Source organism: Lolium perenne, chromosome 5 (assembly GCF_019359855.2).
Source record: "Lolium perenne isolate Kyuss_39 chromosome 5, Kyuss_2.0, whole genome shotgun sequence".
NCBI classification, from domain to species: Eukaryota; Viridiplantae; Streptophyta; class Magnoliopsida; order Poales; family Poaceae; genus Lolium; species Lolium perenne.
Window position 1 is genome coordinate 38,240,160 of NC_067248.2, and position 72,089 is coordinate 38,312,248.

The 72,089-nt window shown below is 44.4% G+C and overlaps 1 protein-coding gene across 6 annotated transcripts; it reads left to right on the forward strand.

The window, feature by feature from the left end:
- Nucleotides 1-14,980: 14,980 nt before the first annotated feature.
- Nucleotides 14,981-24,753, forward strand: LOC127298558 (uncharacterized). 6 transcript variants are annotated; one of them, XR_011744738.1, is made up of 5 exons: nt 14,981-15,153; nt 15,244-15,299; nt 16,518-16,575; nt 23,967-24,079; nt 24,172-24,753. XR_011744738.1 is itself a non-coding variant. In XM_051328410.2 (3 exons), exons 1-3 carry the CDS (start codon nt 19,137-19,139, stop codon nt 24,511-24,513), a joined length of 480 nt encoding a protein of 159 aa, XP_051184370.1. In that variant the 5' UTR covers nt 16,583-19,136; the 3' UTR covers nt 24,514-24,753. The 6 variants fall into 6 exon arrangements, 2 of the variants coding, with proteins under 2 accessions (XP_051184370.1, XP_051184369.1); XR_011744740.1 differs by having other exon boundaries at nt 14,981-15,120; XR_011744739.1 differs by lacking the exon at nt 16,518-16,575.
- Nucleotides 24,754-72,089: the final 47,336 nt, after the last annotated feature.

Consider the following 72,089-nt stretch of genomic DNA (forward strand, 5'->3'; position numbering starts at 1 on the left):
AAGACAATGGTATTGGCATCAGCTCCGCTACCGGAGAGTGAGGCTTCGCGGCAAATCTCTGGCACGCGTCACAAGTTCGTACTATCTCCTTCGCGTCCTCGATTGTTGTCAACCAGTAAAATCCAGCTCGGAAAACCTTGGCTGCAATAGCTCGACTACTCGCATGATGACCACATATTCCTTCGTGGACGTCCTTCAAGATTATCCTTCCTTCTTCGGGTGTAACGCATCTTTGTAACACACCTGAAATGCTTCGTTTGTACAGCTCCCCTTTGACCACCGTAAAAGCTTTGGATCGTCTAATAACTCGCCTTGCTTCAACTGGGTCGTCGGGTATTGTTTTCCTTAGGATATATGATATGTATGCTTGCATCCATGGAATTTGCACCATCAATACTAGATCATGTTCCTCTTCTTCTTCCAGCGTTTCATTCACAGCCCCCGAGGATTTCTCATCCTTCTCCTTCTTCTTTTATTTCTTCGGCTTTGTGGATCTCTCTGTTATCTCCTCCCAGAACACGCCTGGAGGAATCGCGAGACACTGCGACCCGATGTTTGCCAGAACATCGGCTTCATCATTGCTTAGCCTGCTGATGTGGTTTACCTCACATCCATCAAACAGTTTCTACAGCTCGTTATACATTTCCTTGTATGCCACCATGCTATCATTGACTGCATCACATTGGTTCATGACTTTTTGAGCCACCAATTGTGAGTCGCCAAAGATTTTTAGTCGAGTTGCGCCACAAGCTTTCGCCATCTTCATCCCATGTATAAGAGCTTCATATTCTGCCTTGTTGTTAGACGCGTTTGGGAACGTCATCCGTAAGACATACTTTAATTTGTCGCCTTCAGGTGATATGAGTATCACGCCTGCTCCAGCTCCCTCTAATCTCTTGGATCCATCGAAGTTCATGGTCCAGGTTCTCGATAAATCCGGGGGTCCTGTATTTTGCAGCTCCATCCACTCTGCGATGAAATCTGGCAGAATTTGCGACTTTATTACTTTTCTTTTTTCATACGTGATGTCCCGAGGAGAAAGTTCTATTCCCCAAAGGGAGACACGACCTGTAGCTTCTGGATTGTTTAGTATATTGGATAGAGGCGCCTCGTTGACCACTATTATCGGATGCGCCGAAAAATAGCGCCGCAATTTCCTTGCGGTTGTAAACACTCCGTAAGCTAGCTTCTGGTACTGCGGGTACCGCTGCTTTGAAGGCGATAAAACTTCGCTGATGAAATATACCGGTCTCTGCACTCCATGGAGTTTTCCTTCTTCTTCTCTTTCGACAACTAGCGCCATGCTGACCACCTGGGGGGTAGCTGCAATGTATAACAGGAGGGGTTCCTTCTCTTTTGGCGCCACCAAGATTGGTGGTGTCGAAATTGTGCGTTTAAGATCCTCGAAGGCTCTATCTGCCTCTTCGTTCCACTGGAACTTCTCTCCTTGTTTGATCAGAGCATAAAATGGCAATGTTTTCTCTCCTAGCCTGGCGACGAATCTGCTTAAAGCTGCGACTCGCCCCGTCAGCTGTTGTATTTCTTTCAACTTTGTCGGCTTCCTCATTGTTATGATGGCTTGGATTTTTTCTGGGTTAGCCTCGATCCCTCTTGCTGAGACTAGGAACCCAAGAAGTTCTCCCGCAGGGACGCCGAAAGAACACTTCGTCGGATTCAGTTTGAGACAAAACTTGTCGAGGTTATCGAAGGTTTCCTTCAAGTCCTCGATTAATGTTGCCCCCTTTTTTGATGTTATGACGACATCGTCAATGTATACTTGTACGTTTTTCCCAATCTGTGTTGCTAAACACTTCTGCATCATCCGCTGATATGTTGCTCCCGCGTTTTTCAGACCAAAAGGCATTGTTCTATAGCAGAATACGCCGTAAGGTGTGATGAACGCTGTTTTGACCTCATCCTCTTCTTTCAATCTGATCTGGTTATAACCAGAGTATGCATCCAAGAAGGAAAGACGTTCACATCCTGCCGTGGAGTCGATAATTTGATTGATCCTTGGGAGGGGAAAGTGATCCTTTGGACAATGTTTGTTGAGACACGTAAAGTCGACACACATGCGAAGGACTTTAGTGTTTTTCTTTGGGACCAGCACTGGGTTTGCTACCCATGTGGCCTCTGTATGCAGCTCCTTAATGAAACCAACTTCTCTTAGTCGATCAATTTCTGATAGCATAGCTTTGCGGTTTGGCTCCGAAAAACGCCTCAGAGGTTGCTTGATTGGTCTCGCTATTGGATCCAAGTTTAAGTGGTGCTCGGCAAGTTCCCTGGGTACTCCTGGCATGTCAGCTGGACACCATGCGAAGATTTTCCAGTGCTCACGGAGGAACTCGACGAGCGTGATACGTCCCAAACGTATCTATAATTTCTTATGTTCCGTGCTACTTTTATGATGATACTCACATGTTTTATACACATTATATGTCATATTTATGCATTTTCCGGCACTAACCTATTGACGAGATGCCGAAGAGCCGATTCTTTGTTTCTGCTGTTTTTGGTTTCAGAAATCCTAGTAAGGAAATATTCTCGGAATTGGACGAAATCAACGCCCAGGGGCCTATTTTTGCACGAAGCTTCCAGAAGTCCGAGGGAGAGACGAAGTGGAGCCACGAGGCGCCGCCACAACAGGGCGGCGCGGCCCAGGTGTTGGCCGCGCGGCCCTGGCGTGTGGGGCCCTCGTGTGGCCCCCTGACCTGCCCTTCCGCCTACTTAAAGCCTCCGTCGCGAAACCCCCAGTACTGAGAGCCACGATACGGAAAACCTTACAGAGACGCCGCCGCCGCCAATCCCATCTCGGGGGATTCAGGAGATCGCCTCCGGCACCCTGCCGGAGAGGGGAATCATCTCCCGGAGGTCTCTTCATCGCCATGATCGCCTCCGGATTGATGTGTGAGTAGTTCACCCCTGGACTATGGGTCCATAGCAGTAGCTAGATGGTCGTCTTCTCCTCATTGTGCTATCATGTTAGATCTTGTGAGCTGCCTATCATGATCAAGATCATCTATTTGTAATCCTTCATGTTGTGTTTGTTGGGATCCGATGGATATTGAATACTATGTCAAGTTGATTATCAATCTATCATATATGTTATTTATGTTCTTGCATGCTCTCCGTTGCTAGTAGAGGCTCTGGCCAAGTTGATACTTGTGACTCCAAGAGGGAGTATTTATGCTCGATAGTGGGTTCATGCCTTCATTAAATGCAGGACGATGTGAAAGTTCTAAGGTTGTGGATGTGCTGTTGCCACTAGGGATAAAACATCGATGCTTTGTCTAAGGATATTTGTGTTGATTACATTACGCACCATACTTAATGCAATTGTCTATTGTTTGCAACTTAATACCGGAAGGGGTTCGGATGATAACCTAAAAGTGGACTATTTAGGCATAGATGCATGCTGGATAGCGGTCTATGTACTTTGTCGTAATGCCCTGATTAAATCTCATAGTACTCATCATGATATATGTATGTGCATTGTTATGCCTTCTTTATTTATCAATTGCCCAACTGTAATTTGTTCACCCAACATGCTATTTATCTTATGGGAGAGACACCACTAGTGAACTGTGGACCCTGGTCCTATTCTTTACATCTGAAATACAATCTACTGCAATACTTGTTCTTTGCTGTTCTTCGCAAACAATCATCATCTTCCACACAATACGGTTAATCCTTTGTTCACAGCAAGCCGGTGAGATTGACAACCTCACTGTTACGTTGGGGCAAAGTACTTTGGTTGTGTTGTGCAGGTTCCACGTTGGCGCCGGAATCCCTGGTGTTGCGCCGCACTACACTCCGCCACCAACAACCTTCAACGTGCTTCTTGACTCCTACTGGTTCGATTAAACCTTGGTTTCTTACTGAGGGAAACTTGCTACTGTGCGCATCACACCTTCCTCTTGGGGTTCCCAACGGACGTGTCAACTACACGCATCAAGCAAATTTCTGGCGCCGTTGCCGGGGAGATCAAGACACGCTGCAAGGGGAGTCTCCACTTCCAATCTCTTTACTTTGTTTTTGTCTTGCTTTATTTTATTTACTACTTTGTTTGCTGCACTAAAACAAAACACAAAAAAATTAGTTGCTAGTTTTACTTTATTTACTGTCTAGTTTGCATTCTCTATATTAAAAACACAAAAAAATTAGTTACTTGCATTTACTTTATTTAGTTTGCTTTACTTGTCTTTATTACTATTAAAATGAATACTCCTAAGAACACTAAATTGTGTGATTTCACTAGTTAGGCTTAATGGAAAACAACAAAAATATTAGAGATCTTTATAGTATTTATCTTGAATTAGGACATGATGTGTTTGAAGAGAGAATTAAAAAACCCATGGAACTTTATATGCATGCTAATGGGAATGTTATTAGTATGAATGCTTTGAACACCATTGTCGCTAATGCTATGGAAAATTCTAAGCTTGGGGAAGCTGGTTTTGATGAGCATGATATTTTTAGTCCACCAAGTTTTGAGGAGAAAATTTTCTTTGATGATACTTTGCCTCCCATTTATGATGATTATAATGATAGTGTTATTTTGGTGCCACCAACTATGGAGGATAAAGGTTATTATGATTATACCATGCCCGCGATTTATGATGATTACAATGATGGTTATGGTAGTTTTACTCCCACTATTACTAATAAAATTGATTATGCTTATGTGGAGAGTAATGATACTTTTATGCATGTGAATAAGAATGCTTTATGTGATATTTATATTGTTGAGTTTGTTCATGATGCCACTGAAAGTTATTATGAGAGAGGGAAACATGATTATATGCATCTTAATAATATTAAGTTTCCCCTCTTTATGTTGAAAATCTTGAAGTTGCGCCTGTGTAGCCTTCCTATGCTTGTCACTTTGTTCTTCATGAATTTATTTGTGTACAATATTCCTTTTCATAGGAAGTGGGTTAGGCTTAAATGTGTTTTGAATTTGCTTCTTGATGCTCTCTTTTGCTTCAACTCTTATTTTTCATGTGAGCATCATTAAAATTACTGAGCCCATCTTAATGGCTATAAAGAAAGCACTTCTTGGGAGATAACCCATGTATGTTTTTACTAATGTTTTGTTGTGTCTTGGAAGTTGTTATTACTGTAGCAACCTCTCCTTATCTTTATTTTATTGCATTGTTGTGCCAAGTAAAGTCTTTGATAGTAAAGTCAATACTAGATTTGGATTACTGCGCAGAGACAGATTTCTTGCTGTCACGAATCTGGGCAGAATTCTCTGTAGGTAACTCAAAAAAATCTGCAAATTTACGTGCGTGATCCTCAGATATGTATGCAACTTTCATTCAATTTGGGAATTTTCATCTGAGCAAGTCTGGTGCCACTTTAAAATTCGTCTTTACGGACTGTTCTGTTTTGACAGATTCTGCCTTTTATTTCGCATTGCCTGTTTTGCTATGTTTGATGGATTTCTTTGTTCCATTAACTTTCAGTAGCTTTGTGCAATGTCCAGAAGTATTAAGAATGATTATGTCACCTCTGAATATATGAATTATGCACTGACCCTCTAATGAGTTTGTTTCGAGTTTGGTGTGGAGGAAGTTTTCAAGGGTCAAGAGAGGAGGATGATACAATATGATCAAGAAGAGTGAAAAGTCAAAGCTTGGGGATGCCCCAGTGGTTCATCCCTGCATATTTTAAGAAGACCCAAGCGTCTAAGCTTGGGGATGCCCAACGCATCCCCTTCTTCATCGACAACATTATCAGGTTCCTCTAGTGAAACTATATTTTTATTCCGTCACATCTTATGTGCTTTACTTGGAGCGTCTGTTTGTTTTTTTTTTGTTTTTGTTTGAATAAATCGGATCTTAGCATTCTTTGTGTGGGAGAGAGACACGCTCCGCTGTTTCGTATGAACACATATGTTCTTAGCTTTATCTTTAATGTTCATTGCGAAATTTGAACTATTTCATTCATTGATATATGGTTGGAAACGGAAAATGCCGCATGTGGTAAACGGTATAATGTCTTGAATAATGTGATACTTGGCAATTGTTGTGCTCATATAGATCTTGTTTAAGCTCTTGCATCATGTACCTTGTACCCATTAATGAATAACTACATAGAGCATGTTAAAATTTGGTTTGCATGATTGTTCTCTCTAAGTCTAGATATTTTCTGGTTGAGGTGTTTGAACAACAAGGAGACGGTGTAAAGTCTTATAATGCTTACAATATGTTTATATGTGAGTCTTGCTGCACCATTTCATACTTGAGTTTGCTTCAAACAACCTTGCTAGCCTAGCCTTGTATTGAGAGGAATTCTTCTCGTGCATCCAAATCCTTGAGCCAAAATACATGCCATTTGTGTCCACCATACCTACCTACCACATGGTATTTCTCTGCCATTCCAAAGTACATTACTTGAGTGCTACCTTTAAAATTTCTATTCTTTACCTTTACAATATATAGCTCATGGGACAAAATAGCTTAAAAACTATCGTGGTGAAGAATATGTACTTATGTGTCTTATTTCTTAGTAAGTTGCTTGTTGAGCGGTAACCATGTTTTCTGGGGACGCCATCAACTCTTTTACCTTTGTTGAATATCATGTGAGTTGCTATGCATGTTCGTCTTGTCTGAAGTAAGGGCGGTTTTCACAATCAAATGGTTTGAGTATGCATACTGTTAGAGAAGAACATTGGGCCGCTAACTAAAGCCATGATTCATGGTGGAAGTTTCAGTGTGGACAGCTAATCCTCAATCTCTTATGAGAATATTATTTGTTGTTAAATGCTTAAGCATTAAAAGAGGAGTCCATTATCTGTTGTCTATGTTGTCCCGGTATGGATGTCTAAGTTGAGAATAATCAAAAGCGAGAAATCCAATGCGAGCTTTCTCCTTAGACCTTTGTACAGGCGGCATAGAGGTACCCCTTTGTGACACTTGGTTGAAACATATGCTATGCAATGATAATCCATGTTAACCCAAGCTAATTAGGACAAGGTGCGAGCACTATTAGTATACTATGCATGAGGCTTGCAACTTATAAGATGACTTATACATAACTCATATGCTTTATTACTACCGTTGACAAAATTGTTTCTTGTTTTTAAAATGAAAATCTCTAGCACAAAAATAGTAATCCATGCTTCCCTCTGTGAAGGGCCTATCTTTTACTTTATTGTTGAGTCAGTTTGCCTATTCTTTCTATCTTAGAAGCAAACACTTGTATCAACTGTGTGCATTGATTCTTACATGTTTACCTATTGCACTTGTTATATTACTTTGTGTTGACAATTATCCATGAGATATGCATGTTGAAGTTGAAAGCAACCGCTGAAACTTATATCTTCCTTTGTGTTGCTTCAACTCCTTTACTAAGAATTTATTGCTTTATGAGTTAACTGTTATGCAAGTCTTATTGATGCTTGTCTTGAAAGTACTATTCATGAAAAGTCTTTGTTATATGATTCATTTGTTTACTCATTATCTTCATCATTGCTTCGAATCGCTGCATTCATCTCATTTGCTTTACAATAGTATGATCAAGATTATGATAGCATGTCACTTCAGAAATTATCTTTGTTATCGTTTACCTACTCGAGGGCGAGTAGGAACTAAGCTTGGGGATGCTTGATACGTCCCAAACGTATCTATAATTTCTTATGTTCCATGCTACTTTTATGATGATACTCACATGTTTTATACACATTATATGTCATATTTATGCATTTTCCGGTACTAACCTATTGACGAGATGCCGAAGAGCGATTCTTTGTTTTACATGTTTTTGGTTTCAGAAATCCTAGTAAGGAAATATTCTCGGAATTGGACGAAATCAACACCCAGGGGCCTATTTTTGCACGAAGCTTCCAGAAGTCCGAGGGAGAGACGAAGTGGGGCCACGAGGCGTCGCCACAACAGGGCGGCGCGGCCCAGGTGTTGGCCGTGCGGCCCTGGCGTGTGGCCCCCTGACCTGCCCTTCCGCCTACTTAAAGCCTCCGTCGCGAAACCCCCAGTACCGAGAGCCACGATACGGAAAACCTTACAGAGACGCCACCGCCGCCAATCCCATCTCGGGGGATTCAGGAGATCGCCTCCGGCACCCTGCCGGAGAGGGGAATCATCTCCCGGAGGTCTCTTCATCGCCATGATCGCCTCCGGATTGATGTGTGAGTAGTTCACCCCTGGACTATGGGTCCATAGCAGTAGCTAGATGGTCGTCTTCTCCTCATTGTGCTATCATGTTAGATCTTGTGAGCTGCCTATCATGATCAAGATCATCTATTTGTAATCCTTCATGTTGTATTTGTTGGGATCCGATGGATATTGAATACTATGTCAAGTTGATTATCAATCTATCATATATGTTATTTATGTTCTTGCATGCTCTCCGTTGCTAGTAGAGGCTCTGGCCAAGTTGATACTTGTGACTCCAAGAGGGAGTATTTATGCTCGATAGTGGGTTCATGCCTCCATTAAATGCAGGACGATGTGAGAAAGTTCTAAGGTTGTGGATGTGCTGTTGCCACTAGGGATAAAACATCGATGCTTTGTCTAAGGATATTTGTGTTGATTACATTACGCACCATACTTAATGCAATTGTCTGTTGTTTACAACTTAATACTGGAGGGGGTTCGGATGATAACCTGAAGGTGGACTTTTTAGGCATAGATGCATGCTGGATGGCGGTCTATATACTTTGTCGTAATGCCCTGATTAAATCTCATAGTACTCATCATGATATATGTATGTGCATTGTTATGCCTTCTTTATTTGTCAATTGCCCAACTGCAATTTGTTCACCCAACATGCTATTTATCTTATGGGAGAGACACCACTAGTGAACTGTGGACCCCGGTCCTATTCTTTACATCTGAAATACAATCTACTGCAATACTTGTTCTTTACTATTCTTCGCAAACAATCATCATCTTCCACACAATACGGTTAATCCTTTGTTCACAGCAAGCCGGTGAGATTGACAACCTCACTGTTACGTTGGGGCAAAGTACTTTGGTTGTGTTGTGCAGGTTCCACGTTGGCGCCGGAATCCCTGGTGTTGCGCCACACTACACTCCGCCACCAACAACCTTCAACGTGCTTCTTGACTCCTACTGGTTCGATTAAACCTTGGTTTCTTACTGAGGGAAACTTGCTACTGTGCGCATCACACCTTCCTCTTGGGGTTCCCAACGGACGTGTCAACTACACGCATCAGAGCGCGCTTTCCTATGCGAGGTCCATGTTTGTCGCGATGGACGTTGTTTTCTTCGGATCTGTCGGGTGGATCTGCACCTCCTTGGAGTCTTTTGTCGTGTTAAAGGTTGGTTCCTTGTTAAATCTCCCTACATCTGGCAGCATGTCGTAGTCAGTCGTGAGCCTTGACGCCATGTACTCTGCTTGCATCCCGAAAGTTTCTGATAGTCGATGAAAATCCTTGTCACATTTATCGGCTAGTGCGAAGCTCCCTTTGACTGTGATTGGTCCCTTAGGTCCAGGTAACCTCCATAGCAGATATGTGTAATGTGGTACTGCCATAAACCTGGCATATGCTGGTCGCCCCAACAAGGCGTGATATTGCGACGGGAAATCCACAACTTCAAACTCCAACCTTTCTATCCTGTAATTTTCTCGGGTCCCAAACTGAACGTCGAGATTAATCCTTCCCAACGGATAACTTGGCTTCTCTGGTATGATTCCATGGAAACGCGTGTCGGTTGGTTCTAGATTTGCCAGGGATATGTTCGTCTTCCTCAGTGTATCTGCATACATAAGGTTTAGACTGCTGCCTCCGTCTATGAAAACTCGAGATACGTCGAATCCTGCAATCACCGCTGGTAAGATAAGTGCTGACTGCCCTGGTCGAGGAACTTGTTGCGGGTGATCCGCAATTGTGAAGCCGATGTCCTGTCCCGACCAATTTAGGTACTCTATCGTTGGTGGAGGCATCTTTTCTGCCATGAACACTTGCCGCGAGATTACCTTCTGAGCCCTATTAGATGGCCTAGCTTTCTGGATCATCGAGACCGCGCCATTGTTGTTAGGATCAACATATGGAGGTGGGTGTGGTGCTGCCGCTATTCTGAGTTGGTGTCGATTTTCGTCCGTGATCACGGGAGGAGGTGGTAGGTGGATCTCACTCCTGGGTCCCTGGGGGTTTCGAGTTGCTGCCTGAGCATTGGCTAGCCCTGCAACCCGCAACATTGCTTGAAAATTGCGACAGTCCTTCTGCAGATGTCCTGACTGCCTCTTCCCATTGTTATCAAGATAAAAATGCATCTGGCATGGCCCGTTCATCATATCTTCGGGAGTTACAAAAGGTCTTTGAAACCTTGATCCACTATTTTGCCTGTTGTTTCGAGGGTCATCTCTATTGTCGCCTCGCTGTTCGTTACTCCTTTGATACTCATCTCTATTGTTTCCTCTAGTGTTTCCCCGAAAACCAACCGATATTTGGCCAGGAGCATCGTAGTTCGAGAATTGTCGAGAAAACCGTCTTCTATTTTGAAAATTTCGGCTGCGGTCCTCTTCCGGTGACCTATGCCACTTATTATGAACAACATCTTCTCCGTCTGCCCATCTATTTGCTATCTCCATCAATGCTGATACTGTCCTTGGGTTGGTTCTCCCCAAGTCTTCGACAAAATCTCCTTGTCGAATTCCTGCTACGAACGCATCTATTGCTCTCTCGTCAGATATATTCTCTGCCGAGTTTTTGATGATGTTCCACCTTTGGATGTATTTTCTCATTGATTCATCGTGCTTTTGTCGACACGATCTCAACTCTTCTAGTGATGCCGGTTTCTTGCAGGTTGATCGAAAGTTTTTGACAAACACATCCTCGAAGCTATCCCAGCTGTCGATGGATCCTGGAGGAAGTTTCTTGATCCAAGATCTTGTGGCTCCGCTCAGGTGTATTTGAATACTTTGCATGGCTGTTTCTCTGGTGCCACCTATTAGCTTCACCGTCTCCAAGTAATCGACTAACCAATCCTCGGGATCTTGCAAGCCATCGAATTTTTTGAAACTGTCTGGCAACTTGAGTCCTGACGGGACTCGAGTTTTTCGGACCCGTCGCGTAAAACACGGGAGGCCGCACATATCTTCTTCAGCGAGTTCTGGTGACTGCCGATGTTCCCTTCTCTCTTGTCGCGCTCTATCCACCCTAGCTTGAGTCGCTGTATCTCTAACTCCACTTGCTCTTGGTGGATCTTGCACTGCTGCAGTAGGTCACGGACTATTTTGCCTTGCAGTTCCGTCGGGAGGTGTAGCCGCGAATGCTGCTCCCATGGCTCCACATCCTGCCATGGCCATGTTATACAACGCTTCTCTTGGATCTCCGGGAGGCGGCCTGGACGCGAGGATGAAAGCTTGCGTTGCCATGTACCCAGCTTCCAGTATTTTGGGGATAATATTTCCCCTCGTGTCGATTGACATAAACGACATGTCGAGGTTTTGAATTAGGTTCTCCCTCTCTGCTCCAGGTATATTTTGTAGCCGAGATCTTGCTCTCCTTCGAGCTTCTCTGTGACTATCTCCCAAATTTCCTGATTGTCGGCTTAAATCTGCTCTTCGCCTGTGATGTCTACGTGTGCTTCTATTCTTGTAGACAGTGTTGGGCCTCGAAGATCAGAGGTTTGTAGAACAGCAGCAAGTTTCCCTTAAGTGGATCACCCAAGGTTTATCGAACTCAGGGAGGGAGAGGTCAAAGATATCCCTCTCGAGCAACCCTGCAATCACGATACAAGAAGTCTCTTGTGTCCCCAACACACCTAATACACTTGTCAGATGTATAGGTGCACTAGTTCGGCGAAGAGATAGTGAAATACAAGTGGTATGGATGTATATGAGTGGTAATAGCAATCTGAATAAAATATGGCAGCGAGTAAACATGCAACAGAACAGTAAATAAACGGAGATTCGATGTTTGGAAACAAGGCCTAGGGATCATACTTTCACTAGTGGACACTCTCAACATTGATCACATAATAAAACCACTCTACACTCTCTTGTTGGATGATGAACACCATTAATTGTGTAGGGCTACAAGAGCACCTCAATGCCGGAGTTAACAAGCTCCACAACATTCAATGTTCATATTTAAATAACCTTAGAGTGCATAATAGATCATTGCAATTATACCAAGTACTAACATAGCATGCACACTATCACCATCATACTATGAAAGGAGGAATAGATCGCATCAATACTATCATAGTAATAATTAACTCCATAATCTACAAGAGATTACAATCATAGCCTACGCCAAGTACTACATGATGCACACACTGTCACCATTACATCATGAAGGAGGAATAGAGTACTTTAATAACATCACTAGAGTAACACATAGATGAATAGTGATACAAAACTCATATGAATCTCAATCATGTAAGGCAGCTCATGAGATCATTGTATTGAAGTACATAGGAGAGAGATTAACCATATAGCTACCGGTACAACCCTTAGCCTCGATGGAGAACTACTCCCTCCTCATGGGAGACAGCAGCGTTGATGAAGATGGCGGTGGTGTCGATGGAGATGCCTTCCGGGGGCACTTCCCCGTCCCGGCGGCGTGCCGGAACAGAGACTCCTGTCCCCCGAATCTTGGCTTCGCGATGGCGGCGGCTCTAGAAGGTTTCTCGTACCGTGGCTTTTCCGTATCGAAGATTTAGGTCAGGGAGGCTTTTATAGGCGAAGAGGCGGAGTCGGAAGGGTTACGGGGGCGCCACACAATAGGGGGGCGCGCCCCCCTGGGCCGCGCCGCCCTACTGTCTGGTGGCCCTGTGGCTCTCCTCTGGCCCCCCTCCGGTGTTCTGGAAGCTTCGTGGAATTATAAGATGCTGGGCGTTGATTTCGTCCAATTCCGAGAATATTTCCTTACTAGGATTTCTGAAACCAAAAACAGCAGAAAACAGGAACTGGCACTTCGACATCTTGTTAATAGGTTAGTTCCGGAAAACGCATCAAAACGATATAAAGTATGAACAAAACATGTAGGTATTGTCATAAAACTAGCATGGAACATAAGAAATTATAGATACGTTTGAGACGTATCAGCCTGCTTGACGCAGAGGCTGCCTCCTGCCTTCTATTTAATGCAGTTGTCTGTTTTTCTAGCTCTCTACTGACACGAGCGAGTCTATATTGATAAGCTTGCAATTCTTCTGCTGTAGCAGTTGTAGTCATTGGTTCTGTACCGTTCATGGCTCTTGCGGCCCTATCTCATGCTTCTTGCGGGAGTTGAACCCTCAGACGTGGTGTAGGCCCGACGTATTTAGTGCCTAAACCTCGCCTAAGATCAGCGGGATCAACATATGGGTTTCCCACATTGTCGAAAGCCTCTGACGTCTCCGGCTCTGCTCGGTTTGTTTCTTCGATTGCATAGATCTGATGATATTTTGATTTTTGATTTTTGTCAGGATTGGTGACACCATCATAGAGACTGGTGAAGACCTTTCCAAGAGCAACAGATCTGTCGATGAAGTTGAAGCTGTCGACGCTGTCTGAGTCGCTGCTTATATCAGAGTCCGCAGACGACTCGAAAGACATGCCGCTGAAGATCTTGGCGAGCTTTTCGCTTGCCATGGAGTTGATGATACGTGGCGACGAAATCTCCTCCTCGCCTGATGAAAAATCAGAATCGACCGCTGATGGTCCCGACGAAATCGGAACTTCGATACGATACGACCCTTCTTTCTTGACGCAGAATCGAAATTTTCCGACCGTCATCTCCATGGGCTCCTCCAGATACTCATATGCATCTAAACGGGAGGGCGGGTGAGAAATAAAATCGACTAGACCAGTTTCGATCTGTTTACCTCTGTCCATGGTGTTGCTTGCTACCGACGAAGTCGACGATCTTGAACGTGCCATCGAGATCAGTTCTTTGTCGCCTCTAGATCCCACAGACGGCGCCAATTGACAAGGTATTAACTTGTCAATGCCTACAGATTGTAGACTAGGGTTTCGTTGGATGTAGAGGGCAAGTAGATCTCGAAGGTTTCAGCCGAAAAGTACTCGACGAATATGAAACTAGGGTTGTGTTGACAGTTAATTCGATCCATTCTTTGTTCCTCGACTCCCCCTTATATAGGAGGTGGAGCCGAGGGTTTCGTAATACACAAGTTTACAGAGTCCGGGAGGGTTTCTGACCCATCCCGCAAGATTACAAGTAATGCTTCCTATTACAACTCTAGCTTTCCTTAATAGCATCTTGGGCTTCCGAATCTTCTTGCTCTTCGGGTTATGGGCCTTCAGTAAACCCCGGGTACCATTTTCGGCAGGCCCATTGGGGATGCCTATGTCACTTGTGTTATCCATACATCATTCCCTATTGCTTCTCGATATAATGAAAGCCCCTGATTCAACTTTTGATCACTATACAAATTATCCTCGTCGGTTGCATTCTCTTTTCTTGTTTCATATTCAGAAGTCTTTGTGATTACTATTAAAGTTCGTCTAGCAAGATGAAGTGACATCCCGAGAGACCAGAGCATATCTCTCCAAATCTTGTTTGGACCGAGAACTGTTGGACGCCATTTGAGTCATGTGAGTGGAGATGCTCTTATTTCCTCCATTTTTTTTTTTGCTTCCACGCATTCTAGGTTTAGTCAAAGTCAAACTTTACAAAATTTAACAAAAATAAATAAAAATGTCAATATCTATAATACCAAACACATATATAATAGTATTAAAATATAATTCATTACTATTTCAGTACAACATTTTTTATATACTTCATTAATATTTCAATACAATAGATTTTATTTAGTTCATTAATATTTCAATACAACAGATTTTATATAGTTCATTAATATTTCACTGCAACAGATTTTATATTGTAATAAATGTTCATATTTTTTCATTAATATTTGGTCGAAATCTACAGTCTGGATGTCGAAGTAATTGTGAAGGCAGACTGTCACCGTCCTCCAAAGATATTCGAAATCCTCCAAAGATATGGTATTCATTCACGCACGGAGCCGTTACGATTTTGTCTCGTCGCGAGGATCCCAGCTAGGGTTTACGACCTGCCGCTCCCCGACGGCGCCCAATGCTCGTCTGGCGGCGGGGCGTGGTGGCCGGGCCCGTCAGGGAGAGGCATCAGGCGCTTCTCCTCCGCCCCCGCCGCCGCGGGTCAGCAGTACCTCCCCATCCCTCTGATCCATGGTGGTGCTATTGTATTTCATCGGATCCTCTGTTTCACGTTCTATGGATTCTGACCATTTCGTGTTGTTTTGTCGGATGGTTCGCTCCCAGGCTGCAGCCATGGGTGGAACGCTAGGATGACCGTGGAGGAGATCGACGCCTCGGAGGTATGCGCTCAACTGTGATGTCTTACTGCTCTGTCTATGATCACAGCCACTGGCTGAATAATGAATATCGCAGTCAGTATGGAACGATTCTGCAAGGAAACGTACTACCTCTGTCTATAAATACACGTCTGAGATCTGTCTAAATTTAGATGTATCTAGACACTATTTAGTGTCCATATACATCTAGATTTATACAAACCTCAGACATCTATTTATAGACGGAGGACATGATTGTTAGCAACTTCACAATAGGCGATGGAGGACATCGTTGGTTAAGACTTAACCTCTTGTTACCAAACGGGGGTTTGTTTGCTGGATTCTAATCACGGGGGATTTAAGTTTGGGAACCGGGTGTTTTTCTAGTTCAGTTCAGAATTCAGAGTTCTGATACTTGAAAATTGAAATAGGTAAACAGTTGTTTTCTTTTGAAACTAATCCTTGCAACTTCCCTTGTCAACAAGTTCTAGTCCGGTACTTTTCTATACAACGTGTATTTTAGTGTATATATATACTACTCACGACTTTGGGATCCATCTCTTTCTTATGATGCATGTGCAGTGGTTGAAATCAATAGCCCCTATTATAGACCAGATCAGGAAGGGAATCCACAACTAAGCTGTGTACGGGATTAAATCCAAATAGTTGTGTCTAGATTTGGGCAGGACTCGAGTACACAACATATGACAGATGATCGATACTTGGCTTTTTAATATGTGCAAAGTCCATGCCACTCAGTACTGCTGGACAAAAATAAGCATATGCAGGGTTTGGACCAACAATCAATAGTATCAGATATACGCATCCACATGATAACCAATTTGACTAGTTGGGTTTCATGTTTCTTGTCAAAGGAGGAACTGTAGTAATGACGGCACCTAGTTATTCTGTACAAACACTACAAATCCACAACATGCTATAGAAATTCTAGATCGTAGACCATGTTATGCTAACTTCATTCCATTGTGATCATAATATAGAACATTTGACGAGACTTCCCATTTACCATGTGCATATAAGTACTATAACATTTGATCCAGTGTGAGTGTTTCGTTGAAGCACGCTATTCCTATCATGTACTCCTTTTGATATTGTAGTAATCTGGTTTAATCTTCATGATTTATGTCTATCTGCAATATCCACTATTTGTGGATGTTTAATTTGAACTCATCTTGTCTCCACCCCATGTTTGCATCCAAGATAATATGATAATATATGCAGGGGCGGAGCTAGAGAAGTGCATACCAGGGTGCCAAGCTCTAGAATAGGGTGAAAGATCGTAAGAAAAACTTTTCTTAACTTGTTCCATTTTTCGTTGGACTTGGCTTGGGATTTTATTATCAATATTGGAAGCACACTTTGCTTATTTGTTGGTCTATATGCATTTCTAATTGTTTTTCTCTTGTTCATTTATGTTGTGTGTGTCAAGAAATTTCATAGCAGGTACATGATTGTTTGGTTGACCATGATCCGTCCTGTTGGATAGTTGGCCTTGGCCACATTCCTCCCTATTCACATGTCCATGCTAGCTCTCTCAGTTAAGATGAGTTAAGATGTCAGAGATCTTAATAGTTATTTAAGGTGCTACCATGCTCTTTCTCGGAGTATGCCATTCTCTTAAGTTTATAGTGTCACTCAGCTTCTAATGCATTGACCCCTCATTAGATACAATGACCGCGACAAAAACTAAAAAGAAATGTACCCTGTTATGCATGGAGAGAGAAACGATGCAAAATATTCTCACCCCAATGAATCAGTCTCGCGAGAAAAGGGGAACAAAGTACTATATAATAGGAGGAGATGGAGTGTACAAAATAAGACATAGACGTGTATATAAATAGAAGGCTCGCAACAAAATCTTCTCCCGAGATATGAATTTATTCGATGCTATTAAATGCAAAAGAGAAAGTATTCCCTAAATGAATAAACGGTCTACCGCTAAGTGATATGCTAATTTATACATGTAGCAAATGACAAGTAATAATACAATATGGAAAATTCTATCCATAGTGCTAATATAGTACTAAAACAATAATTATCCATCAAAATATCACGTATACAAATACCGAACTAAAACCGGACTAATCCACTGAAATATATGATAAATTTGATTATTAATTTTCTGCTATGTTTTCGATATTCCATTAGGGAACTTTCATTTTTGTTAACATATTGATGTTGTCGAACCGAAAGAGCAACATACAGAAATATATTTGCATTACCTTGTGCAATCATATACATGTTTAAGTAAACTTTTAGATATGAGGAGTGTTAGAATGCAAATATGAAAGGGATATGGTGGTGGTTTCCTTTTCCTCAAAATCCGATTTTCTCATTTTTACAAACCCATTTTACTGAAGCGAAAAAATGATATATTGTCCCTCCACCCATCCCAAATTCCCCAATTAGATTCCAGAACTCTGGCTAGGGCCACGCCTAATGATCCAGCGGCGGTAGGGCATGGTGTTCGGGGCCGCTAGAGAGAGGCACCAGGCGCTTCTCCTCGGAACCGGCCTCCACCACAGATCAGCACAGTACAAGTACACTAACGAAAAGCATGTAGTGAAGGGCCTCATTATCATGCGGTGAAGGGTACAATACTGGGAAGACTATGAGTAGGAGTGTGGTGTATCACGGAATCAGAGCAAGGGTGGCTTCCATTCAAAGCAAAATGATCATGGATTCAGTTCAGTCATCATCTGATGTTTGACCTTTCGCATAGCGATCATGGATTCCCACCAGCAAATGATCTCACTTGTTACAGTTTTTTGGATCATTGGGTATTAAAAAATAGGGATTGATGCCTTGTGAATGTTTATGTATACAAACGAATTGTATTGCCTAAATTCAAAGAAACCATAACTTTATGTTTAATGTTTAAAAGTAGCGTACTATAAAATTATATTTTTAACTCTATAACAGAAGATATCTAACATAGGTAAAGTACCATGCTCTTTCTTATTTCGATCTTAATAATTATTTTTAAGGTGGTACCATGCTCTTTCTAATTTGGATCCATTTCAAATTAATTCATAGAGTTCATTCGAATATGAAATACCATGTGGTAATTAATGTATCACTTAGTTCACCTACTGTCCGAGTTAAGTATTATAGTTTTAAGTTGTTAGAATTTATGGCTAACACATAGTATATGAACATAAACTATTAAAAAAAGTGCATACATTGCATATTCGCATTCTAACACTCTTAGTGTCTAAATTTTACTTAATAACACTTATGATTGTACAACGTGTTGCAAATATAATTTTGTATGTTGCTCATTCGGTTCGACAAATAGATATGTTAACAACGAGAACGAAAGTACCCTAACCGACTATCCAAAACATAACACGAATTCAAAGATCACATTTATCATATAATTTGGTGAAATAGTTCGGTTTTAGTATGGTTTATGTATATTTGATGGATAATTATTGTTTTGGTGCTATTTAGCAATATGGACACAATCGTTCGTTCTGTATTATTACTTGTCATTTGTTACATGTATAATTATCATATCACTTGTAGTATGACTATTTATGTAGACAAGATTTTCTTTTGCATTAAATGACATTGAGGAAATCCATATCTCTAAAGATTTTGTCCCGGGTTATCTATTTATACACATTCCCATGTCTTATTCTGTATACTCCATCCCCTCTTGCTATATAGTCCCTTTTCCCCCTTTTCTCGCGAAAACGTATTCATTGAGGTGAGAACATTTTGCATCATTTCTCTCTTTGTGCCTAACGTGGATAACTTTGGTTACATTTCATTTTAATTTTTGCTGTGGTCAGGGCCGGCACATTATAAGTGGAGGGGCAATATAAACTGGAGACAATGAAATACTTCGAGAAAGAGCATGGTAGCACCTTAAAAATAACCCTTTTCTACTGCAATGCCATGTTAAAAATAATCTCATTGGGTGCCGTGTGGTTTCACTCTTCTATCTTTGTTTCTTGCCATATTACGAGATGATGCCATCAAGACATGACTTTTCGATGTTTTCTTATCTTGATTTACTACCTTTTCTACCGCAATGCCATTGCATACATGGATACGTCTTCATCTGATTGGGTCGGGTGTTAAATGCCTTCGAGTATTTTGTACTGTCCTTATTCATGTTCACACTCCTGCGTCTTTTAGTTTATTTGTATGTGTACACAAAATTACACATTGTGTTTGCATTGCATCCGGTACTATATATTCACCCCTTTGGACTCTTCAAAATACAACTCAACCCACACATGTGCCCTCCCCAATCCTTTCGGTGACAACAACTCTATGATTGATTTCCTCAAAATTCATAATCGTGATCTTCATGAGCTATGCGGGATTGAAGCCGGTTGCTCTATCCATGCCTCAAGGTGAGGATGCTCTGTCGAAATGTATCTATATAGGTCTATTTGTGGATGCTTTGATGGGGTTTAGCTAGGCTATACTGGATTGATAATTCACATCTTGATGAAATTAATATATTAGTTCGATGTTGTGATTTCTAGTATTGACAACTTCCCTTTTATCATGCAATGTGGTTTTTCGCCCTTGTTTTGTTAAGATTTTAAAAAAAATATAGATATTGCATATAAATTCACAATTGAAGAATTAACATAAATAAATAGATATGCAACTACATTTTTTCACTTACTTTGTGCAATGTAAGAAGGTATATCTCCTTTAAGGTTGATAGGAGACTTGCAGTACCTTTTTATCCTTCTGCAATTAGTAAATTTGTATGTGTACACACGATTATGTGGTGTGGTCGCATTGCATCATGTACTATATATCCGCCCCTTTGGACTCTTCAATATTCAACCTAACCCACTCTTGTGCATTCATCCATCCTTTGGCGCTTCGTTGATTTCCTTGAAAGACGTAATCATAAGCTTCATGAGCTACGAGGTATTGGATCTGGCTGCTTTATCCATGTCTCAACGTGAAGATGCTATAAAAATGGATCTATATAGATCCATTCATGGATGCTTTGAATGGGGTTTTAGCTAGTTTGTATTGGATTGATCATTCCAGATTGATGAAAATGGATATACTTGTTTCATTTTTTTAATTGACAGCTTCCCTTTTATCATGCATGGTAGTTTTGCATCCTTGTTTTGTTAAGAAATTTTTTTTTAAAAATCATGGATAAAATTGTAATTGCTACAATTACCATAAATAGTTGTGCAACTACAAATTTTACACTTGCTTTGTGCAATGTAAGAATGTATATCTCCTCCAAGGTTGATAGGAGAGTCGAATTACCTTTTGGACCTTCTCAAATTGGAGCCTTCTAAAATTAGTATTCTTGTATGTGTACACACGATTATGCGTTGTGTTCGCATTGCATCTTGTACTATATATTCGTCCCGTTGGACTCTTCAAAAAACAACCTAACCCACACTTGTGCACACCTCCATCGTTTCCATTCTTCAAGTATGCGACGATAGCTCTATTGTTGATTTATTTGAAAGACATAATCGCGAGCTTCATGGGCTACGAGGGATTGGAGCCAGTTGCTTTATCCATGTCTCAAGGTGAGGATGCTCTATCAAAATGTGTCTGTATAGGTCTATTGGTGGATGCTTTGACGGGGTTTTAGCTAGGCTGTATTGGATTGATAATGGCTGATTTGATGAAACGAATATGTTAGTCTGATTTAGTTGCTTTTGATGTTGACAACTCCCCTTCCATCGCAAGACTGTAGTTTTTCGTTCTTGTTTTGTTAAGAAAAAGAATTTATTTTGAATGTTGCGGATAAAATCACAGTTGGTAGAATTACCATAAAAATCCCTCTCTTTCCTGTGTCACCAATGTGGCGACGGGGAGGGAACCCTGGGCGCCGCCCAACAGAGCCCTCTCTCCCCCCTTCACAGCGTCGCCGGATGGTGCCGCCAGGCGTAGCCCGGGAACTGGCAGCAGGACCCCTTCTCCCTCTCGCATGGAGGCTTCGGCACGGGGCGGGATGGCCGGTGAGAGTGACGTGCTGGGTGAGAGGCGCGACTATCTCGGTGTGAGGTTGGAGCCAGCTCAGGACGGGTGATGATGGCGTGGCACACGGCTGATCTACTTGCGGAGCGGCGGTAGTTGGGTGGCGGCGGCAGCGGCAGCCCTGGTGCTGCAGCGTGCCATCAGCGACTTTACGGGCCCGATCTGGGCCCTGGCCATGCCCAATCTAGGCTTGGTGCTCCTGCTGTGTCCGGTCAGCAACTGTCTCCAGCGGTGGAGGGCACACTCCTACGACTGGCTGCTGCGTGGCCGTGACCGGCGGCTGATCCGTCGCTGATCTACCTCATTCGAGTCGGCAGCCCCATAGTGTGCTGCTGTCGCTCACGGACGCCGGGGCGGCGGCCCCGGAAGGTGGATCGCGCAGGCACCTTTACGGTTAGCGGCGCGGTGGTGATGGCCTTGCTCCTTAGTCATTTGAATGCGAGGAGCAGGCGGTCTGTGATCCTGGTGTTGACGGAACTTCTGCAATGGCAGCTCCTAGATCGCAATTTGGAGGCCGGGCTCAGTGGGCGGTCCAAAATATCGGGCGTGTGTGAAGGTTTGTTCGGGCGAAAGCTTAGTGTTTCGACGCCTACGGCGGCGATGCATGTGGGTGTCGTAACCCTCTTGAGGGCACCATTGTGGGTACCTTTTCCACGTTATCGATCCGGGTGAAAACCCTTGACCGTCGCGGTCTCAACGATAGTGGCGCTGTGCGTCGTTACCTTCTTGGGGGCGTCGTCGTGGACCTCCGATTCCCCTCTATCTCGTTCCGGTGTCTTTGGTGACAAGTTTTGGTCCCCTTGCACTTTTTTGTTTATCTTTGATCTACTTGTTTCTGGCTTTATTTATAAAGCGGGGCGAAAGCCTATCTCGAGGAGGATCTCTAACGTTCATATTAGACTCACATTACCCTTCCGCCCTTCTCAAATTGGTACTTTTAGATTTATATGACAATCTATTGTTTTGTTTTATCTGGTACTTTCTCAATCAAGTACACCATCTGTCCCATAATGTAAGATGTTATCACAATATACATATTATGGGACAGAGGGAGTATTAGTTAAGGTTTGTAGTGATAGTACTGACTAGTGAAGTGGTCGGCAAGGTCAACTGTGCCTGGTGATAACCAACTAACTGGTCGGTGAGGCCTATGGTGGTGATTGCTGTTCCAGGCAGTGGTTGGGAAGGGCTATGGTGGCCGAAACTAGTTGACGCATGTTTGCAGTGACCAGTATAGCTAATATGTGGCACAATGCATCATAGCAATAGCTAGTAAGGGTAGGTTATGTGTGACAAATGGATGAAAACAGCGATAGAGGAGAGGTGAGGAGCATAACTGCTATAGTGCATGTGTTTCACTGGCAGAGTTAGTGGTTGTGTTGTGCAAGAAGCAAGCGGACTTGGTCATGCTGATGGTCAGTAATGGCAGTGTAAATTGACAGGAGAACCATGGCCATTGGCTGTTTATTACAAACTCTTGGGGGCAAGAAGAAGAAAGAGGAGAGATAGTTTGTCACTTTCACTTAATATCGTGTAAAGTGCAAACCCAGTGGAACGTTTTCAGTCTTGTGAATTACTATGGCCTTTCTAACAATAGAGTTTATTTACCAGTTCTTTTTAATCTTGGAGAAGATTCACTTGCTACCACAAATTTTACAACATACTAGCCTGATGGCCGAAATATTCCTTCGACCATGTCCTCAAATAAAAGCTGTGCACACCAAACTGTACACCGTCTTCATTTTAGATTATTTTCACAATCTAGTACAATGAGGTAATCATCAGAATTCACCCCAAAAAATGCTCTGGTTCTTGAGGTGGTGTCTGTTGGACACTTTTTTTCCAGTTCAATGCATCGTTTTGGTTTTTGAAACACCCTAAATTTTGTTTTGTGTTATAGCTGTAATTATGAACAGGAAAAGTATATTCTGGTCAAATATTTGTTGCATGATTGTGTAGTATACACCTTGGGGCTTGAGCCAAACTGTGCATACTTATAGTGCGTGCTGACATCTGATAGAACACCTAATATATAAGCCCTTATTATTATTTGACATGCCAATCAACTCTCTGAGATTTGTCTGATATGTAAAATTAAGCATTACAGGTCAATGAAACATGGGCTCAAGGATATTGAATAGTTACTGGATATATGTTCTTTGCAGTAATATATTGTATTGACATTTATCGAAATGTGTCACTTCAAGTAATGGAAAATTGAAAGTATAAAAAAAACTGAAAGCAATCTCATTATGACAACTTTGTTCGTACCATTGGTTTTTTTTTTCAAGGATGATCCTTTTCCAGAAAAGTAGTAAAATATATCCTGCAAATTTATCGTAGATCATGCATAGATGTGGCGGAGTAAGGTACATACCTGGGTGCGTACACAAGATAATACTACTGATGTTCAAAATGAATGTGTTTTTATGTCTTTTGTGGAGAACATAAGTATAGGTCGGGTTAAAGGGATTGGACACAGCTTCTAATTTTATAAGATCTAGGATTTTTTTTTTCTTGTTATACTTGTTCAATCAATGGTTTCCAGCTATCTGTGCTGAACTTTTAGTCTTGTTTCACTTGACTAATCGATTGCTCACTTTTTTTTACTGTAAGGACCCCTGATGGATTTATGGATCTTGAAAATGTAATTAATAATGCATGGTTTGTGGCATTTGGTTCCAGGTAGCGGACCACAATCTTCTGAAGGCTCGAAGTCGGGTCTTGGTGAGGCAGGCTCGAACTCTGGTCTTGGTGAGGCACATCCTTGTGAGGGCTCGAACTCCGGTCTTGGCGAGGTAAGTTCTTCCCAGTTTACAGTTGGAAATGCATTTCTGAATCTCGGTAACACTGCTGATGCTTCATAATTAAAACAATTATGTTAACACAGACAAGCCCTGACTTCAGTGGTGCCAGTTTCTCGTTGGATGACAACGAGATCAACGCCTACAACGGCATCCTGAACCTCCAAGCGCCTGACGTCACCACCGTCATGGCTATTGTGCACGGCGAAGGGTACTGGACCGATGTTGCGTGGTACTTCCAGGACTCTGACTTCGTGACTCTCCTCAACTTCATGAACAGCCTCGGGCCGGAGACCGTCGAGGACGAGGACTTTCTTGACTTTGCCAACGTCGTGAGCTTCGCGAACAGCCTCGGGAAGGAGTCCGATGAAGAAGACGACATGGTCAGGGTGTTGCTGAATGTGGATGATGTTTCGGAAGAATTGTGAGCAGGCAGGGGGGAGATAGAGCGTAGGGCGTGTCCTGGCATCATCTGGAAGACTAAGTATACTTGAATATGAAGTTGTGTGGCGCTGGGTTATTTTTTATGTTATACCAAAACTATAAATTGTATTCAGATTGGTTGGTGTGTTGTATGGCTGATGTCTCCGTGCCGTGGGGCGGAGAGGTGATGTATCATGTATGTTTGTTTCTTGTTTTGATGGATGGCAGTATTTTATTTGCAGTAATTGTTTATGTTTGATTTTCTGCAATTTCAAGCTTTTGCACATTCTCATATTACTTCGTTTTCTGCATTCTCTATGCTTAAAATTATTTTGTTGGAAGGAAACTTGGCAGTGCGCTGGAAGAACTGTCACCGCAATAGATCGGAAGTGAATCCAATAAATTGCTCAAATTTTAGTTTGAGTTCGTTTCCAATGCACAATGCAATAATATAACCTGAAGTTTATAGGAACTTCACATACAACACTATGAGACCTGGCTCCTTTTGGACCATGGAAATCGAACTATAAGTTGTGCGAAAATGTCCGAGCAACTAGGCTGTCCGGGCATGAATCTCCAGGTTTGAAGCTTTTGCGGGAGATCATTAGGAACAGGTCATGTTGTGTGATGCCTAAGTTTGATGGGTGCTGAACTTGTAGGGATTGCACTGCCATCTTGATCATGTCACTGGAAACTTTTGCACAGTATGGATTGCTTAGTATCTAGGCTGTTTTGGTCTGTGGTGCAAGAGATTTTTGACATAGAGATTGTTGATTATCTATCTCTTGCATCTAAATGGCTGTGCAATAAAAAAATTGAGCAGTTCAATGTTGTCTCATCTGCTGTTATGTGGTGCATTTGGAACAACAGAACTCTTTGGTGTTTAACAGAAAAACCTGGTTATCTATGAAACAGGTGTGGTGGGGCTTGCTCCTATCTTATCTAAGGATTTGGTAGGTTCTATTCAAAAGCCTGGAATGGGATCTGGTGGAAAAATTCAAAGGTGCCCTGGTGAGAAGATTGAGGATGGTGCCATCGCTGATGCCGGATTGAAATGCACATCTTTTGATTGGATTTCAACTTGGAAGTCATCCACGGCTTCTCTCCATCAAGGGCGCGCCTCTGAAGCCTACTTGCTGAAGCACCCAGAAGAATCAGGCGACATCCATGTGGTGATCTGATGCTTGGGTACAAGCGGAAATAGAGGGGCTGTGATGTAGTGCTTTACTCTAGTTTCTGTTGCTCTCTCTGGTAGATTCATGTCTTTAGCTTGAGACTTTCAGATGTTTGTTATCTTTTAAGACCCTCGGCTTAGCTGATGGGCTGCATCTTTTTATCTTCTGTCTTGAACGCTTATGTGTTTCATTTTCAATAAAGAAAATGGAGCTGGGGAGCGCTCCCTGTTAGTCTAAAAAACTTTTGCACAGTAAGTAGGTGCTGGCGATGTTGTCCATGGCGTCGGAGTGGACGGAGCAAGGTGGAGGCTCTACGGAGTTCGAGGATCGATGACTTCCCGTCCGCTGGGGGATGCTTCCGTTCCAAGGTTCAAGGAAGTTGCAGTGGAGGCGCGCCGTCGGCACGTCTTGCTCGCCGTCGACGAATATGGGATCCATGAGGGCTTTCTTGTATTTTTCCTCTGTGTTGGATCTTTCTGTAAGAATCATGGGTTGATATTGTCAGTTCCTTTTCGCAAAAAAAAGTAGGACTGCTGGCATTTGCGTTAAAAATAAGCGTGGAGATTTTGTGTACATGACAACATTGATTCCTTATTTTAAAAAATTGAAAAGCATATTTATATTTAAAATCTCTAAAAAAATATTGCATTGCGATTTTGCATGCTTGTAAGATATATCATTGACAAAGTCCGAAGTTTTTTATAGTTTTTTTAACTTATAAAAATGTTTTTAATTTTTTTAAATATAGAGGATCACTAAAGTTCATATGCCAGAAGAACTTTCCGTGCAAATATGAGAAACTTATGTGAAATTCCAATTTTTTGGTTTATCTTTTCCACCGTCTTGTTTCCCAAGCCTTGTTAACCGACTTGGGCATCTGCCGACTAGTTTATGCTTCCAAGTCGACATCCTGGCCAGCATAAAGGTTCTGAACATTTAGGGCATCTCCTAACGACGAGACCTAATGAAGGTTGCCTATTTCGGTCCGTGCAGATAGGGGGCAAGACCCAACGATGCATCCAAACAGACTGAGGAGACCCCGTTTCTAGGCTAAATTTGGTATTGAATTGCAGTAGTGCGGACATCTTCCGCGTCCTCCTTTTTTCATCCTCGGGTTCTCCCGTTAGAGGCACACTTACACTCCCTCTCCCTCTACTCTTATACGAAACCCGTTGTCGCAGCCGCCCAAGCCCTAGCGAGCGATGGAGGACACTCCGTCGCCGGCCACCAGCTCCACCTCCGCTCCAACCCTGCTCAAGCTGAAGAAAGAGCTCACACCGGTGCATCGAGCTCTTGAGACCAATAAGCGTGTCGGGCGGAGAGACAAGGCCAAGGCATGTATGGATGAAGCCAAATATGCCGCCACCCTTTAGGCATGAACCACGCCAACACCATCGTGGCCCAAACCATCACCAATGTTGTGCTCCTGCTCAAGGAGGAGGCACTCACCGTCACCCTAGCCAACGCCTGCATAGTTCGTGCCTCCCTGGCCGCGGTGGCGAGACCGGACTCATTCCTGAACGGACGACTGCCTCTTCGACCCTAGTCGCCAGCTCTCTTAATCTACTAGATAAGGGTAGACTATTGGGGATTGACAAAAATACAGCCTTGTTTGGTACTAGGCGTATTTGTGGGGATTTATCGTCAATATCTTTAAGCTTACTAACATGATTGAAGAATTTTTCAATTTTATCTTTCCCAATTATAGAACCACTACCTATTGATAGGTCATTCATATCGTACTTAGGGATCAACATAATGAACTAAAAACAAAATAACAACTATAAAAACAACTAATTTATTTTTGTGTTTTTGATATAAAGAAGCAAACAAGACAAAATAAAGTAAACTAAGCAAAACAATAACAAAGTAAAGAGATTGGAGATGAGAGACTCCCCTTGCAGAAATTCTCTTTCTCCCCGGCAACGGCGCCAGAAAATCTTGATGGTGCTTGATGGAAGCGGTTAGAAAACCCCAAGAGGAAGGTGTGATGCAAGTTTTCCCTTAGTAAGAAACTAAGGTTTAATCGACCAGTAGGAGAAAGGCGTGACTTCTGAAGGTGTTGCTAGCTGACTATTGCAAGGGCGCACTACCGGCATCAGTAACAACGTGGAACCTGCACACAACACAACCAAAATACTTTGCCCCAACTTACAGTGAGGTTGTCAATCTCATCGGTTTGCTGAACACAAAGGATGAAACGTATCGAGTGGAAAGAGATGTTTGCAGTAATTAAAGAGATCAGTGTTTTCAGAAAGTAAACAGAACAGGATTGCAGTAGATGAATTTATCATTGTAAAGGAAAGGACCGGGGTCCACAATTCACTAGAGGTGTCTCTCCATAAAGATAAATAACATGTTGGGTAAACAAATTACAGCTGGGCAATTGACAAAATACCGACCATACATGACAAGATGATTACTATGAGATTCGTTTCGGTATTACAACATAATACATAGACCGTAATCCAACTACGTCTATGACTAATAATTCGCATTCCGGTTATCGTCCGAACCCCTTCCAGTATCAAGTTGCAAGCAACAGATTATCGCATTAAGCAATGTGTGTAAAGTAAATAATAGAATTACCCTCGGATAAAACATTGTTGTTTTCTCCCTAGTAGCAATAGCACATCTACAATCTTAGAAGTTATTGTCACTCTTCCAGAAAACTAGAAGCATGAACCTATCATCGAGCATAAATACCCCTCTTGGAGTCACAAGCATCTACTGCTATGGACCCATAGTCCAGGGATGAACTACTCACGCATCACTTCGGAGGCGGGCATGGCGATGTAGATGCCTCCGGCGATGATTTCCCCCTCCGGCAGGGTGCCGAGAAGAGCTTCAGAACCCTCCGAGCTAGGGTATGCAATGGCGGCCGTGACGGAACTTTTCGTGGATGGAGGCTCGGGTGTTTAGGTTTTTCCCGAGATAGCGAATAAATAGGCGGAAGGGTGAGGTCGGTGGAGCCCTGGGGGCCCACACCACCCCTTGGCGCGGGCCCAGGCCTGGTCGCGCCAAGGTATGGTGTGGCCGCCATGTGGCTCCTCTTCGACCCCCCTCTGGACTTTGTCTTCGTTATGGAAAAATATTGACTTCGGCTTTTGTTTCGTACAATTCCAAGAATATTTCCTGTACAACTTTTCTTAAATACAAAACAACAGAAAACAAGGAACTATCACTATGGCATCTTGTTAATAGGTTAGTGCCGAAAAATGTATAAAAGTGCAACGAAGTATGAGCAAAACATATATAAATTGGCGTAAAACAAGCATGGAGCATAAAAAATTATATATACGTTTGAGACGTATCAACATCCCCAAGCTTAACTCCAGCTCGTCCTCGAGTAGGGAAGTGATAACAAAATAATTTGTGAGGTGACATGAAGCCAACACAATCTTGATCAAGTTATTGTAAAAGCATTGTGACTGGGATCAAAGTACTCTAAAAATAGGCATGATAGATATAATTCTAACAATAGAACTTAGCAACTATGTTATAACATGAAAAGTAACTCAAACAAAGGATCATGAATAATAGTGCATTGAAAGCAACTGTTTGTTTATGAACATAGAGAAAACATAGCAAAGTGGTACTCAACATGTTCTTTAGGAAGTAGCAAAACATAAATGCTAGGACACCTTCAAAGTTCAGAGGGTGACTAGATACAAGTAATTTAAGAACAAGCAATAGCATAATCATGAATCCATCAATAATAATTTTGGGACTATGCACATTGCACTAAGAATGACAACTATGCTCTCTTAATTGGTGCATAAGGAAGAAAATGAAGACTCAACATAAAGTAAAAGAGAAGTCCTTCGAAGAAGGAAGCAAGATTAACAAGTTTTATAAACCTCCAAAAAGTATGGTACTCATTAGCTTTGAGCTCTCATTTTGCCTATCATAAGCATTTTAAATGGTTAAAGTTAATGTGATGGCAAATATGAGCCATATGCTTGACAAATCACAAGTTGAAAATCTCATGCCCCTTGAATACGAGTACCTAAACCTCATGCTACTAAGTTTAGGTCCCAAATAAGTTCTTGTCATTGTAAGTATACATGTATTATCGAGAACCGCCAACGGGGTACATCCGGCCCCATTATATAGGAGCATTCCCATACCAAAATGACAAGACAAACAGACAATAAGCATCTCAGCAATTTTTTTTATTGAGAGTGGATTTGGTGATCAGGGGGATACGTGAGCACCTGGTTATCACCGTTGGATTTGGTCCACCATCGTAAGATTCTGCTACTCTCTAACGGCCACTAACGTCCACTCACTAACGGCCACTACCTCGTCGGCCTCCACCTCCACCTCGCCGGCCTCCAGCTCGCGCCTCTAAGGTCGCGCTAGTGTCTCCCCGGCCAAGCGCGTCGACGTGCACCTTCCCCGCGTCTCTCTACCCTTCCACTCGACGAGCTAGACCGCGTCGATGCGTGTACAGTGCTAACGTCGTTAGACACGTGTCGAGCAGAAAAGGGGTGCTCACGTATCCCCCCTGATCACCAGACTTCATCCATTTTTTTATTTACTATGGGTATGTAGCTTTTTATTTAAAATGCTTCATAGAATGCTCACTATGGTTCGCTGTAAATTTCCATCATGAATGATGCATGACTTAGATTAGCGGTCCAGACGTTTCTCTAACACATATACAAACTCCATGGACTTACAAGTTTCCATTTTATTTTGCACCGCTAGGCATCCATAAACAAAAGAACATGACATCAACTAAATATGAATAAATGCAATGTTGAAAGCGTTTCCCATGAAAGCATGGTTGTGCTAACTCCCAACTTGCAATTTGCAAACATGTATATTTCATAAGATAGTCACAATGATCAAGTTTATTAAGTGCAAGAAAGTAAATGTGCCATCAAGTTCATGAGAGCTTTACTAACTAATTTTCTCATGTCAAAATTTAATTTGGAAGATAAATAAAAATATGATGAATATACTTGAAATAGAAATAATGCTAGTATGTAGATATAGTGAACACAATTGGAAAACTTTGGTTTTTGGTGGTTGAATGCACGAGTAGAGCTCATACTCAGTACAGACGAAGGCTAGCAAAAGACTGGGAGCGACCAACTAAGAGAGCAATAATGGCCATAATCATGCATAGAGACAAAACATTATTAATCAAAGCATAAAGTGATATTACAAGTCAAAAACTAAATAATCATATAGGCTTTAGTTGACTGGTTATAGTCATAACATGCTATAAGCATGTGCCAAGTCAACCCAGTAAAGCATCAAAGGTGAATACCACAATATTATGCTTTGTATGATGAAAACAACACATCATTCTTTCAATAGCACACTCTCGGATATTTGAAACAAGTCATGCTACGGCAATAAATACTAAGCATATATAACAAGAATAACATCCAACATGACATGTCAAAGTCTATTCCACAGTCTAGACAAGCTTTCTTTTGCATCACTATAAGCATGAAACATTTTACTTGTCTCCAACACCAATCAACTTATTTGAAATAGCTCTCAGAGATGAAAAATAATATGGACCAGAGAGATAATCATACATAACTAAAGTATACTAATGAGCTCTGAACAAAATTCGAGTGAAATAACAAGAGCTGAAAACTAGAACACTCGCAGAATAATAAGAGAAAAAACTAGAGCGTTCTATGCAATTAAAACGGAGCGTGTCTTTCTCCAAAACAAATATGCTGGGATCCAACCATATGCTACAACAAACAAAACAAAACAAAAAACAAAAATAAATACGCTCCAAGAACAACACATAGCGTATGAAACAAAAAAAATAGTGCATAGAGAGATGACATGTTGCTTTGTTGATGAAGAGGGGATGCCTTGGGCATCCCCAAGCTTTGACACTTGTACCTCTTGGATATTTCTTGGGTGACATGGGCATATCCAAGCTTGATATTTTGTCCATACTTCATTTGATCGCATCATTCTTCTCTCCCTACACTCAAAAACTTCCTTCATACAAAATTTCACACAATTCTTATTAGCAGCATTAATGCAATCAAAATAACAAATCCACTAGGGTTCAGTTCTAACATATGTCAAATATCCAATAAATTATTAGATAATGTAGCAACTTCTTCAAAATATCTTTCTCACAAAAGAACTCAAAAAGAAAGAGATTAAGAGGCCTGTCAAAAGAGAACAACAAGTAAAGATCGATTTTTTCGAAAATCCTGTGTTGCTCAGATCGAGAAGTGTTCAACTAACGTAAGTTAGATAATAACCTGGGGCATATGCTCAAACATTGGCAGATCAAAATTACGTTTTGGATGGTAATACGAATTTTTATGGTGACATCACATAATCTGTTTCAGGACAGCAACTTCCCCAAATCTTACTTTCTTCCTATTAGAGGCTATTATTGGCACAAAAACGAAATAACAATGATAAGGAGAGATTATTAAAGAGGTAATAACTTCCTAGACTCAACAAAAGAAAAATTACAGAAATAAAATATGGGTTATCTCCCAAGAGTGTTTTTCTTTAACGCCTTTCAGCTAGACGCAGAAAAAGAGCTAGCATAAGGTATTATCAAGTGAAGAAGCATCAAGATCAATGCAAGAAGTCTTTTCAACAAGAATTTGTATTTTATCAATATAAGTTTTAGAAGACCCTTTCTCAGCACTTTTAGGTTCACTACTTTCATCAAATGGATTTTCAGGAACAATCGAATCAAAATTCTTTTCCAAAGCTTCATGCATTGCTACAAGTTTGAAAGGTACAGTTATTTTACTCTCTTTCCTATTTTCAGGTTTGATTTTGTCTATTTTTTTAGTGTACCAATAATATCTACACATGAGCCTACCATCTCAACCCGATCAAAAACTTTCCTAGCTTCTATAACAACATCTTTAAATTCTTTAAGCAAACTTTCTAGGATAAAATATTTATTTTCATCATCCTCAACTTCGATTCATGGAGTTTAAGAAACATTTGCTGCATTATGGGGTTAAGGCTAACAAATCTAGCCTCCAACATTTGAACTAAATAAGCTACAAAAGCTTCATAATTAGGATCAAGTTCTACCAGGGATTTATCCTCAATATCTTTATGCTTACTAACATGATTGAAGAATTTTTCAATGTTATATTTCCCAATTATAGAACCACTACCTACTGATAGGTTGAACGGATCGTATCGGACAAGAGGGGGGGGGGGGTGAATGGACACTACACAAATTTTAAGTCTTTTTCAGTTTTTAGCAAAGCGGAAGGTAAAAGTGAATACATTAGTGGTGGAGACTTTCCTAGTATGATCCTAGACAAGTGCAACAAGTAAAGGAACCAAGCATGATAGTAAGAGTAAGGAGCGGGACAACCGGATGGCGCGGAGACGAGGCGAGGTTTGTTTCCCGCAGTTCCTCCCACAAATTAAAAGGGAGTACGTCTGCGTTGAGGAGGTGCTAGCCTCACACAAGAGGCTAGGTGGCCACACCACGAAGGAAGGCCTCACCTTCTTCCTCGAGAGAGCTCCACAAAGGGGCTCCCCCTTCTCCACTAAGGCATCGGTCGAGGCGGTGGTTCCTTCACAAGGTTGGGGCGAGCTCCACAACACTAGGAGGCTCCCAACAACCTATGGGGCTAGCAGAACTCCAAGCTAGCCTCCATAGGTGCACTTCCTCCAAGATCCCACCATAGGAACCCTAACTCCAAGATCCACTAAGGACTAGCACGAATTGGTGAAATCTCTCTTGGTAGAACTATAGATCGGGGCCTCCTCCACCACTCCTCAAAATTTGGGCAAAATTGGTTGGATGGTTGGGGAGATCCTCAAAGATTAAGCTCAGCAACAATGGAGGAGAGAGAGAAGAGATAAAAACGAGCTGGGGAAGAAGGGCCCTTTAAATAGGCCCCCCGAAATCCAACCGTTACCCACATATTTTGCCTAAGCGGTACTACCGCTTCGGTAAGCGGTACTACCACTCTGGATTCGAAATCCACACAGAACTTATCCACGTGGACACATAGCGGTACTACTGCTTGCGGTACCGCTCGAGGTACCGCAATGGCCTCCAGAGCTTACTGGATACCAAGCGGTACCGAAGCGGTACCACAGCGGTACTGCCGTAACTTAAGTTACGGTACTTAAGCGGTACCGAGGCAGTACTACCGCTCTCAAGCGGTACTACCGCTCAAGGTACCGCAAAGGTACTGTTCCTCGTTCTCTGCGTCATTTTCTTAGTGCAAGTCTCCAGAGCGGTATCATTGGGCGGTACCAGTAGGGGTAGCGGTACTACTGCTACTGGTACCGGTAGTACCGGTCTGGCAAAAACTGCTTTCTCCTCTTTTCCTCTCCAACCATGTCACCTCGCGATACACACACAAAACCAGAAAACCTATAAGCTACGCTTAAGTCCTCCGATCTTGACGCGTCCAGCGAGGTCACCATGCACTTGCAAATCTATCAAAGACACTCTTTGCACACGGTGAGATTATTCAAGTGTTGTCATCAAACACACAAAACACGGGTTTTAGACTTTGCTATTTTAGTCTCTCCGTTTTTGGTGTTTGATGACAACACAAGAATTTGCAATGACATAAGATATTATGATGAGATTTTTAGATTTGCAAAAGCTAGACGGAACTCCCCCTAGAAGTGTGCATTACTAGAATATGCATTTGAATACATATACACACATCCTAGAGGCATAACTCCCCCTAGATTTTACAAACCATGCACATATGCACCAAGGATACTTGACATGTTCATATAGCATATGTACACTATGGAGGCAACACAAGATCATGCAAAGAGATTTGGGTGAAGTTGTCATCCCTTTGCCTTGAGAATACCCAAACTCACATAAGGAGCATCCATAGATGTAACCAATACGTCTCCATGCAAAAACCCGTCCTAGTTAGATGACTTCTCCCCCTTTGGCATCGGAACACCAAAAAGGAGAGAAAGCATACCAACAAGGAAGGTAAGGAAAGACACAACCAAGCTCGCAAAAACCAACAAGGAAGAACAAAGCTTGGGTGAGGCTCCCCAAAGACATGGAGAAAAAGAAAAGACAACAAAAGAAGAAGGACAAAATAAAAGTCACAAAGAAACAAAAAGAACCAAAGGCTCCTCAAAGGGGAGGTTGGTGGCCAAAGCCACCGTGTAAGAGTATAGTAGTGTGAGGTCGCGTAGATGTATCTAGGACTCACGGCTACAACTCAACATGAAGCTCATTAGTCACTTATTTGACAAATAGCATATGTTTTGGATTTCTTTATGCATTATGGGGGGAGGGATAGCTCAATAAGTTTAAACCGCACTCCCCTATATCCATGCGTGCTTTTCATCTAGACATATAGCTAAAGAGTGGTATGTGTGCACGACGGTCAAGCAAAGTTCGACGGATCAATGATATTTAGCTCATGCCTCAACTAAATGAAACGCTTCTCATCCAAGGGCTTCGTGAAGATGTCCGCCAATTGCTCCTTGGTGCCAATGAAGGATAGAATAATATCTCCGCGAGCAATGTGATCTCGAATAAAGTGGTTCCTTATCTCAATGTACTTCGTCTTCCCATGAAGAACCGGATTGTAGGCGATCTTGATGGCGCTCTCATTGTCACATAATAGAGGAACCTTGCTATACTCGAGTCCATAGTCCCGCAAGGTTTGCCTCATCCATAAGATTTGAACACAACTACTTGCCGCGGCAACATACTCGGCTTCCGCCGTAGAGACGGAGACACAATTTTGCTTCTTCGAAGACCAACACACCAAAGATCTTCTAAGAAAGTGACAAGCTCCAGAGGTAGACTTCCTATCAACCTTATCTCCCGCCCAATCGGAGTCGGTGAATCCAACCAAAGAGAAGTCCGTGTCCCTTGGGTACCATAGTCCGAAATGTGGGGTATCAACTAAATATAGAAAGATCCTCTTTACCGCCATGATATGGATTTCCTTCGGATTTGCTTGAAACCGTGCACACATTCCGACGCTTAACATTATGTCCGGACGAGAAGCACAAAGGTAAAGAAGTGAACCTATCATCGAACGGTAGAGCTTGGGGTCCACCGCCTTGCCGGTCTCATCGAGAGAGAGTTGACACTTGAGATGCATCGGGGTTCCAATACCCTTGGCGTCCTTCATGTCAAAGCGCTTGAGCATGTATTGAAGGTACTTTGCTTGATTTATGAAGGTGCCTTGTCGCATTTGCTTGATCTCGAACCCGAGGAAGTACTTGAGTTCCCCCATCATTGACATCTCGAACCTATTAGTCATCAACTTTGCAAACTCATCATTAAACTTTGTGTTAGTTGAGCCAAATATGATGTCATCTACATAGAGTTGGCATATGAAGAGCTCCCCATTGACTTTCTTAGTAAAAAGAGTGGGATCGATTTTCCCCACTTCGAAACCACGGTCTACAAGCAACTCCTTAAGATGCTCATACCAAGATCTAGGAGCTTGTTTGAGACCATATAGGGCCTTTTTGAGCTTGAAGACATGGTCCGGGAAATGGGGGTCCTCGAATCCCGGGGTTGCTTCACATATACCTCCTCATGTAAAGGACCATTAAGAAAAGCACTCTTAACATCCATTTGTTGTAACTTGAAGCCATGATGAGAGGCCAAGGCCAAAAGGATACGGATGGACTCAAGCCTTGCAACGGGTGCAAAAGTTTCGCCAAAGTCCACGCCTTCAACTTGAGAATAGCCTTGTGCCACCAATCTTGCTTTGTTGCGGATGATGATGCCGTGTTCATCTTGCTTGTTCTTGAAGACCCATTTGGTGCCGATAACATTGCGGCAATGATCGGGTCGCTTCATGAGAGTCCACACATCATTACTCTTGAAGTTGTTGAGTTCCTCTTGCATTGCTATCAACCAATCGGGATCTTCAAGCGCATCATTAACCTTGAGTGGTTCCACCATAGAGACAAAGGTGTGGTGCTCACAAAAGTTTGCTAGTTGCCTCCTGATACGTCCCAAACGTATCTATAATTTCTTATGTTCCATGCTACTTTTATGATGATACTCACATGTTTTATACACATTATATGTCATTATTATGCATTTTCTGGCACTAACCTATTGACGAGATGCCGAAGAGCCAGTTGCTGTTTTCTGTTGTTTTTTGTTTCAGAAATCCTACAAAGGAAATATTCTCGGAATTGGACGAAATCAACGCCCAGGGTCCTATTTTTCCACGAAGCTTCCAGAAGACCGAAGAGGATACGAAGTGGGGCCACGAGGTGGCCACACAATAGGGCGGCGCGGCCCAAGCCTTGGCCGCGCCGGCCTGTTGTGTGGGGCCCTCGTGTGGCCCCCTGACCTGCCCTTCCGCCTACATATAGTCTTCGTCGCGAAACCCCCAGTACCGAGAGCCACGATACGGAAAACCTTCCAGAGACGCCGCTGCCGCCAATCCCATCTCGGGGGATTCAAGAGATCGCCTCCGGCACCCTGCCGGAGAGGGGAATCATCTCCCGGAGGTCTCTTCATCGCCATGATCGCCTCCGGATTGATGTGTGAGTAGTCCACCCCTGGACTATGGGTCCATAGCAGTAGCTAGATGGTTGTCTTCTCCTCATTGTGCTATCATGTTAGATCTTGTGAGCTGCCTATCATGATCAAGATCATCTATTTGTAATCCTACATGTTGTGTTTGTTGGGATCCGATGAATATTGAATACTATGTCAAGTTGATTATCAATCTATCATATATGTTATTTATGTTCTTGCATGCTCTCCGTTGCTAGTAGAGGCTCTGGCCAAGTTGATACTTGTGACTCCAAGAGGGAGTATTTATGCTCGATAGTGGGTTCATGCCTCCATTAAATCTGGGACAGTGACAGAAAGTTCTAAGGTTGTGGATGTGTTGTTGCCACTAGGGATAAAACATCGATGCTTTGTCTAAGGATATTTGTGTTGATTACATTACGCACCATACTTAATGCAATTGTCTGTTGTTTGCAACTTAATACTGGAGGGGGTTCGGATGATAACCTGAAGGTGGACTTTTTAGGCATAGATGCATGCTGGATAGCGGTCTATGTACTTTGTCGTAATGCCCTGATTAAATCTCATAGTACTCATCATGATATATGTATGTGCATTGTTATGCCTTCTTTATTTGTCAATTGCCCAACTGTAATTTATTCACCCAACATCTGTTTATCTTATGGGAGAGACACCACTAGTGATCTGTGGACCCCGGTCCTATTCTTTACATCTGAAATACAATCTACTGCAATTGTTCTTTACTGTTCTTCGCAAACAATCATCATCATCCACAGTATACATCTAATCCTTTGTTTACAGCAAGCCGGTGAGATTGACAACCTCACTGTTACGTTGGGGCAAAGTTCTGTGATTGTGTTGTGCAGGTTCCACGTTGGCGCCGGAATCCCTGGTGTTGCGCCGCACTACACTCCGCCGCCATCAACCTTCAACGTGCTTCTTGGCTCCTACTGGTTCGATAAACCTTGGTTTCTTTCTGAGGGAAAACTTGCTACTGTACGCATCACACCTTCCTCTTGGGGTTCCCAACGGACGTGTCGACTGCACGCATCAAGCTCTTTTTCTGGCGCCGTTGCCGGGGAGATCAAGACACGCTGCAAGGGGAGTCTCCACTTCCAATCTCTTTACTTTGTTTTTGTCTTGCTTTGTTTTACTTTATTTACTACTTTGTTTGCTGCACTTAAACAAAACACACAAAAAATTAGTTGCTAGTTTTACTTTATTTACTGTCTTGTTCTCTATATCAAAAACACAAAAAAATTAGTTCTTTGCATTTACTTTATTTAGCTTGCTTTATTTACTACTACTAAAATAGGTACTGTTGAAAATACTAAGTTGTGTGACTTCACTAGCACAAATAATAATGATTTCCTATGCACACCTATTGCTCCACCTGCTACTACAGCAGAATTCTTTGATATTAAACCTGCTTTACTGAATCTTGTTATGAGAGAGCAATTTTCTGGTGTTAGTTCTGATGATGCTGCTGCCCATCTCAATAATTTTGTTGAACTATGTGAAATGCAAAAGTATAAGGATGTAGATGGTGACATTATAAAATTGAAATTGTTTCCTTTCTCCTTAAGAGGAAGAGCTAAAGATTGGTTTCTATCTCTGCCTAGAAATAGTATTGATTCATGGACTAAATGTAAGGATGCTTTTATTGGTAGATATTATCCTCCCGCTAAAATTATATCTTTGAGAAGTAGCATAATGAATTTTAAGTAATTAGATAATGAACATGTTGCTCAAGCATGGGAGAGAATGAAATCTTTGGTAAAGAATTGCCCAACCCATGGACTAACTACTTGGATGATCATCCAAACCTTTTATGCAGGATTGAATTTTTCTTCGCGGAACCTATTGGATTCAGCTGCTGGAGGTACCTTTATGTCCATTACTTTGGGGGCGGCAACAAAGCTTCTTGATGATATGATGATAAATTACTCTGAATGGCACACGGAAAGGGCTCCACAAGGTAAGAAGGTAAATTCTGTTGAAGAAACCTCCTCCTTGAGTGATAAGATTGATGCTATTATGTCTATGCTTGTGAATGGTAGATCTAATGTTGATCCTAATAATGTTCCTTTAGCTTCATTGGTTGCCCAAGAGGAACATGTTGATTTGAATTTCATTAAAAATAATAATTTCAACAACAATGCTTATAGAAATAATTCTGGTAACAACTATAGGCCATATCCTGCTGCTAATGGTAATGGTTATGGTAATTCTTATGGGAATTCTTACAACAATAATAGGAGTGTACCCCCTGGTCTTGAAGCCATTCTTAAAGAATTTATTAGTACACAAACTGCTTTTAACAAATCTGTTGAAGAAAAGCTTGATAAAATTGATATTCTTGCTTCTAAGGTTGATACACTTGCCTCTGATGTTGATCTTTTAAAATTTAAAGTTATGCCTAATAAAGATATGATAATAAAATTGTTACTACAGCAAATGCCATCCAAGTTCGAATTAATGAAAATATTAGATTGATGGCTGAATTGCATGCTAGGTGGGAAAGAGAAGAAAATGAAAAACTAGCTAAAGAGAATAATGTAGCTAAAGTTTGGACTATTACCACCACTAGTAATATTAATGATTCACATGTTGCTACACCTCCTACTATCAATGGTAAAATAATTGGTGTTGGCAATGTTTCTACTCCTAGTGCAAAGCGTGCAAAATTGCCTGAAACTGCTAAAACTGCTGAAATTGACAAAACTGCTGAAATTTTTCAAAATATTGGGGACAATGATTCCATTGCTGTAGGTCATAATGATTTAGATTTTGATGATTGTCACATCTCTGAAGTTATAAAGTTCTTACAAAAACTTGCTAAAAGTCCCAATGCTAGTGCTATAAATTTGGCATTTACAAAACATATTACAAATGCTTTCATAAAAGCTAGAGAAGAGAAACTAAAACTTGAAACCTCTATTCCTAGGAAGTTGGAAGATGGTTGGGAGCCCATCATTAAGATGAGGGTCAATGATTTTGATTGTAATGCTTTATGTGATCTTGGTGCAAGTATTTCTGTTATGCCTAAGAAAATCTATGATATGCTTGACTTGCCACCATTGAAAAATTGTTATTTGGATGTTAATCTTGTTGATAATGCTATAAAGAAACCTATGGGGAGGATTGATAATGTTCGTATTATGGTTAACAATAACCTTGTCCCCGTTGATTTTGTTGTCTTGGATATTGAATGCAATGCATCTTGTCCCATTATATTGGGAAGACCTTTTTCTTCGAACTGTTGGTGCTACCATTGATATGAAGGAAGGTAATATTAAATATCAATTTCCTCTCAAGAAAGGTATGGAACACTTCCCTAGAAATAGAATGAAGTTACCTTATGATTCTATTATTAGAACAAATTATGATGTTGATGCTTCATCTCTTGATAATACTTGATTCACACTTTCTGCGCCTAGCTGAAAGGCGTTAAAGAAAAGCGCTTATGGGAGACAACCCATTATTTTACTTCTGCACTTTGTTTTATATTTGAGTCTTGGAAGTTGTTACTACTGTAGCAACCTCTCCTTATCTTTATTTTATCGCATTGTTGTGCCAAGTAAAGTCTTTGATAGTAAAGTCAATACTAGATTTGGATTGCTGCGCAGGAACAGATTTCTTTCTGTCACGAATTTGAGCAGTAGTCTCTGTAGAAAAATTAAAAAAATCTGCCAATTTACGTGCGTGATCCTCAGATATGTACGCAACTTTGATTCAATTTGGGCATTTTCATCTGAGCAAGTCTGGTGCCACTTTAAAATTCGTCTTTACGAACTGTTCTATTTTGACAGATTCTGCCTTTTATTTCGCATTGCCTGTTTTGCTATATGTGATGGATTTCTTTATTTCATTAACTTTCAGTAGCTTTGTGCAATGTCCAGAAGTGTTAAGAATGATTATGTCACCTCTGAATATATGAATTATGCACTGACCCTCTAATGAGTTTGTTTTGAGTTTGGTGTGGAGGAAGTTTTCAAGGGTCAAGAGAGGAGGATGATACAATATGATCAAGAAGAGTGAAAAGTCAAAGCTTGGGGATGCCCCCGTGGTTCATCCCTGCATATTTTAAGAAGACTCAAGCATCTAAGCTTGGGGATGCCCAAGGCATCCCTTCTTCATCGACAACTTATCAGGTCACCTCTAGTGAAACTATATTTTTATTCCGTCACATCTTATGTGCTTTACTTGGAGCGTCTGTTTGTTGTTTGTTTTTATTTTTGTTTTTGTTTGAATAAGATCGAATCCTAGCATTCTTTTTTTGGGAGAGAGACACGCTCCGCTGTTTCGTATGAACAAATATGTTCTTAGCTTTATCTTTAATGTTCATTGCGAAAGTTGGACTATTTCATTCATTGTTATATGGTTGGAAACGGAAAATGCCACATGTGGTAAATGGTTTAATGTCTTGAATAATGTGATACTTGGCAATTGTTGTGCTCATATAGATCATGTTTAAGCTCTTGCATCATGTACCTTGTACCCATTAATGAATAACTACATAGAGCTTGTTAAAATTTGGTTTGCATGATTGATCTCTAGAGTCTAGATATTTTCTGGTTGAGGTGTTTGAACAACAAGGAGACAATGTAAAGTCTTATAATAGTTACAATATGTTCATATGTGAGCTTTGCTGCACCTTTTATACTTGAGTTTTCTTCAAACAACCTTGCTAGCCTAGCCTTGTATTGAGAGGAATTCTTCTCGTGCATCCAAATCCTTGAGCCAAATACTATGCCATTTGTGTCCACCATACCTACCTACCACATGGTATTTCTCCGCCATTCCAAAGTACATTACTTGAGTGCTACCTTTAAATTTCTATTCTTTGCCTTTGCAATATATAGCTCATGGGACAAATAGCCTTAAAAACTATTGTAGAGAAGAATATGTACTTATGTGTCTTATTTCTTAATAAGTTGCTTGTTGAGCGGTAACCATGTTTCTGGGGACGCCATCAACTTTTACCTTTGTTGAATATCATGTGAGTTGCTATGCATGTTCGTCTTGTCTGAAGTAAGGGAGATTTTCATGATCAAATGGTTTGAGTATGCATACTGTTAGAGAAGAACATTGGGCCGCTAACTAAAGCCATGATTCATGGTGGAAGTTTCAGTTTGGACAATCAATCCTCAATCTCTTATGAGAATATTAACTGTTGTTGAATGCTTATGCATTAAAGAGGAGTCCATTATCTGTTGTCTATGTTGTCCCGGTATGGATGTCTAAGTTGAGAATAATCAAAAGCGAGAAATCCAATGCGAGCTTTCTCCTTAGACCTTTGTACAGGCGGCATAGAGGTACCCCTTTGTGACACTTGGTTGAAACATATGCTATGCAATGATAATCCGTGTTAATCCAAGCTAATTAGGACAAGGTGCGAGCACTATTGGTATACTATGCATGAGGCTTGCAACTTATAAGATATCTTATACATAACACATATGCTTTATTACTACCGTTGACAAAATTGTTTCTTGTTTTCAAAATGAAAAGCTCTAGCATAAATATAGTAATCCATGCTTCCCTCTGCGAAGGGCCTATCTTCTACTTTATTGTTGAGTCAGTTTACCCATTCTTTCTATCCCAGAAGCAAACACTTGTATCAACTGTGTGCATTGATTCTTACATGTTTACTTATTGCACTTGTTATATTACTTTGTGTTGACAATTATCCATGAGATATACATGTTGAAGTTGAAAGCAACCGCTGAAACTTATATCTTCCTTTGTGTTGCTTCAATACCTTTACTTTGAATTTATTGCTTTATGAGTAACTCTTATGCAAGTCTTATTGATGCTTGTCTTGAAAGTATTATTCATGAAAAGTCTTTGCTATATGATTCATTTGTTTACTCATTATCTTCATCATTGCTTCGAATCGCTGCATTCATCTCATATGCTTACAATAGTATGATCAAGATTATGATAGCATGTCACTTCGGAAATTATCTTTGTTATCGTTTACCTACTCGAGGGCGAGTAGGAACTAAGCTTGGGGATGCTTGATACGACCCAAACGTATCTATAATTTCTTATGTTCCATGCCACTTTTATGATGATACTCACATGTTTTATACACATTATATGTCATTATTATGCATTTTCCGGCACTAACCTATTGACGAGATGCCGAAGAGCCAGTTGCTGTTTTCTGCTGTTTTTGGTTTCAGAAATCCTACAAAGGAAATATTCTCGGAATTGGACGAAATCAATGCCCAGGGTCCTATTTTTCCACGAAGCTTCCAGAAGACCAAAGAGGATACAAAGTGGGGCCACGAGGTGGCCACACAATAGGGCGGCGCAGCCCAAGCCTTGGCCGCGCCGGCCTGTTGTGTGGGGCCCTCGTGTGGCCCCCTGACCTGCCCTTCCGCCTACATATAGTCTTCGTCGCGAAACCCCCAGTACCGAGAGCCACGATACGGAAAACCTTCCAGAGACGCCGCCGCCGCCAATCCCATCTCGGGGGATTCAGGACATCGCCTCCGGCACCCTGCCGGAGAGGGGAATCATCTCCCGGAGGTCTCTTCATCGCCATGATTGCCTCCGGATTGATGTGTGAGTAGTCCACCCATGGACTATGGGTCCATAGCAGTAGCTAGATGGTTGTCTTCTCCTCATTGTGCTATCATGTTAGATCTTGTGAGCTGCCTATCATGATCAAGATCATCTATTTGTAATCCTACATGTTGTGTTTGTTGGGATCCGATGAATATTGAATACTATGTCAAGATTATCAATCTATCATATATGTTATTTATGTTCTTGCATGCTCTCCGTTGCTAGTAGAGGCTCTGGCCAAGTTGATACTTGTGACTCCAAGAGGGAGTATTTATGCTCGATAGTGGGTTCATGCCTCCATTAAATCTGGGACAGTGACAGAAAGTTCTAAGGTTGTGGATGTGCTGTTGCCACTAGGGATAAAACATCGATGCTTTGTCTAAGGATATTTGTGTTGATTACATTACGCACCATACTTAATTTAATTGTCTGTTGTTTGCAACTTAATACTGGAGGGGGTTCGGATGATAACCTGAAGGTGGACTTTTTAGGCATAGATGCATGCTGGATAGCGGTCTATGTACTTTGTCGTAATGCCCTGATTAAATCTCATAGTACTCATCATGATATATGTATGTGCATTGTTATGCCTTCTTTATTTGTCAATTGCCCAACTGTAATTTATTCACCCAACATCTGTTTATCTTATGGGAGAGACACCACTAGTGATCTGTGGACCCCGGTCCTATTCTTTACATCTGAAATACAATCTACTGCAATTGTTCTTTACTGTTCTTCGCAAACAATCATCATCATCCACAGTATACATCTAATCCTTTGTTTACAGCAAGCCGGTGAGATTGACAACCTCACTGTTACGTTGGGGCAAAGTTCTGTGATTGTGTTGTGCAGGTTCCACGTTGGCGCCGGAATCCCTGGTGTTGCGCCGCACTACACTCCGCCGCCATCAACCTTCAATGTGCTTCTTGGCTCCTACTGGTTCGATAAACCTTGGTTTCTTTCTGAGGGAAAACTTGCTACTGTACGCATCACACCTTCCTCTTGGGGTTCCCAACGGACGTGTCGACTGCACGCATCACCTCCGGGTGGTCGCTTTGCTCTTTAAGTCAACAATGACATTACACAAGGAATGAGACTTGAGGCGCAAATGTCTTGAGGTAGGGTCTTCACGGCGAGTATCGGCTATAGGATTAGAATCTTGAGAGTCCTCTTGGCCTTCATCATGGTTTAGATCCCCGCCTTGACCTTCATTGTTGTTGTGTGGGGCATCATCATCATCATCATGAGAGTCGGACGAATCGGAAGTATTGGGAATGGGAGTATCCATAAAGATTGTCCCCGAGCCATTCGGTGAAGAACTTGAGGCTTGACCTTGGTCACTTGATGTTGGTTGTTGAGGTAGATGAGCTTGCGATAGTTGTTGATGTTGTTCTTGAGTTGGTTGAGGTAGGCTTGAACTTGATTTTTGAGGTTGTTGTTGAAGTTGAACTTGAGGTTGTTGTAGAGGTTGGCTTGCACTTGTATGATCAATGGAAGAAGCTTGGTCTTGTGGTGTAGATGGCTCCACTTGGGTGGAACTTGGTCCTTCCCCGGTACTCATAGAAGGTAGCATTTGAGGTCGGCGAGTGCCAACACCCATCCTTCCTACGGTAACCGGGGGAATTGCATCTCCTTTCTCACAAGAAGCACTTCGCTCCTCCAAAGATCTATCATCTTTATCAAATGTCACATCACAAGATTCTACAACTCACCCATTTGACTTGTTGAAGACTCTATAGGCGTGAGAATCCGTAACATAGCCAACGAAGATTCCTTCTTGAGCTCTTGAATCAAACTTGGATAGACGTGTGTCCTTGACAAGCACATATCATTTGCATCCGAAGACCTTGAAGTATGACATATTGGGCTTGTTTCCGGTGAGAATCTCATATGGTGTCTTCTCTAGACCCTTGCGAAAGTAGAGGCGATTAGTAGCATGGCATGCGGTAGAGATAGCTTCCGCCCAAAAGTTATACTTGGACTTGTACTCTATCATCATTGTTCGAGCGGCTTTGATCAAGGTTCGATTCTTCCTTTCGGCGACCCCATTTTTTTGGGGAGTATATGGCGAGGAGTATTGATGTTGGATTCCTTCTTCGCCGAGGCAGTCATCCAAGGTGTAGTTCTTGAACTCCGTTCCATTGTCGCTCCTTATTGCGAGGATCGTGGCGTTGTACTTGTGTTGAACTTGGTTGGCAAACTCCATCATGGTCCGTTGAGTCTCACTCTTGTACTTGAAGAAGAATACCCAACAATAGCGTGAATAGTCATCAACAATGACAAGGCAATACGTCTTCCCTCCAAGACTTTCATGAGACAGTGGACCGAAGAGATAAACATGTAGGAGCTCCAAGCATCTTGTGGTAGAGATGATCGTCTTGGCCTTGTGAGGAGCTCCATGCATTTTCCCTTGTACGCAAGCCCTACAAACACGATCTTTGCAAAAAGAAACATCTTCTTTTAGTCCGAGAATGTGGCCACCCTTGTGGAGACTTTGCAAAGTCCTCATGTTGACATGAGCTAATCGGCGATGCCATAACCAACCCTTGTCACCTTTAGCGAATAGGCAAAGTACGGAAGATGTTGTCTTTCCGGAGAAATCAACAACATACAACCCGTTCTCTACATATCCAACAAAGGCTACACGGAGTGTCTTGCTCCACAAGAGGACCACCATATGTTCATCGAAGAATGTACATAGACCCATACAAGCAATTTGATGAACAGAAAGTAAATTGTAACCAAGGGTCTCGACAAGGAGGACAAGTGAAATGTCGGGTGTTACCACCACCTTGCCAAGACCCAATACCTTTGAGCACGTGTTGTCGCCATATGAAATGGTAGAGTGAGATGGCTCGAGGTCGACAACAATTTCCTTGCTTCCGGTCATATGACTTGTGGCTCCACTATGAACCACCCATTTAGCGCCACCGGAAGCATAGTCCTCAAGGAATCATGTCTTGGATTTAGGTACCCATTTTTCAATGGGTCCTATCATGTTAGTAACAAGGGGTTTGGGAACCCAAATAGTCCAATCAACATTGTCCTCTTGAGGACCAATAAAGCGAGCACGAATATGTCCATAGTAATCAACAAAAAGAACATGAGAAGGGTTGTTAGAGCCGGCGAAACCCTTCCTGGAGGAGTTGGGTACTCCATCCCTTCTTAAGTTAGCATAGCCTTCCTCATGGTTGATCTCCATGTTCTCCTTGTTCTTCTTCTTCTTGATCCTCCTACTTCTCTTCCTCTTTGGCTTGGTAGCCATTCCTCCTTCATTGCACGAGCCCTCATTGGCTCCATCTTTGGCTTCGATGACTCCTTCCAAGTACTTGGCTTGAATTTGGAGTCTATCAATTTTGGCCTTCAATCGATTGATCTCATCTTCATGCTCCGGGTGAGGGTGAGTGATGTCAAACACTTGGACCTCCTTTGCCTTGTTCACCCGGAAATGTTCCGTCAAAGCTTCTTCTTGGAGAGAGTTCATCTTCATGAGTAGTCGCTTATCACTCTCTATCTTGGCAATGTCTCCTTCATGGTTGCAACACGCGCGGTCCTTGCTCAATGGAAAGTACTCCTTCAAAGCTTCCTCTTGCATGGAATTGACCTCCATGAGCTTAGCTTCACTCCTCTTCAAAGAGGCTATTTCTTCCTCATGATCACAACAAGTGACCTTCTCTTTGCTCATGCGGAGGCACTCCACCAAGGACTCTTCTTGCATGCCACTCAAACTCAAAAGCTTGGCCTTGGTGTTCTCAAGAGCGGCAATTTCTTCTTCATGATTGCAACATGATGTCTTTTCCTTGCACAAGCGGTAATACTCATCCAAGGCTTCTTCTTGAAGAGCATTGACCTCCAAGAGTAGAGCATTGTGCCTCTTCAAGGAAGCAACTTGATCAACAAGCTCATCATGACAAGAGTTGGGGTCTTCCTCATCTTTCTTCTTGTTGGCTTCCTCGAGAGAAAGCTTCTCTTTCTTGAGCTCACCCACCAAACCAAGAGCATGATATCGGTCCTTGGTGAGTTGAGAGATGATGGCATTGTTGGAGTCTTCGAGAGTGATCACACTAGCTTCGAGGGACATGCGCAAGTTTTGTTCCTCCTCAAGTACTTGATTGAGGGAGGCAATCTCATTTGCCGCCTCCCTTTCAAGCCTCTCCTTCTCCTCTATGAGGTCTTGAGCCGCCCCAAGTTGAGCCAAGAGAGCCCCAACATGAGTCTTGGTATCCCCTTGCATGTTAGTGAGAAAAAATCCAAACCCACAATCTCACGCTTAATGGTGAGACTAGTGGCATCATCAATAGATAAAGCATTAGATGGAGATGTGAGTTTGGAAGGGGATTCTACCTCCGAGGATACCTTTTCCATGAGGCAACGGGCATTGTTGGTGATGAGGTTGTCATTTGGAGAGTCGAAGAGAGAGGTAGAGGGAGTGGTAATGGCGATCGCGGCCACTCCCTCTCCTTCCTTGTTGGAGCACTTGTCCTCATGCCCCTCATCCTCATCGGAGGAGTACTCTTCACGAATAATAAAGGCTCTTGGCTTCTTGGTGAAGGAGACCTTGTCGTCATCGGATGTGGAGGAGAACTTGGAGAATCCTTTGGAGAGTGACTTCAACTTATCCTTGCGGACAAGCCTTCCACCATTATCTTCTCTTCTCTCATAGATACAATCCGCAACAAAATGACTTTTGTCGCCGCAATTGTAGCATGTTCTCCCCCTTTGCCCCTCCCTTGGACTCCTGGATAAGTTTCTTGAAGAATCACGTAGTCTTCTTGATCTTGTGCTTCGAGGCTTGTTTCCCTCCCAAAATCTCTTGGCGCCGAGGGCCATATGCTCATGATAGTTGGTCTTGAGATCATCCGGACCCCACTCAATGGGATCATCATCTCTTTCACTACCTTCATGCACCTTCATCTTCAATGCGAGGTTGGGCTTGCAAGTGTTGTGGGAGCGAGCAACAAGATCCTCCGCATTCTTCTTGGAGATGTCCAAAGCGATGACTTCGCTAAGGACTTCATCGGATGTCATAGCACGGAAGGGGGCGTTTTGGCGGATGGCCGTCAACTTCACTTCCTCATAAGGGAGGAGAGCGTTGTAGAACTTTCGCTTGATCCAATAGTCATCCACAAACGTTGCTCCAAGATTTTGCATTTGTACGGCAAGAGTGATGAGGCACCTATACATTTCTTCGGGGGACTCTCCTTCATTCATGACGAAGTTGTCGGCCATGTTGTTCACTTCATCGAAACGAGAGCTTTGGATCCTCTCATTTCCGAGAAAGAGCTTGTCGAGCTTGTCCCATGCTTCTTTGGCAGTCTTGAGTGAGCGGATATGAGCACGGTCCTTGGGCGTGACGGCCATGTGGATCATGTTGATGGCGGTGGTGTTGAGTTGGTCATCCACCACTTCTCTTCTTGTCAAGTTCTTTGGGTCTCGTGGTGAATAGCCTTCCTCGATGATGCGCCATAGCTCGGTAGACGCGCTGCGCACATGAGATCTCATTAAAAATTGCCAATTCTCAAAGCTATTTTGTCGTCGTGGTGAACAGACAGATGCCATGGGATGGCTTAAGTTGGGGCCGAGTTGGACGCTAGAGGATTCGGGGGAGGGTTTTGGATCAGGCAGGATGAACTTCCGGGTGCTTTCCTCAAGAACTTGGCCAAGGCCGGAGGTAGAAGAAGAGAGACACAAGGATGAACTCCGTTCTAGATCTTCTCTATTCCATGAACAAGGTTACAAAAGGTATCTTCGTACATACATGCGTCTGCCCGTGAAGAGGGTTGCCCCCTCTCCTTATATAGGGGAGAGGGTGGCTTACAGGGGAAGAAACCCTAATGGCATCTTTGAACAGACAAACTACTTTACAAAGCTACTTTAATCATAGGTGACGCCGGTATCTTCTTTAATCAGGGAGACTGATGTCCTCCGGTTGCTTTGGGCGTCACCTTCGTCTTTTACGTCATGGCTTCGTTTAAAGCTACTTTGCTTAGGTCATGCTTGTCCTCTAGCTCCCGAGGGAATCTTTGACCAGCCCTGCCGACGTGCTACAGTGCACTTCTTACCGGCAGTCCGGTGTCTTCTTAGCCCATACCGGTATACCTACCTTTGGGGATACCGGTACAGATTTACTTAGCCAATCGCTTAATTTCGTTCTCCGGAATGAACCTCAAACCGGTATCTTGATGGCTCAAACCATCCGGTTTGGCATGCCTTTGGCATACCGAGGGTCATCCCCCCAACATTAGTCCCCGAAGCTGGTATAGTCCGGTGGATTTTATCCGACGGGCTATGCCAGGTTCCTATCTCACAAGGTACCGGTTTAATCTTTCCGGCTCCATGTTCGAAGATGCCGGCCTCTTTGCCTTAGCCTCTTTCTGTTATCTTCCGGACTTTCCTGGTATCTCATGTTATACTCACATTTTTTTTCTTTGCGAAGTGTCTCCGGTGTGTTTTCTTCGGTATCATCGACATTAACTTCCTCCTCGGCGAAGTCGAGCATTTCTCGGGTACAGCGCCTGTCAGGGACATGCGCACTGTGCCTGACGCGCCAGTGTCAGTGGTCACTTCGCTTCGGCTTCTACGCCAACATTTAATGTGCCACACCGGATCCTTCTGGCCATTCCGGATCCGTGCGGCGACCCTATGGCCTCTTGATTTTTAGGCGTGTATCTTCGCGCCACGTGGCGGCCCACGAGACGAACCGCCGCGGCCCGACGGTTTTTGGCCCACTAACTCTTTCTCCTATATAAGGGCGGGGCGGTTCCACTCCTTCCTCTTCTTCGCACTTGTCCCCATTTCCAGCGTGCTTCGATCTCTTCGCCTCGTGCAACCTCGTCGCCGCCGGTCGCCGCCAGAGCCTTGCTTCCGACGAACTCGCGTCGTCGCTCTCGCTGCGCCGTAGATCTTCGCCGCGGAGAGATCCACCGGCGCTTCTTCGCCGCTGCTGCTTCGAGCTTTCATCGGCGGCTTTCACCCTTCGCCGTCGCCAACCTCCGTCAGCGTTCGTGAGCTCACCGTTGCTCCGGCAACCTTCTTCTTGAGCGTCTCCGCCGCCCCAGGTTAGGTTCGATTCGCTTTTTCCCCTCTTTTCTTTGCCTTTCAGATCTTGGGCCGGTAGAATATTTACTTCCTCTTTTCTTTTGCTTTTCTTCTTACCCGTAGATCTTCGCGCGAAGGTAGTTCTTTGGAAAACTGTTTTTCGAGTAGATACCGGCGTTTCTCAGATCCATATGTCTAGAGAGGAGTCTCTCTCCGCTTCGTCTTCCAGTAACCAAGGGAGTAGAACTTCCGACGGGCTAACCGCAGATCTTGCCCGGATGGAAACCGACGCCGGCAACGATCAAGAGGCCGGCAGTTCTAGCCAAGCCCCCGGAAAAGATCTATCCGGTATCACACGCGGAGCCTGGAGGGGCTCCGACGTTACGCAACACGAGATCGACTGGCTCCGCCGGTCTAGAAGGATACCGGAGGGAGTATCCTGCCGGCTCCCCGGCGATGAGATCGAGCCGGTGCTCAATCCCGGTGAGTTCGTAGTTTTTCTTGCTCACTTTGAGCGTGGCTTCGGCCTTCCGGCCTCCGACTTCTTCCGCCAGGTCCTGGATTTTTATCAACTCCAGCCTCACCATCTTCCCGGCAACGCCGTTTTTTACCTTTCTTGCTACGCCACTTTCATGGAGGCCTACATCGGCATCCGCCCCACCCGCGAGACTTTTGCTCGCTTTTTCTCTCTTCGGATCAATTCGGTCCAGGGCAAGGACATTCCTAAGCCCAAACCCCCCGTTCAATGCGGGTCTTGTATTATCGGCTCCCGCCAAGGGAGCCCCTTTTTTAAGTTCTCCGGCCTCGAGTCCTGCCGGTTATGGCAAACAACGTTCTTTTACGTGAAGAACGACGGCGCCGCGGATCTCATCAACCTTCCGACTTTCAACCTGGCGCCGCCCACCAAGGTCAATTGGGGCTACTTCCCTGGGACGAATCACATCGAGACGAACCGGGTCGTACGCTTCATGGAGAAGCTGATGAAGGAAACCGACATCTGCTCAGATGACATCATCCGCGCTTTCATCTCCCATCGGGTGCTTCCCCTTAAACGCCGGGCTCATAAGATGAGCGAGATGTACGGTCCCGGCGATCCCACCAAGATCACCGGCCTCCCTCTAAGTAAAGCAGATGTAGTCCTCAAAGCTAGGCAAATCTGCCAAACGGACATGCCGGATGACTGGGAGTGGGGCTTCGTGCCTCTTAGCTCCACCAACCCTCCAACCGATGAAGTAAGAGATTGCCACCCGGGCTGCTCTACCGGTAAATGTTGTGTTGTGGCTAACTGTTTTTCTATTTCATTTCAGGCTAAGCAGCGCTTCCCTCGCATCGAATCGGATAAGCGAGGCCCCGTCCGGAAGCGGCCTCTGGACAAGGTTGATCCAGATCCTTACGTCCATTGGACCGATCTTAAGATGGGCCGCACACACACCTCACGCCCCGGTAACGTTTCGTCTGAGGCTCCCGGCTCTGTTGATGATCTTACTGTGCTTGAGGTAGTTTTCTCTTCTGGCCTCTTATGCTTTTATTGTTATTTTCCTGCTGTAGATGCTTCCTCAACTGGCCCCCAACCACAGGTCCATGAGCACGTGGCCCCCCTGCAGGCCGAGGTTGGCCAGGAGTTCCTGGACAAGCTTGCCTCCGGGAGCAAAAAGAACAAGGCCCCGGCACCAGATGCCGGTTCAAGCCAGGCCCCTCCTGCCAAACGCCCCCGGACGGAAATCCTTGGAGGCAAGGAAGTAGGCAAGAGGCGCTACAAGAAGAGGAGCATGCCTGTCTCTTCCGGGTGAGTTTTTATTTTTCTATCCGCTTGATTTCACAAACTTCTTCTTCCGGTTGCTTTTTCTTATCTTTTCTTTCTTTCTTTTTAGCCCTGCGCTCTCGCTCTCCAAGGGCGCTACCGGTACGATGCCGGGGAGCTCCGAGGGAACGGCCAGGACCTCGTCCCCTCCTCGTTCAAGCCCGGTACACCTAGGTACCGGCAGCCCTTCTGCCTCCCCATTGGGAGGCACTCCAAGTGCGGGGCGCGCGGCCCCTACAACTTCTGATCACCGCGCGGAGGAGGATCTTGTCCCTCCTCCAAACACACAAGATACCGGCGCCAGCAACATCGGCGCCGACACTGAAGCTGCCGGGCGGGCGGAACCTCAAGTTCCTCCCGTCCTGAAGGAAAAGAAGAAGAAGAAGAGCTCATGCTCTTCCCCCTCCAAGGCCGTGCCGGACTCTTCCGCGCCGGCAAGCTCAACGCCGCCGCCAGATACTCCTGTTCCTGAGCCAACTGGTGGCACGCCAACACCGCCGCCAGAAGCTCCTACCGCCAAGCCCACCAAGGACGCGCCGACGCCGCCGCCAGCCCAAGGACCCTCTGCGGCCAAGCCAACGCCGCCGCCAGAAGGCGCCAAGCTTCGCGTGTCTGAGCCCTTCAAGGGGAAAGGCATGGCTTCCGGCCCGCAGTCTCTGGTGCTGCACACCGGCCCTGCCGCTGTCATGGCTAGAGAGAGAGCTACCGGCCTCCTCGGCCGGATTACAGATCTGAAGCGCGAGGGCAAGGAGCTGGGGCACCTGCTTCATTACGCTGAGAAGTGGAATCAGGCGGATGTGTCCGCAGCTACGCGCGGCCTGGGCAAGGACCGGCTTCCTGCCATCGACCCGGCCGGCCCCCGGAGCACTTCATGCGACTCAAGCGCGCAGTGAAGGAGTTCGACAATGCGTGGCATGACACCACCAGCAACGTGGTGGTAAGTTTCACCAATTTTGTTGTAATTTTTTCTGTTGATGCCGGTTTTGTTCTTTCCAGACTTACTCATATCCTCCCAGTCCCCGAGTTTTGGGTTTAGAGCGCAGCTGTGAGCACGAAACTTTCTTCAAATTTTTCGAAACCGGCAGCTTTCTCATGACTATCTTACTTTGACAGAGCACCGCGGATGCCCGGAAGCAGCTCTTCGAGGAGCTTCTTTGGGAGCACCGGGACCTTGCCGAGGCCCACAGCCACTGCCAAGGTTTGTTTCCTTTGGGCATCCGGCTTCTTTCTTATGCAAAGATTTTGCTTCTTTGTACCTATGAATTTTTCCCTAACAGCCATTCCGGAAGCCTCCCTTGAGGCCCTCAAGACCCAGGTTGGCAATCTCCAAGGTACTGTTCTTTCTCCGGTTGCATTGTCTTTCTGCGCTTTACCGGTTAGATTTTTGTTCAAATTTCTTTTTCTTGATTCCAGCTGAAAAGGAGCAACTCATCCGGGATCACCAGAAGGCCTTGGACGCCCAGAAGACTATCTCCAGGGAGCTCAAGGACCAGGCTATCCAGGCCGCGGTACGGTATGAGCAAGAGCTGAAGGATGCCAAGGCAGCAGCCGAGGCCAGGCTGGCGGAGGTTGTGGATGATTCCGCGAACTCCACTGCGGTGCTGAGGGAAGAGCTGGAGGAAGTGGGCAAGTTCCGGAAGGCTGCCGAAGACCAGGTCGCCCGCTTAACCGCGGAGCAGAAGGAGTACGATGAGCTGGTCACGCGAACCGACGCTCTCGCTCTCCGTAATTTTTTCTCTTTTCTTTTCCGGTTTTCGCTTACAAGCTTATATTTTCCGGTAGCGTGTCCTTATCTTCTTCCTTTGCTTCTTACGGCTCTTTCCGGACTCTCAGCCCCACGCGCAGAAAAAAGGTGGCCGAGCGGCGGGTTGCGCAGGAATTCCGGAACCTGGATGCGCCTTGGGATCCTTATGATCACCTGGTTGCACTTTCTGCCCGGATCACCCACATGCGCGCGGTGGACCGGAACCTCGCGGATCTGCCTGACTTGGCGATCCATCTCTTCAAGGTGCTTTGGCCTGAAGAGCAGGTACCGGCAAGCCTAACGTTCACCTCCGACTGCTTGAAGGGTGCCGGAAGAAGAATCCGGGAGTGGCAGTGCTCCGGCGCTCGTGCCGGAGCCAATACCGCGCTGCGCGTCGCGTGCTCCTGGTACCCGGACTTGGACTTGGATGCTCTTCAAGGCGTGCGCGAAAACGCTCCTACCGATACGGATCCGATCCTTACTGCGAAGCGGCAGGATCGCGCCTATCGGCTTGCTGAGTACGCGCCGGCTCGCACCTTCATCCCCCCTCCTTCGGGCATCAAGGACTACCTCAGCGATGAGGAGGAAGAAGAGGAAGATGAAGATGAAGGTGCCGGAGATGCGCTCCCAGAAGCTGGCGACGCGCCCCCAGAAGCTCCAGAGGCCAATGCTGCTCCCCCTGAAGCCCCCGTTGTTTAAACACTTGCTGTAAAAAGTCTATCTGCTCCTGCTTACCTGAGAACAAAGTGCGTTAAATTCTACCCCGGTATGCCGGGGTTTATGATGTAAGATAAAACTTATCATTTTGGTTGTGCTACAACTTTATGCCGGTATCTTGCATACCGGTAACTTATTAAGTTATGTTGGTTGGTTAACTTAACATGTTACCTTTGTTTTTTGTCTTTATCTTGCACTGTGAAGATTCTGGAATCATCTCCGCATCCAATTTGATGCACACTTGGTTCTTTCCCTTTGCCTCTGCCTACCTCTTTTGGGCGTTTTGGCGTATGAGTTACAAAGTTCTTTTGCCAAATGAACACTTCCTTGAACTTAGGTAAGATTCGAAATTTTCCACAAAAAACCGGTAAAACCGGGGTTAGTTAAGCTTTTCCGGGTTGTCCGTTCCCACTTCCTCTTTCCGCAATTCACGTGCTTAATTCCTACCGGTTTATCTTGCTTGCCATGAAGCCGGTTTGCGGACAGCAGCAGAGTCGAAGACTCCGGTAGGTTTAGCACGTTACTAAACCGGAAAGAAAAAATGTTTAACAAGCAACCGGTAAACGGAAAAAATAAACATATTACATGCAAGTTTGATAGAGGCAGTCCCCGAGAAACATTCGAGGTGCCGGATTCTTTTATTCATAGCATAAGGTACAAAAAGGAACTTCTTACAGTACAACTTCATGAGTAGAAAGGGCGCAACAATGCTATGTTCCAAGGACGCTTGGTCTCATCTCCGGATTTGTCCGCCTTTCCTTCTTTCCATTCCTGTGCATCAATCAAGTAGTAGGCATCATTGTGCAGAGCTTTGCTTACAATGAATGGCCCCTCCCAAGGGGGTGAAAGCTTATGGCGGCCTTCGGTGCGTTGCACTAGGCGTAGCACCAAATCTCCTTCCCGGAAAACTCTCGGGTTAACCTTCCGGCTGTGATAGCGTCTGAGGTTTTGCTGGTAGATGGTTGTTCTTGCAAATGCCAGTTCTCTTGCTTCTTCCAGCAAGTCCACATCGTTTTCTCGGGCCTCTTTTACCTCTTTTTCGGTATAGAGTTGCACCCTTGGTGAGTCATGGAGAATGTCGGTTGGTATTACCGCTTCTGCTCCGTAAACCATGAAGAATGGAGTGTATCCGGTAGACTGGTTTGGAGTCGTTCTTAAGCTCCATAGCACTGATGGCAGTTCATCAAGCCAACAGCCCGGTGTCTTTTCGAGTGGTTCAATAAGCCTTGGTTTTATACCGGAAAGCACCAGTGCATTGGTTCTTTCAACTTGGCCATTGCCTTGTGGGTGTGCCACTGAGCACAGATCTAGCCGGATATTGTTGTTCTCACAGAACCGCTTGAACTCTCCCTGGGCAAAGTTTGAGCCATTGTCAGTTATGATGCTATGCGGATATCCATACCGGAGGATGACATCTTTTAGGAACTTCGCCGCTGTGTGGCCATCACACTTTGCGATAGGCTTCACTTCCAGCCACTTGGTGAATTTATCCACCATCACCAAGATGTGGGTCATGTTTCCTCTTGCGGTTTTGAATGGTCCAACCATGTCAAGGCACCAAACAGCAAATGGCCATGTTAACGGTATGGTTTTTAAGCCGGAAGCTGGGGTATGATTTTGCTTGGCGTACCTCTGGCAACCATTGCACTTTCTTACCAAATCCTCAGCATTTTCCAAAGCAGTGGGCCAGTAGAACCCATGCCGGAATACTTTTGCCACCAGCGCCCTTGACGAGGCGTGGTGCCCACACTCTCCTTGGTGAATCTCCTTGAGCATCTCTTTACCCTCTTCCGGTTCCACACATCTTTGAAGGACACCGGTAACACTTCTCTTGTACACCTCGCCATTAATGAAGGTGTATGCTTTAGCTCTCCGCTGGATTCTCCTTGACTCAGTTTCGTCAACCGGCAAGATGCCATTGATCAGGAATTCCTTAATAGGTTTAACCCAAGATGGTGCTTCTCTAACCACAAACACCGGCACGTCTATGTCCATGCTGTCCACAAACATTGCTTCTTCCGGTATGGGCGTCGCAGTCCCCGAGCTTACCGGTGCAGTCCCCGGGTTTGCCGGAGCAGTCCCCGAGTGTGCCGGAACAGTCCCCGGGTTTCCTTCGTCAATATCCATCGGCACCACGTGTGACTCCGGTACGAAAATTGATTCCGACTCCGGACTCGGCTTGATTGATGGAACTCTTAGATGCGCCAAGGCTATTCCGGGAGGAATCTCTTGCCTGGACGAACCTAGCTTGGATAAAGCATCCGCGGCATCATTTTCAGCCCGCGACACATGGTGAAACTCACACCCTTCAAAGAAGCCGGCAATCTTTTGCACATGAAACCGGTATGAGGCCATGTTGGCATCTTTTGCATCCCAATCTCCGGAACACTGCTGCACCACAAGATCTGAATCGCCGTAGCAAATGATCCGGTGCGCACCGATTTCTTTTGCGACCTTGAGCCCATGGATTAGAGCCTCATACTCAGTGACATTGTTTGATGCTCTGAAATGCACTTGCAAAACATACCGGAGATGATCTCCCTTTGGTGAGGTGAGTACCACACCGGCACCCAGACCCTCTTTGAGCTTGGATCCGTCAAAGTGCATCTTCCAGTATTCTATTTTGTGCTCCGGCGGCTTGTATTGCATTTCCGCCCAATCAACCAGGAAGTCAGCCAAAGCTTGTGATTTTATGGCATCTCTTCTTTCGTATACCGGCACGTACGGTGACAGTTGAATTGCCCATTTCGCAATCCTGCCGCTGGCATCGTTGTTGCCCATGATATCTGAAATGGGTGCTTCACTCACCACTTTCATGGGGTGCTCCTCGAAATAGTGTTTGAGCTTGGTGGCGGCCATGTACACGCCGTAGGTCATCTTTTGGAAGTGGGGGTAGTTTTGTTTTGAGGGGGAGAGCACCTCGCTCAAGTAATATACCGGCCTCTGCACGATTTTTTCTTCTTCCTCTCTTTCTACCACCACCACTACACTTACAACCCGGTTAGTTGCTGCTATGTACAACAACATGGGCTCTCTTTCCAAAGGCGAGGCCAACACCGGTGCTGTGGCTAGCATCTTTTTTAGCTCTTTGAACGCTGCGTCTGCCTGTGGGGTCCAGACGAAAATATCGGATTTTTTCATTAAGGCATAGAGCGGCAAAGCCTTTTCTCCCAACCTGCTTATGAACCGGCTTAGCGACGCCAAGCTTCCGGTAAATTTTTGCACATCCTTTAGTTCCTGCGGGATAGTCATTCTTTCTATTGCCCGAATTTTTACCGGATTCACTTCAATGCCCCGGCTTGACACAGGGAAACCAAGCAGCTTACCGGCAGGGACACCAAAGGTACATTTTGCCGGATTAAGTTTCATCCGGAACCTTCTCAAGTTATCAAATGTTTGCCGGATATCGTCAATTAGGGTATCTTTTACCTTAGTTTTTATCACGATATCGTCTACATAGACTTGCACATTCTTTCCAATTTGATCAAACAAGCATTTTTGCATACAGCGCTGGTACATTGCACCAGCGTTGTGCAAACCGAAAGGCATAGTGACATAGCAATAAGCCCCGTGCGGGGTGATGAACGCAGTTTTTATTTGATCTTCCTTTTTCAGGGGAATTTGGTGGAAACCAGAATAAGCATCAAGGAAAGATAACAACTCACACCCAGCAGTAGAATCAATCACGTGATCGATCCGGGGCAGAGGGAAGGGATCTCTCGGGCAAGCTTTGTTGAGGTTTGTGTAGTCGATGCACATGCGCCACACCTTTGGAGCTTTTGCCTCCAGGTTCTCATCTTTCTTCTTTTCGACCATTACCGGATTGGCCAGCCACTCAGTATGCGTGACCTCTACGATGAAACCGGCAACCAACAGTTTTGTCACCTCTTCTCCGATGATTTTCCTCCTATCTTCAGCGAACCGGCGCAAAGGTTGTCGCACCGGCTTGGCATCCTTCCGGACGTTTAGAGAGTGCTCAGCCAGCTCCCTCGGAACACCTACCAAGTCATCAGTAGACCAGGCAAAGATATTCCGATTCTCACGGAGGAAGCTGACGAGCGTGCTTTCCTATGCTTGATTCAGTCCGGCACCGATACGAACGGTGCGCTCTGGGTAAGCCGGATCCAGCACAATGTCCTTTGTTTCATTCGTCGGCTTGAATGCTGGTGTCCCCAAGTTTCCACTCATTGCCGCTAAGCTCAACTGTGAGGACTGAGCCAGCGCAACTGCGGTTTGCATCCTTCTTTTTTCCTCTGCGATCACCAGCGATTCCGCCAGGTTTGATCCGGCAGACGCCGTTTCCAGTGAGACTCTGTAGTTTCCCACCACAGTCAAGGGTCCACGAGGTGCCGGCATCTTCATCTTGAGGTAAGCCGTATGAGTTGAGGCCATAAAAGCTGCCAATGCCGGCCTCCCCAGCAACGCATGATAAGGACTGTCTAGGTCCTCCACTTCAAACAGAATGTTTTCCACCCGGCAATTGTCACGTCCTCCGAAAGACACATCCACCCGGACTTTTCCTACCGGGGCACAGGACAATCCCGGAACGATTCCATGGAAGGTTGTGTGAGTTGGCTGGAGCATGTTTTCTGTTATCCCCATCGTGTGCTTGTACATGATGTTTATGCTGCTTCCATTGTCTATCAGCACTTTGCTGAACTTGACTCGAGTTTCTGGCCCTCGCATGATTGGGTCTACAACAAGAGCGTAACCACCCGGATTCGGCAAGATCTTGGGGTGATCCTTGAACGACCAGGTGATTTCCTGATCTGACCACAGCATGTACTTGGGAACCGCCGGCATCACGGCGTTTACTTCCATGGAGCGCGGATGCACACTTTGCCTGTCGGTTCGCTCAGTGACAAAGACAACACAGCACAAATGTGGGTCCTCGTAAACATTCCGGCCCAAAGGTGCCGGTGGTGGTGGTTGATCATGATTTTCCTCCACCCGGTTAACTTGCTGGTATTGTTGTACCATTATGGTATTGGCTCCGGTAAGCGGTGGTGGTGCTGGTAATGGGTGCTGGTGTAGCATGTCGTGCGAGGGCGGCAGTACTATGGAACAGCCATCCGCTTGCGCATCTTTTGCCGCTCCTCTCAGCATCAGGTGCTTGATCCAGGAACAATCTTTCGTTAAGTGGTTCGCCGGCTTCGATGGATGTGGGGTGTGCAGCTTGCACGGCATGTCCATAGCCGCTTCCATGGTGTATCTCATGTGCTCTTGCCAATCTTTTTTCTGTCCCCATCCTTCTTTTTGAACCCATTTCTTCTTAGGACCCGCCCACGGCTGCGATCCGGTTTTTTGCCTCTGGTTCCCGCGGGGGCCAGAATTTTCCTGTACCGCGGCTACTTGTTGCAGACTATACCTTCGGTCCGGAAAGTCTTCCCTTCTTTTGTTGTGCCGGTTATCCCGGTGTTGATCATGGCGGGGTTGGTTTGACTGCGCCAGTTCGGCTTGCACAGCCGGTTGCAGTGGGTCTCCCAACGCATAGTTTTCCGCCACTCGCATCATTTCAGCCAATGTGCTCGGCATGTTTCTCTGCAGCCTTTGCCACAGTGGTGATCCTCTCCGGCATCCCTGACTGAACCAAGCAATCGCTTGTGCCTCAATCACTCCTTCACACGTGTTTCTCGTTGAGTTCCACCGGGTGAGATAGTCCCGGTCTGTTTCACTTGCACGCTGCTGGCACAAGGCGAGCTGCTGGGGCCGGTTAGGCCTCTTGTAAGTGCTGCTGAAGTTGCTCACAAAGGCTTCCTCAAAGTCCAACCATCCGTTTACGCTTCCTGCCGGCAAGTTGTTAAGCCAGATACGGGCAGGCCCTACTAGGTAGGACGGTATGATTCTTACCGCCCAACGCCGGTTTACTCCGCCACCAGCTACATAGACTGCTGTGACATAGTCCGCCAGCCAATCTTCCGGCTTGGTCGTGCCATCGTATGTTTTTGTGTCTCGGGGCAATTGGAAATTGCGCACCGGTGGCTCTTCTCCAATGATTCGCGGGCCAAAGCACTTTGGGCCAGGAGGGCCCTCAGATTCGATTATTTCGGAAAGATGCACTCTGTCCAGCCTGTGCCTCGCATCCTGGCCTGGCAAGCATCTTTCCCCCACACGTTCCCCCAAAGGGTTCCGGTAGGCTCTGACTCGCTCCACCTCGGAATCTCCTTCTTCATATCTTTCTGGTTCCGCGGCTCTTGCCTGCCGGTACCTTGGTGGTCGCATTTCTTCTTCAGCGTACGCTGCCCTTGCAGCTCGATAATTTTGCCCGGTTTCACGTCTACCGGCATGATTGTTTCCGGCATAACCATTTCGCGCATAGCCATTTCCGGCATAGCCGCGACCTGCTCCATAGCTTTTTTCTCCGGCATTGTGTGGCCCGGCTTTTTGTTTTCCGGCAAGAACCGGATCGTACACGGTCATTGATACGTCTCCGACGTATCGATAATTTCTTATGTTCCATGCCACATTATTGATGTTATCTACATGTTTTATGCACACTTTATGTCATATTCGTGCATTTTCTGGAACTAACCTATTAACAAGATGCCGAAGTGCCAGTTCCTGTTTTCTGCTGTTTTTGGTTTCAGAAATCCTAGTAACGAAATATTCTCGGAATCGGACGAAATCAACGCCCAAGTTCCTATTTTCACCAGAAGCATCCAGAACACCCGGGAAGGATCAGAGAAGGGGGACAGGGCCACCAAACCATACCCCGGCGCGGCCAGGGGGGCCGCGCCCCCCTATAGTGTGGGCCCCCCAGAAGCCCTCCTGCGCCGCCTCTTCGCCTATATAAAGCCTCCGTCGCGAAAACCCTACGACGTTCGACGAAAACCACAGAAACCTTCCAGAGCCGCCGCCATCGCGAGGCCAAGATCTGGGGGACAGGAGTCTCTGTTCCGGCACGCTGCCGGAGCGGGGAAGTGCCCCCGGAAGGCTTCTCCATCGACACCGCTGCCATCTCCACCGCCATCTTCATCACCGCTGCTGCTCCCATGAGGAGGGAGTAGTTCTCCATCGAGGCTCGGGGCTGTACCGGTAGCTATGTGGTTCATCTCTCCCATGTACCTCAATACAATAATCTCATGAGCTGCTTTACATGATTGAGATTCATATGAGTTTTGTATCACTACTATCTATGTGCTACTCTAGCAAAGTTATTAAAGTAGTTCTATTCCTCCTGCACGTGTGTAAAGGTGACAGTGTGTGCACCGTGTTAGTACTTGGTTTATGCTATGATCATGATCTCTTGTAGATTGGGAAGTTAACTATTGCTATGATAATATTGATGTGATCTATTCCTCCTACATATGCATGAAGGTGACAGTGTGCATGCTATGTTAGTACTTGGTTTAGTCCTTTGATCTATCTTACACTATAAGGTTACTTAAATATGAACAAATTGTGGAGCTTGTTAACTCCGGCATTGAGGGTTCGTGTAATCCTACGCAATGCGTTCATCATCCAACAAAAGTGTAGAGTATGCATTCATCTATTCTGTTATGTGATCAATGTTGAGAGTGTCCACTAGTGAAAGTGTAATCCCTAGGCCTTGCTCCTAAATACTGCTATCGCTGCTTGTTTACTGTTTTACTGTGTTACTACTGCTGCAATACTACCACCATCAACTACACGCCAGCAAGCTATTTTCTGGCACCGTTGCTACTGCTCATATATATTCATACCACCTGTATTTCACTATCTCTTCGCCGAACTAGTGCACCTATTAGGTGTGTTGGGGACACAAGAGACTTCTTGCTTTGTGGTTGCAGGGTTGCATGAGAGGGATATCTTTGACCTCTTCCTCCCTGAGTTCGATAAACCTTGGGTGATCCACTTAAGGGAAAACTTGCTGCTGTTCTACAAACCTCTGCTCTTGGAGGCCCAACACTGTCTACAGGAAAGGAGGGGGAACGTAGACATCAAGCACTTTTCTGGCGCCGTTGCCGGGGAGGAAAGGTAAAAGGTACTCACACTCCGGACTTCGGCTACTAAGCTATTTCCCGGCGCCGTAAGTACTCAAAGCTATTTCCTTTAGATCCTGCAATTGCATCTTTTTGTTTCTTGTTTTACACTAGTAAGGCATAATGGAAAACATCTGTGAGCTCTTTGTACTATTTCCTGAGTCAAGACATGAATGGTTTAATGCGAAAATTAAAAAACCTATGGAATCTTATTTGCATGCTGGTAGTAATATTAGTATGAACACTTTGAATACCATTGTTGCTAATGATATGGAAAATTCTAAGCTTGGGGAAGCTGGTTTTGATGAGCATGATATTTTTAGTCCCCCAAGCATTGAGGAGAAAATTTTCTTTGATGATACTTTGCCTCCCATATATGATGATTATAATGATAGTGGTCTTTTGTTGCCACCTACTATGGAGAGTAAATTTTGTTGTGATTATACTATGCCTCCTACACTTGATGAGAATAATAATGATAGCTACTTTGTTGAATTTGCTCCCACTATTACTAATAAAATTGATTATGCCTATGTGGAGAGTAATAATTTTATGCATGAGACTCATGATAAGAATGCTTTATGTGATGGTTATATTGTTGAGTTTGCTCATGATGCTACTGAAAGTTATTATGAGAGAGGAAAATATGGTTGTAGAAATTTTCATGTTACTAAAACACCTCTCTATGTGCTGAAATTTTTGAAGCTACACTTGTTTTATCTTCCTATGCTTGTTACTTTGCTCTTCATGAACTTGTTTATTTACAAGATTCCTTTGCATAGGAAGCATGTTAGACTTAAATGTGTTTTGAATTTGCCTCTGGATGCTCTCTTTCGCTTCAATTACTATTTCTTATGAGTGCATCATTAAAACTGCTGAGCCCATCTTAATGGCTATAAAGAAAAGAACTTCTTGGGAGATAACCCATGTGTTATTTTGCTACAGTACTTTGTTTTTATTTTGTGTCTTGGAAGTTGTTTACTACTGTAGCAACCTCTCCTTATCTTAGTTTTGTGTTTTGTTGTGCCAAGTAAAGCCGTTGATAGAAAAGTAAGTAGTAGATTTGGATTACTGCGCAGTTCCAGATTTCTTTGCTGTCACGAATCTGGGTCCACCTCCCTGTAGGTAGCTCAGAAAATTAAGCCAATTTACGTGCATGATCCTCAGATATGTACGCAACTTTCATTCAATTTGAGCATTTTCATTTGAGCAAGTCTGGTGCCATTTTAAAATTCGTCAATACGAACTGTTCTGTTTTGACAGATTCTGCCTTTTATTTCGCATTGCCTCTTTTGCTATGTTGGATGAATTTCTTTGATCCACTAATGTCCAGTAGCATTATGCAATGTCCAGAAGTGTTAAGAATGATTGTGTCATCTGTGAATATGTTAATTTTTATTGTGCACTAACCCTCTAATGAGTTGTTTCGAGTTTGGTGTGGAGGAAGTTTTCAAGGATCAAGAGAGGAGTATGATGCAACATGATCAAGGAGAGTGAAAGCTCTAAGCTTGGGGATGCCCCGGTGGTTCACCCCTGCATATATCAAGAAGACTCAAGTGTCTAAGCTTGGGGATGCCCAAGGCATCCCCTTCTTCATCGACAACATTATCAGGTTCCTCCCCTGAAACTATATTTTTATTCCGTCACATCTTATGCACTTTACTTGGAGCGTCTGTATGTTTCTTGTTTTTGTTTTTGTTTGAATAAATGCTTGTGTGGGAGAGAGACACGCTCCGCTGGTTCGTATGAACACATGTGTTCTTAGCTCATAATATTCATGGCGAAGTTTCTTCTTCGTTAAATTGTTATATGGTTGGAATTGGAAAATGATACATGTAGTAATTGCTAAAATGTCTTGGGTAATGTGATACTTGGCAATTGTTGTGCTCATGTTTAAGCTCTTGCATCATATACTTTGCACCTATTAATGAAGAAATACATAGAGCATGCTAAAATTTGGTTTGCATATTTGGTTTCTCTAAGGTCTAGATAATTTCTAGTATTGAGTTTGAACAACAAGGAAGACGGTGTAGAGTCTTATAATGTTTTCAATATGTCTTTTATGTGAGTTTTGCTGCACCGGTTCATCCTTGTGTTTGTTTCAAATAAGCCTTGCTAGCCTAAACCTTGTATCGAGAGGGAATACTTCTCATGCATCAAAAATACTTGAGCCAACCACTATGCCATTTGTGTCCACCATACCTACCTACTACATGGTATTTTCCTGCCATTCCAAAGTAAATTGCTTGAGTGCTACCTTTAAAATTCCATCATTCACCTTTGCAATATATAGCTCATGGGACAAATAGCTTAAAAAACTATTGTGGTATTGAATATGTAATTATGCACTTTATCTCTTATTAAGTTGCTTGTTGTGCGATAACCATGTTCACTGGGGACGCCATCAACTACTCTTTGTTGAATTTCATGTGAGTTGCTATGCATGTCCGTCTTGTCTGAAGTAAGAGAGATCTACCACCTTATGGTTAAGCATGCATATGTTAGAGAAGAACATTGGGCCGCTAACTAAAGCCATGATCCATGGTGGAAGTTTCAGTTTTGGACATATATCCTCAATCTCAAATGAGAAAATTATTAATTGTTGTTATATGCTTATGCATAAAAGAGGAGTCCATTATCTGTTGTCTATGTTGTCCCGGTATGGATGTCTAAGTTGAAGAATAATCAATAGCGAGAAATCCAATGCGAGCTTTCTCCTTAGACCTTTGTACAGGCGGCATAGAGGTACCCCTTTGTGACACTTGGTAAAAACAGTGCATTGTGATGATCCGGTAGTCCAAGCTAATTAGGACAAGGTGCAGGCACTATTAGTACACTATGCATGAGGCTTGCAACTTGTAAGATATAATTTACATGATACATATGCTTTATTACTACCATTGACAAAATTGTTTCATGTTTTCAAAATAAAAGCTCTAGCACAAATATAGCAATCGATGCTTTCCTCTTTGAAGGACCATTCTTTTACTTTCATTGTTGAGTCAGTTCACCTATTTCTCTCCACCTCAAGAAGCAAACACTTGTGTGAACTGTGCATTGATTCCTACATATTTGCTTATTGCACTTATTATATTACTCTATGTTGACAATATCCATGAGATATACATGTTACAAGTTGAAAGCAACCGCTGAAACTTAATCTTCTTTTGTGTTGCTTCAATGCCTTTACTTTGAATTATTGCTTTATGAGTTAACTCTTATGCAAGATTAATTGATGCTTGTCTCGAAGTGCTATTCATGAAAAGTCTTTGCTATATGATTCACTTGTTTACTCATGTCATATACATTGTTTTGATCGCTGCATTCACTACATATGCTTTACAAATAGTATGATCAAGGTTATGATGGCATGTCACTCCAGAAATTATCTGTGTTATCGTTTTACCTGCTCGGGACGAGCAGAACTAAGCTTGGGGATGCTGATACGTCTCCGACGTATCGATAATTTCTTATGTTCCATGCCACATTATTGATGTTATCTACATGTTTTATGCACACTTTATGTCATATTCGTGCATTTTCTGGAACTAACCTATTAACAAGATGCCGAAGTGCCAGTTCCTATTTTCTGCTGTTTTTGGTTTCAGAAATCCTAGTAACGAAATATTCTCGGAATCGGACGAAATCAACGCCCAAGTTCCTATTTTCACCGGAAGCATCCAGAACACCCGGGAAGGATCAGAGAAGGGGGACAGGGCCACCAAACCATACCCCGGCGCGGCCAGGGGGGGGCCGCGCCCCCCTATAGTGTGGGCCCCCCAGAAGCCCTCCTGCGCCGCCTCTTCGCCTATATAAAGCCTCCGTCGCGAAAACCCTACGACGTTCGACGAAAACCACAGAAACCTTCCAGAGCCGCCGCCATCGCGAGGCCAAGATCTGGGGGACAGGAGTCTCTGTTCCGGCACGCTGCCGGAGCGGGGAAGTGCCCCCGGAAGGCTTCTCCATCGACACCGCTGCCATCTCCACCGCCATCTTCATCACCGCTGCTGCTCCCATGAGGAGGGAGTAGTTCTCCATCGAGGCTCGGGGCTGTACCGGTAGCTATGTGGTTCATCTCTCCCATGTACCTCAATACAATAATCTCATGAGCTGCTTTACATGATTGAGATTCATATGAGTTTTGTATCACTACTATCTATGTGCTACTCTAGCAAAGTTATTAAAGTAGTTCTATTCCTCCTGCACGTGTGTAAAGGTGACAGTGTGTGCACCGTGTTAGTACTTGGTTTATGCTATGATCATGATCTCTTGTAGATTGGGAAGTTAACTATTGCTATGATAATATTGATGTGATCTATTCCTCCTACATATGCATGAAGGTGACAGTGTGCATGCTATGTTAGTACTTGGTTTAGTCCTTTGATCTATCTTACACTATAAGGTTACTTAAATATGAACAACTTGTGGAGCTTGTTAACTCCGGCATTGAGGGTTCGTGTAATCCTACGCAATGCGTTCATCATCCAACAAAAGTGTAGAGTATGCATTCATCTATTCTGTTATGTGATCAATGTTGAGAGTGTCCACTAGTGAAAGTGTAATCCCTAGGCCTTGCTCCTAAATACTGCTATCGCTGCTTGTTTACTGTTTTACTGTGTTACTACTGCTGCAATACTACCACCATCAACTACACGCCAGCAAGCTATTTTCTGGCACCGTTGCTACTGCTCATATATATTCATACCACCTGTATTTCACTATCTCTTCGCCGAACTAGTGCACCTATTAGGTGTGTTGGGGACACAAGAGACTTCTTGCTTTGTGGTTGCAGGGTTGCATGAGAGGGATATCTTTGACCTCTTCCTCCCTGAGTTCGATAAACCTTGGGTGATCCACTTAAGGGAAAACTTGCTGCTGTTCTACAAACCTCTACTCTTGGAGGCCCAACACTGTCTACAGGAAAGGAGGGGGAACGTAGACATCAGTCATCTGCCGCGCATTCATTTCTTTTTCCCTTCTTTTATCCGGATGGGGGGACGAGTCCTGCCCCTGAGACTTGCTTCCGGCAGCTTTTGTCGACCGGATCGATTTTGACTCTAGCGCTGCTTTGTTCATCCTAGCAAGCTCATCATTTTGTGCCTGTATGGTATCGAGCAGCTCTCTAACTCTATCCTGTTGCTTTGCCAGAGCATCGCCGGATAGCGAGTCACACATTTCCATAGAGGCCTTAGCAGCTTTTATAGTTTTATCCGGACTACTGTACTTAGGTTTCTCTACGATGCTCACAGATGCAGAAGTACTTTTGCCAGCATGAATTTCCTTACGCAAATCCTGATCTAGATTGCGAGCTTTAAGCCGGTTTTCCGGCATCCTAGCGGCATGAGCGCTAGCTGAAGCAAAGCCATGGGCAGCGTTGTACTCACGTAGGGTTAGGTTCAGCTCCCGCTGCGCCTGGAGGATGTTTGCGCCGCCGGTAAGCAGCGCCTTGCGTGTCTCCTCCAGCTGCGCTTGGGCCGCAGACGGATCGATGTTCTGCGCGATGGGCGTCGCCAGCATGTTCATCGCCGCTTGGAGTGGCGTTTTCGGTGGTGTTGAAGATGCTCCCGCGGCTCCTGCGTCGCGCTCCAGTGGAGGTTTGGCCGCACGGGTCGATGCCGCATGGCCAGCACCTTCTTCCACAGCGTCCTTGCCGGCGCCAGCCACGCCGGCCATCATGACCTCCACGCTACCGGCGGCGCGGCCAGCACATAGCCACCTTGGCGGATCCGGTGCCACCAGCACCAGCGAGAGGCACTGGCGCACAGGGACGGTGCCGAAGTAGATGCGGTGGCTGCCGAACTCGATGATGCGGCCGTTCTTGGGGAACTTACCGCCGTTGGCGAAGCAGCCTGCGTTGTCGTTGATGAAGTCCATGGCGTAGATGTTCTGTACGAGTGCGGACACCGTTCGCTCGCCGTCGACGTCGAGGAGGCCCGCCCGAATATGAACTCCAGCAAGCGCCTCTCTCTGCCCCACGGTGGGCGCCAACTGTGGTCGTGGTGAACAGACAGATGCCATGGGATGGCTTAAGTTGGGGCCGAGTTGGACGCTAGAGGATTCGGGGGAGGGTTTTGGATCAGGCAGGATGAACTTCCGGGTGCTTTCCTCAAGAACTTGGCCAAGGCCGGAGGTAGAAGAAGAGAGACACAAGGATGAACTCCGTTCTAGATCTTCTCTATTCCATGAACAAGGTTACAAAAGGTATCTTCGTACATACATGCGTCTGCCCGTGAAGAGGGCTGCCCCCTCTCCTTATATAGGGGAGAGGGTGGCTTACAGGGGAAGAAACCCTAATGGCATCTTTGAACAGACAAACTACTTTACAAAGCTACTTTACGAAGCTACTTTAATCATAGGTGACGCCGGTATCTTCTTTAATCAGGGAGACTGATGTCCTCCGGTTGCTTTGGGCGTCACCTTCGTCTTTTACGTCATGGCTTCGTTTAAAGCTACTTTGCTTAGGTCATGCTTGTCCTCTAGCTCCCGAGGGAATCTTTGACCAGCCCTGCCGACGTGCTACAGTGCACTTCTTACCGGCAGTCCGGTGTCTTCTTAGCCCATACCGGTATACCTACCTTTGGGGATACCGGTACAGATTTACTTAGCCAATCGCTTAATTTCGTTCTCCGGAATGAACCTCAAACCGGTATCTTGATGGCTCAAACCATCCGGTTTGGCATGCCTTTGGCATACCGGGGGTCATCCCCCCAACATATTTGATTCAAGTTACGGTGGTGAACCATGCGACAAGATATGTGGCATAGGTATTGGAAGGTTTATGGTGTAATCACTTGGTGGTGGCACCGCATGATTATCCCCTAGACATTCCGCAACCGGTGTCTCATCCTTCCCCTTTGTTGAAGTGCCGGTCTCCCCAAGCCCTTCCTTTTGTGGATCTTTTGTCGATTGCGCGACAAAATCAACAAGAGGAAATTGACTAGCTTTTTGGTGGAGGATCCGCGGCACTTGCATTAGGATTTTCGGTAGGGTTTGGCTTTTGAGCAACCAACTCCATCATCATTGCCTTCATTTGGCTAACGATGGATGACTCCAATTTCTTGAGGTCATCCAACGTAGCCGTTGTGCTATCGATGGTAGATGATGGAGCGGGTGGCTCAAGGGAAGGGGACCCATTCACAACCTTCTCTTGTCCGGCCATTTCTTAGGCGGTAAAGCCCGAGCAAGAAAACTTTGCGTTGATACCAATTGAACGGATCGTAGCGGACAAGAGGGGGGCGTGAATGGACGCTACCAAAATTTTAAGTCTTTTTCAGTTTTTAGCAAAGCGGAAGGTAAAAGTGAATACTTTAGTGGTGGAGATGTTCCTAGTATGATCCTAGACAAGTGCAACAAGTAAAGGAACCAAGCATGATAGTACGAGTAAGGAGCGGGACAACCGGATGGCGCGGAGACGAGGCGAGGTTTGTTTCCCGCAGTTCCTCCCACAAAAGGGAGTACGTCTGCGTTGAGGAGGTGCTAGCCTCACACAAGAGGCTAGGCGGCCACACCACGAAAGAAGGCCTCACCTTCTTCCTCGAGAGAGCTCCACAAAGGGGCTCCCCCTTCTCCACTAAGGCACCGGTCGAGGCGGTGATTCCTTCACAAGGTTGGGGCGAGCTCCACAACACTAGGAGGCTCCCAACAACCTATGGGGCTAGCACAACTCCAAGCTAGCCTCCATAGGTGCACTTCCTCCAAGATCCCACCATAGGAACCCTAACTCCAAGATCCACTAAGGACTAGCACGAATTGGTGAAATCTCTCTTGGTAGAACTATAGATCGGGGCCTCCTCCACCACTCCTCAAAATTTGGGCAAGATTGGTTGGATGGTTGGGGAGATCCTCAAAGATTAAGCTCAGCAACAATGGAGGAGAGAGAGAGAGAAGAGATAAAAATGAGCTGGGGAAGAAGGGCCCTTTAAATAGGCCCCCCCGAAATCCAACTGTTACCCGCAATTTTTGCCTAAGCGGTACTACCGCTTCGGTAAGCGGTACTACCGCTCTGGATTCGAAATCCTCACCGAACTTATCCACGTGGACACATAGCGGTACTACCGCTTGCGGTACCGCTCGAGGTACCGCAATGGCCGGTACTGCCGTAACTTAAGTTACGGTACTTAAGCGGTACCGAGGCGGTACTACCGCTCAAGGTACCACAAAGGTACTGTTCCTCGTTCTCTGGGTCATTTTCTCAGTGCAAGTCTCCAGAGCGGTATCACTGGGCGGTACCGGTAGGGGTAGCGGTACTACTGCTACTGGTACCAGTAGTACCGGTCTGGCAAAAGCTGCTTTCTCCTCTTTTCCTCTCCAACCATGTCACCTCGCGATACACACACAAAACCAGAAAACCTATAAGCTACGCTTCAGTCCTCCGATCTTGACGCGTCCAGCGAGGTCACCATGCACTTGCAAATCTATCAAAGACACTCTTTGCACACGGTGAGATTATTCAAGTGTTGTCATCAAACATACAAAACACGAGTTTTAGACTTTGCTCTTTCATAGGTCCTTCAGATCGTACTTAGGGATCAACATAATGAACTAAAAACAAAATAACAACTATAAAAGCAACTGATTTTTTTTGTGTTTTTGATATAAAGAAGCAAACAAGACAAAATAAAGTAACTAAGCAAAATAACAACAAAGTAAAGAGATTGGAGATGAGAGACTCCCCTTGCAGAAATCCTCTTTCTCCCCGGCAACGGCGCCAGAAAATCTTGATGGTGCTTGATGGAAGCGGTTGGAAAACCCCAAGAGGAAGGTGTGATGAGCACAACAGTAAGTTTTCCCTCAGTAAGAAACCAAGGTTTAATCGGCCAGTAGGAGAAAGGCGTGACTTCTGAAGGTGTTGCTAGCAGACTATTGGCAGTGCGCACTACCGGCGTCAGCAACAACGTGGAACCTGCACACAACACAACCAAAATACTTTGCCCCAACTTATAGTGAGGTTGTCAATCTCACCGGTTTAATGAACACAAAGGATTAAACGTATCGAGTGGAAAGAGATGTTTGCAGTAATTAAAGAGAACAATGCTTGCAGAAAGTAAACAGAACATGATTGCAGTAGATGAATTT

Bases quoted from the DNA above. Each gene is read 5' to 3' on its own strand.
- LOC127298558 (XM_051328409.2), top strand. From the start codon at position 20,782: ATGGGCTACGAGGGATTGGAGCCAGTTGCTTTATCCATGTCTCAAG. The intron at 20,828-23,966 runs GTGAGGATGCTC...ATTTGGTTCCAG, and splicing joins TGCTTTATCCATGTCTCAAG to GTAGCGGACCACAATCTTCT. The intron at 24,080-24,171 runs GTAAGTTCTTCC...ATGTTAACACAG, and splicing joins CGAACTCCGGTCTTGGCGAG to ACAAGCCCTGACTTCAGTGG.